We start from the raw sequence: 71,632 nt of genomic DNA on the forward strand, positions 1-71,632 counted from the left end.
ACCAGAGGCATGTATTCAATCCACTTGGAGAACTTGTCGATTAACACGAAAACAAACTTGAAATTGCCCGGGGCTGGTTTAAATGGCCCGATCATGTCAAGCCCCCAGCAAGCAAAGGGCCAAGACGACGGGATGGTTTGAATTTCGTGGGCAGGTACGTGGGTCCTCTTAGCGAAAAACTGACATCCTTCGCAATGTCGAACCAGTTTTTCTGCGTCGCCGACCGCGGTTGGCCAATAAAAACCTGCTCGGAAAGCCTTTCCGACCAGCGTTCTGGATGCGGCGTGATTGCCGCAGGATCCAGCATGTATGTCCTCTAAGAGCTTGATACCATCATCTTGGGGTATGCACTTGAGCAGTACTTCAGAGCTTGCGTTTTTCCGCATGAGTTTGCCGTCGACCAGGATGTAGTTCTTTGATCGTCGAATGAGGCGCTCGTTCTCTGTTTTGTCCTGAAGGCCTGTCCCGTCCGATATGTATTTGATGAACGGGGTACGCCAGTCATGCCCACCGGTTGTCGGAGTGGCGTCGTCTATGAGCATTGCCTCGGTGGGTTGCTTGTCGACCATGGAGGAGCCTACGCTCGGCTCGTGGATGTCCTGGACGAAAATACCCCGCGGGATCTGGGCCCGAGATGAGCCTAACTTCGACAACGCATCTGCTGCTTGGTTCTTATCCCGGACCACGTGGATGTACTCTATGCCGTAGAAGTTCGTTTCCCATTTGCGAATTTCTTTGCAGTAGAGATCCATCTTCTCGTGGGTTGCGTCCCACTCCTTGTTGAGCTGGTTGATGACCAAAGCGGAGTCGCCATAAACATAGAGGCGCTTGACTCCCAGCTCAACGGCTAGTCTTATGCCATGCAAGCATGCTTCGTATTCGGCGACGTTGTTTGACGCCGGAAAAAGGATCCGAAGGACGTAACGCAGTTTGTCCTTGTTGGGTGATACGAACAGTATCCCAGCGCCGGCACCGTTGATGTTCAAAGACCCGTCAAAGAACATTGACCAGTGGTCTGAGACATCGGGAACGGAAGGCTCGTTGAGATCCGTCCATTCAGCAATGAAATCGACCAGGGCCAGAGACTTGACAGTGGTGCGACTCTGGAACTCCAGGGAAAATGGACATAATTCCATTGCCCATTTCACGATTCTGCCATTGGCGTCTTTATTGCGCAGGATGTCCCCGAGAGGGAAACTGGTTGTCACCAGGACTCGATGGCCGTCGAAGTAGTGCTTCAGCTTTCTTGACGTTATTAGAATGGCGTATATGAACTTCTGTATTTGTGGATACCTGGCCTTGGACTCGTTTAAGACTTCACTTATGAAGTAAACTGGTCTCTGGACCTTGTAGGCGTGACCTGGTTCACCTCGCTCGACCACTATTGCCGTGGAAACAACCCTGTCGGTTGCAGCAATGTAAAGGAGTAGGTCTTCATTGGGCTGAGGCGCTGTAAGGACAGGTGGTGAAGTGAGGAAGGTCTTAAGCTGGTTGAATGCGGTGTCGGCTTCTTCTGTCCAAGAAAATTTTTCCGACGCTTTTAATAGTTTGAAGAAAGGGAGGCCTTTTTCTCCTAGCCTTGAGATGAAGCGACTGAGGGCGGCCATACATCCGGTTAGATTTTGGATATCCTTTACGTTCTTCGGTGGTCGCATGTCGAGTACCGCCTTTACTTTTGAAGGGTTTGGTCGTATGCCGTCGCGGCTGACAACGTTGCCGAGCAGTAGACCGGAAGGAACGCCGAAAATGCATTTCTTGGGGTTGAGCTTCCACTTGTACCTATTGAGTGCCTTGAAAGTTCGGTCTAAGTTGTCGATTAGGGTGCTCGCGTCCCTTGTTTTTACGACCACGTCGTCCACATAGGCCTCGACGAGGTCATCACGAATCTCGTCGTGGAGGCATTGCTGGATGGCCCTTTGATAAGTGGCTCCGGCGTTTTTGAGTCCGAAAGACATGGTCGTGTAGCAGTATGCGCCGAAAGGTGTAATAAAAGACGTTTTGATCTGATCTTCTTCCTTTAGCGAAATCTGGTGATAACCAGAGTAGCAGTCTAGAAAGGAGAGGAGTTCGCATCCGGCCGTTGAGTCGACCACCTCGTCGATGCGAGGGAGACCAAAAGGATCTTTAGGACAGTGTTTATTGAGATCAGTGTAATCAACGCACATTCTCCATTCATTATTCTTTTTGCGTACAAGAACCGGATTGGCGAGCCAATCGGGGTGATACACTTCTTTTATGAATCCGGCTGCTAGAAGCCGTGTGATTTCTGTCCCAATAGCCTCCTTTTTGTCACGAGCGAACCGTCGCAGCTTTTGCTTGATTGGTCTTGCGGTCTTCGAGACATTTAAGCAGTGCTCAATCAGGTTTCGTGGGACGCCGGGCATGTCTGTGGGTTTCCATGCGAAAACGCTTACGTTGTCCCTTAGAAACCTGACGAGCGCGTCTTCCTATTTTGGATCCAGGTTGGCCCCGATGAGGGCCGTCTTCTCGGGGCTGCCATCGACCAGTTGTACTTCTTTGTGCTCCTTGGATTTTGAGTTCTTTCTGGCTGTCTCCTGCTCAGGTAATGGGAGCTTGTCGGGAAGCAGCTGCGCGGCTTGAGTTGCTGTTTCTGCCATGCGGATTGAGAGGTCGATTGCTTCAGTGACCTTGAAGCTCTCCTCTTCGCAGGTATACGCAGTGTAAACATTGCCTCTGACGGTTAGGACGCCCTTCTCCGTAGGCATCTTAAGGACCAGGTATGAGTAGTGCGGGACTGCCATGAACTTTGTCAGCGATGGTCGGCCCAGTATAGCGTGATAGGTCCCGTCGAAATCGGCGACCACGAAGTTGATGAACTCCGTCCGGAAGTGGTCGGGTGTGCCGAATTGGACAGGCAATGTTATCTGTCCGAGAGGCACTGAACTTTGACCCGGCAAAACCCCCCAGAATTGGGCGTCGTAAGGTTTTAGTTGTGCAGGAGATATCTTGAGGGCGGGCAGGCTGTTGCGAAAGAGGATGTCAATGGAGCTTCCCCCGTCCACGAGCACGCGCTCGAATCTGATGCTGTTGATGCAAGGGTCCAGAATCAGGGGGAAACGACCCGGCTCTGGGATAGCGGCCCACTGGTCCTTCCTGCTGAACGAGATCTCCCTGTGGGACCACGTGGGGAATTTTGGGTCTGCGATCAGCCCGTCCGTGCTGTCTATGTTGAGGCAAGCTCTCTTTAACAGCTTTCTTTCTCGCTTAGATTCAATGGAGACCTTGCCCCCGAAAATGGAGTGGACCACGTCAGTGGGGCTGACGTACTGGTGTCGGGGGTCCCTATCTTGGTCCTCGTCCTCATCTTCGTGGTCGTGCCCGTCTCGCTTGTTGTTTTTCTTGGCGGAGTCATCTTGGGCGGCCCGCCGTGTATAGATGCTTTTGAGGACGCGGCACTCTTCCATGGTATGATTAGACTTTGGGTGCAGTTGGCATGGTCCCTTCAACGTTTTGTTGTAGTCTTCTTGGTAGTCCCGTCGTCCGTTGGGACGCTTGACCGTGTTTACTTCGTGGTCGTAGTCGTGAGGGCGCTTTCCTCTGAAATCGTCGCGGTTGTCGCGCCGCCGATCCCAACCCTCTCGGTGATCGCGGTTGTCGGAGCGGCGATGGTTTCTGCTGTCGTAGTGACCACGACCGTCATCTCGCCGGGGAGGCTGGTCGGGACATCTCGCATCGTCTCGGATTAGTTTTTCTGCGTCATCGGCATCGGCGTAATTTTTGGCCGTGGCGAGGAGCTCTGCTACCGTTGTTGGACGTTTACGCAACAGCTTGTTCCTCAGCGCTTCGTGGAAACGCAGGCCCTTGATGAAGGCTGAGATGGCCTCGTCGTGGGAAATCTTCGGGATTTTGAGGCGCATATCCGAGAATCGTCGGATGTAATCGCGCAGAGGTTCGTTCTTCCTGTCCCTTATCCTTTCAAGGTCATACTTGTTTCCAGGCTGCTCGCATGTGGCGATGAAGTTGTCGATGAAAGCCTGGCGTAGCTCTTCCCAAGAGTCGAAGGAGTCCTCGGGCAAGCCGAGAAGCCACTGATGACCAGCCTGGTCGAGGACTACGGGGAAGTAGTTAGCCATGACGTGCTCATCCCCTGCCGCTGATCGGACGGCGATTTCATAGAGGGTGATCCAGTTCTCTGGATTTTCCTTGCCGTCGTATTTTTTAAGTTTTTCGAGCTTGAAATTGCGGGGCCACACGACCTGGCGGAGGTGTGAGGAGAACTGTCTTAGGCCCGGAGGACCGTGCGTTGCATCGTACTCGATGCGGCGCAGGTTTTCGTGGACTGCTCTCTCTACGGCGCGCCTGTTGATGCGGTCCCGGGCATCTTTGGGAGGGATGTTGTGGCGGAGATCCCTGTGCTGGTTTACTTCTTGGCCGCGTACGCGGTTCTGCTTGCGGCGACCGTCGGCGTCCCGTCCACCATCGTCGCGCCGTGAGTCCCCTCGACGGTTGTCGGGGGAGCGGCTGCGGTGACGCCTGCTGGGAGACGGTGAGGCCCGGCTACGATTAGTCTGGTCGGAGGCGGCTTCCGTATAAGAGACGTCCTGGACTCTCTTGAGCAGAGTGGCTGTCTGTCCCATTGCAGCGATCAGGTGTGCTCGGATGCTGGTCCGGACTCCCTGGCATTCGGGGGTATCAGGAAGCCGATCTAGGTTAGCCATGGCGACAGCCACGTTGGCGCTTGGCGTTTTGTAGACTGGCTGGTCCCCGACCATGTCAAAGGCATCGTTGAGATTATTTGGTGGCATTTGTTGTTGCTCGTCTGCGCGTCGTCGGGCGCGATCGGCGTTGCACTGTTCGCGGAGTTGCCTCTGGTCATCTGTTTCTCCATCAACGACCGGTTCGTCGGCGCTGACATTGAACACAATATCCCCTCGCCGGAGGGGGGGAAATATCGGGAATCGGTTGAAACCCGGAGGGTGTGAAGGAAAATCCAGGTCGTAGTCCTCATCTTCGGTGTTTATAACCTCAGTGGGGACGGAATCGGTGCTTGAGTTGGTGCTGGAAACCTGGCCGTCCCGTAGTTCTCGGATTGTCACCATGTTGACGTAGTGACGATCGTTCCTTGTCGGCGACCAACCCGCCTTGCTGAAAACGGATTGGGTGTGCTGTGAGTAAACAGAGGCCGAGTTATTCAGGCCGCAAGGATAATCTTCCTTCTTGAGCTCGACGGATCGTCCTGAGGGTGTTGAGGTTATCGTCAGAGACGTTCCCAGCCGTCCGTGTGTGGCGACACGAGTTGGCCGGCGGGATTTGAAAAAATCCGCTGGAGCAGCTTGGTCGGGCCGACGCAGAACTCCGTCTACTAGTTGGGAAACTTCGAGTAGCTTGGAGTCAGCGCGATCAAGCGCTTGGAGAAGGTCCGAGCTGTCGATCTTCTTTCCCTTGTAGAGCGGGAGCGGTGGTCGGGCGCTCGGTGCCGCCAGGTGTGTGGTCGGAGACGGCGTGATCTCAGATTGGATCTGGGTCTCTTTCGAAATCGTGGTCGTGAGGCCGCCGCTGCACGTCGTCCACGTGATCTGGCCAACGGTGAACGTGAGGCCTTCAGGCACGGTCGCGGAAGCTGGGATCGTGACCATCTTGTTCGCCGGAAAAGTTGCACGCACACCCCCTACCTGGCGCGCCACTGTCGACGAAAGCTGGTCGGCAGTCTACCTTGGGGTATACCCACGGTAGTAGTTTATCGGTAGACGGTGCGCAAACTACGAACTCGATGGTGACGCAAGACACGGGCAAGCTTTTTATCCAGGTTCGGCCGCCGAGTTGGCGTAATACCTACGTCCTGCGTCTGGTTGTATTGATTTGTGTTGAGAGAATATGATGTCCTAGGGGGGTCCCTTGCCTCTCCTTATATAGTCTGAAGGGCAGGGTTACAGATCTGGAAACTAATCCTAGTCGGTTACAATTGTCATAGATAGTTCGATATCAATTCCTATTCTAACCGACTAGAATTCTGCTTGATCTCCACATCTTGCTTCCTTGCGCGAAACTCCAGGCTATCGGATCAAGCCTTGAACTCGTCTCGTAATGGGCCAAGCCTCCTGGCCCAAGTCTAGCCGTAAGGGTATAGGGGTCTATCCCCCCACACCGGTCAAGGCAAGCCCCGGACATTAAACCCTACCCTTGTATTTTCATAAAGTTATTTATATCACTTGAGTTAATATGATGCATTAGGTGAATAGGAGTTGAGTGAATCCTATTTGTTGCATTATCTACCTTGATGATTTCCATATTAACCTTGATACTTGTTTTATGAAAATACTTAGTATGCTTAGCCTTGCTTATTAGATAGGTTTTCAAATGAGAAAGTTTGAAGGGTTGTTGTGGAATACTTTTATGGTTAATGATGTTTAAACGTGAGACCGGTCGGTGGACTTGCTTTAAGAATGGAGTCTTAAAGTAGTGTCTCCAACTGTGTCGATTAAGGACCGTACCGTTGTTGGCCTGTTGTGATTGAGACCTTTGAGTACAGCCCACATGCGGTGGTAAGCCTTACCTATAGCTATTCCGATACTTGAGAACGGCTAACCGCGTACTGGGAGTGGAGAGATGGCGAGAGTAGCGTGTACCCACCTTACGGATCTGAGATGACCGGGAAACATCTAGATTGGCTGTAGGATGGTGGTGTACTGTACTCTCGGGTGACGCTGGACCCGTTCTTGTATGGGAGGATCTATAGAAAAGGTTGACATATGCAAGATTAAGTTCTACATATGTTGTGTGGTACTGAATCCCCAGCTGGGTTTAATCGATTCGAATCGCCGTGTTTCCTCGGATATGGAGCCTCAATCCTCACCCCATCATCGTAGTAATAAGTGAATCTTTGGCATAAGAAAGATATGGTTTGCTTATGAAAGTTTGATAATAGTTTTGGTTAGGCATCAATGATGATCTTGAGTTAAAACTTGAAAGTAGGTTTTACTCTTATTAAGCTTTTATGCAAAAGAAATGCTTGATCTTGCTAAAGCTTTACTTTGAATCCCTATAGCCTGCATACCTAAGTCTTCACCTCTTTTCTAGTCGGTTAAGTCTTGTTGAGTACTTTTGTACTCAGGGTTTATTAACCCATGTTGCAGGTGAACCTTTTGATAATCCTTTTGATGGTCGTTGTTACTTCACTCTTGTGGAGGAAAGTGATGATGATGAATCTGATGTGTGACCTTGGGCAAGTAAAGCAAGTTGTGTGACTTATGGTTTATGTAATATAAAGTTCCGAACCTTTTATGTACTAAATACTTATGGTTTGTAACCGTTGAACTTAAGTTTCAATCTATGTTATGTAATCTTTCCGCTTCTACTCTGATTTATCTTATCTATGAAAATGTTGTAATACTGTAATGCTTGATGTGGGAATTCCTGGAAAGAATGTAACGTGGATGATTCGGGGTCCTCCGAGGGCACCCAACAGACTTCTTGAGTCATTTGGAACTCATGCACGTCGATCAGAAGTCTTTGAGACAATGATGGGTGCATGTGGGCCACTTAATTCAGGAGGTTCTGCCACAGGAATATCCAAACCTATGCACACGACAGAAGACAACTTTAGCATTTGCCTCACGTTATGTATACATATTATGTTCTTCTTTTAGATTGCAAATGGTATCAGTACTCTTATGTGGCTGCTTACCGACCATGATGGATCACTCGAATCAGCTGGAGTTACTAAACTCGATCACTCGAATCAGCTGGAGTTACTGAATTGTGCCTGCTGGCAACTATATAAGAACTTTAAATTCACTAGGGACATGACTCGATCACTCGAATCAGCTGGAGTTACTACATTCACTGGATAGTGTTCATGAACATAACCGAAGTTGTGACAAGAACTAAAGGAAACTGTGTGTAAGAACAGAATGTGTGTAACATTTACTTGATTCAACATTTGCATATGTGATTAGAACTTACCAGTTGTTGACTTATTAGGTAAGGAACCATCAGATCTGTTAGGATTTGTTCCCCTAATCATGTATGTACATAATAGTATTCACTAAAGCTCTGTTTTATCTGATTTTCTGCATGTTTCAATCATTAGTACTATTGATTTGTTATTTTGTTAGATCTTTTTAGTTTACATCGTGCAAGCAAAATGCTAAGAATTTTCCTTGTTCATACTCCTGCAATGCATTGCAGTTGGGTTCTTCCATTCTGCAAACTGCTCAATGCCCAGAACAACTCCAAATAAAATAGGATGGTGACGTTAGAGACAAGGCTACAATTAGTCCTGTGTACTTCACATGCAGCGTTCTTCCATTCTCCAAGGTTACTCCATCAAAGTAAGCTATTATCTCACAAATTCAAATTTGTTATCAGATCCCAAGTTGCTCATATTTGGATATTCCCAAGTTTCTGTTACTCACTTTTCAGCATTCTTTGCTGTAATGCAATGGAGTTCAGAAAATCTCCAAGGGTGTTATTTGTTTACTCTTGGGGGAAATCAGAGTTATTTGTCTATTATATAGTATTATTATCGAGTTTAAATTTCTTTGCATTTTTAAGTCCACCATACAGTAAATAATGTCGAAAAGTGTGTACTTCCTAGATACATGGAAATATTCAGACATCTTTACATGCCAGAAGACAAATTTTTAGCACCTGCAGAACCTCAGGAACTTATAATGACCGGGCCATTAAAATCTGTATTCTCCTTTTAGTTAACGATGAAAAGGCCCCACATGGTCCTAGCTGAAATCATATGGTCCTAGCTGAAAGATGGACCATGTATACTTCGTAGTGGCGACTCATCTGCCATGGTGAATCTGAGGTGAACAGGCCTGGAACAGTGTCGCAAGTTCAGATGGAGTCACCGAATTGTTCCTGCGTTACTGCATCGCTACCAGGAGTGTCCCATCCATGACTCATTAACATAGTGTTTGCCGGCGCTGTCAGCATATGTACATCCCTTGTACAGAAGGCAAATGGTCGCGTTCTGGATTCATCCCCTTGCGAGGAACACACACGGCCAAGGCTGTGGAAAAATGTTGCTGAACAGGGACTCGAGTCCAACGTTTTTTTAGATCGATATATTATTAGTAGAAGTTACTCTCGTTGTTCCTTTATCCCATATCCCAAATTAACTGTTGTTATTGGTTTCTGTGGCACAAGCTTAACTCGATTTATAGAAAATATGTGCAATATTTGTATCTCTAAATAAGTTTAACAAAAAACTAGATTCAAAGATATTTGCAATGATACTAATTATGTATTATAAATTTTAATACTTTTAATATATATTTAGTCAAAGTTATTTCTTGAAAAAACGCATACAACGGTTATTTTGAGATAGTATAAAGTATGTACTCTATCTGCTTTAAATTATAAATTATTCTCAATCAAACATATCTTACTTTGATCGAAATTATAGAAAAAAAGTTGTACAATGTCTACAACGTCAGGCAAGATTCATTAGATACAACATTAAATATATTTTGATATTATATTTATGGTTAAAGCTTATGAAAAACACACAACCATCTACAATGCCGAAAAAGATGAACTGAAGACACCATGAAATATATTTTGATAGCACATTTATTTGATAGTAAAAATGCTACTACTATATTTTCTACAAGTTCGATCAAAATTAAATAAGTTAGACTTAAAACTAAAACAACTTACAATTAAACAGTAGAGATTATGATACTGCATAGTTCAATTCGTCAAACTTTCATGTCGATAAGAGCCTCAGTGTCCTAGGCGGCTAGGTCCGTGCAGTCCATGATCCAGTGGATGCACTTTTCGAGTGAGGCAGAGTAGAGCAGAGTTGTGTTTAAAATACAGGAGTCTCATAAAAAGGAGTCCAATTTTACAGAAAACACATAAAAATGGAGGGAAAATTCTTTCGTTTCCAAACAGGGGCACTTTTAGATGTGTGGGCTTTATTTCCAAGCTGTGGGGCAAATGTTCAGGCTCACCGACGGAGATGAAAACATTAAAAAACCACGATGGTGAAGGAAAAAAAGTGTACAAATTGAAGAAACAAAAGAGAGTGCATAGGGAGAAATACACAAATAGCCCATGCTGCCATGCAGAGGGTGTATATGAAAAGAAAACGAGTACAGAAAATTGCTGTAGGAAAAAAAATACACAAGATGGCCCCATGCAGAGACAAAATAGGGAAACAGAAAAAAAAACACAAAATGACCCATGCAGAGATTGTGTAGGAAAAAGGGAAAAACACAAAGCGGGGGAAAAGTTAAGAAAAGAAAAACACAAAGCGGGGGAATAGTTAAAAAAAGAAAGCACAAAATGAAAAAAGAATTTAAAAAAAAATATAAAGCAGAAAATGGAAAAAAATGGCCCATGCAGGTCTCGAACCTGCGACCTTCGCGTTATTAGCACGACGCTCTAACCAACTGAGCTAATAGGCCAATGCGCTAAAAAATTTTGCATTGTGCCTAATAACAAGTAGATTAACCAGTTCAGTCATGCATAAACTAGCTTTATTGTTTTGCAAAAACAAACCTGTTCTTTGATGTGAGAATCGGCCTCTTGATGGATTGCTAGATCCGTTTTACTATTTCCAACCCTAAGAAAAAGAAGTGTAGAGGTTGTACATAGATTTTGTGTGGTTTCCTAGGTCGTGTTTAGTTCCTGATGTGAACTAACTAGGCTCAAAAGATTCGTCTTGTCAATTTCGACCAAACTGTGAAATTAGTTTTTATTTTCACATATATTTGACGGAGAATCTTAAAAAATTTTGGGTTTTTGAGTGGAAGTAAACTAGGCCCTAATCGTCAAGAACAACACAAGAGATACAAGTATGTGAGAGCAGTCATCTCTTCAGTAGTCATTACAGGTAGTACACATATAGCCTTCAAGGGCAAATATGGTAAGCCTCCAAAGCATACATGGTATGGACATATATGGTAAGCCTCCAAAGCATACTATATGGTATGGACATATATCTGTGGCTGGCTTCAAGACATGCCCATCAGTCCTTTAACAGAGGAATTCTTAACATTCCATTCATCGCTTTTATTGACACCCTCACCGCGCGGCGCGCGGTCTTTGGCAACCCGTCCGGGCGGTACTGATGAGTGAGGCCGCGCGCGCGGAGCCGCCGGACAGCCGGGACCGGGACCGGGGCCGGGGCAGACGGACGCTGGCCGCACCACCCTACGCACGGACACACACGGAACGCAGCTGTACGCCTGAACGTGGCGTGGTCCATGCACGCCGCTCGCTTCAGAGCGCAGAGAGAGAGAGATGGCCCCGCCCCGCGTCGCCAGTTGCGTGACAGCCGAGCTCAGCCACCCCGTCCCGTCCGTCTGCCATGCGCCGGGGAGTAGCTAGGGAAGCGGGCGCGATCGCGTCGACCGGCCGGCACGTGAACGCGGCGGTGGTCCGCTCAGGCTGCTACGACCTCCTGCTCGTCAGCTGATGCCTCGGAAGCCAAGCTATTTCCTTCACCCCGGTGCCGCCTCGGGTAGTAGAGCTACGGATGTGCCGGCCTCGGGTGGCAACATGCGTTGCATGTGCGTGTGATCGATCCTCTGCTGTGCCACTGTGTGATTGCGATCGCGACTGACCATCCAGCGAGCATCCCAATTCTCTCCTCATTAACAGCAGTTTGTTTCTTTTTTTAATATGGTTCGGGACTTGTGGCCGGCCGGTACCACGAATGATGATAGAGCCGAGAGAGGAAAAAAAAAAAAAAAACATGTGAGCATCAACTAGTCGTACGGCGTGTTTCAAATACTGATGACCTGACCTGACTCTGATCTTGCCTGCGCACACTTCGGCAGGGCACGCAACACTTGCACTTTTCGGGGACGGCCCTGACGTGCAGCCGCACCTAGAAGAATCTGTGACCGCCGAGCCCGCCCGACCCGAGACCGAGAGATGCCATGCCATGCCATGCCGTCCGTGCGCGTGTGCGCCGCATGTGCCGCTTACGAGTACTCGGCGAATCCTACTGTAACGAGAGCTTATTTAAAGGCATAATCCCGACTCTTTGCAAAGTTACAACCACTACTGTACGTCCCGGAGCTTTTGCCTGTGCAGGTGCCTCGGCCTCGCATTGAGAAACTGGATGGCCTGTTTGTTTATTGTGTGGTAACAGAGCAACGGTCGTCAGCGCGCGACCGTCGATCTGGCGTCTAGCGCAAGCACGATCGGTGCAAATCGAAGTGTCAACAGAAATCGATAGCACTGATTCGCCCGGGACAGTGATTTGGTCAGATGCCAAGCGGTTTGAAACTGAAATCAATTCTTTTCATGGAAGTGCCAGCGCTAGTTCTGATCTGGACTCTGGTTATTGCCTTGTTTAGGCCTTGTTTAGTTCACCTAAAAACTAAAAAATTTTCAAGATTTCTCGTCACATCAAATCTTATGGTACATGCATGAAGCATTAAATACACAGTTTGCCTGTAAATTATTTTTATTTATATTTAATGCTTTATGCATGCACCGTAAGATTCGATGTGACGAAGAATCTAAAATTTTTTCAACCATTTGGAATCCCTAAAGTTGGTATATGGTTGCTGGTTTAAAAAACCGCATGTTTTTCTCATTATCAACATACGGCTATATGTAGGCATTCTATTAACAGTGGTGATGATGAAATATATACATATGTGTTTTTTCCCGGATACATGAGGTTCCCGTATTGCTTGTTGCTGTTGTCACCAGCTCAGAAATGCCACCGCGTCTTCTTGCGCGCGATGTGTCAGCAGGCCACACAGGCAGGAAGCGGGGTGAGGATGCCGACGATCATGCAGTCACGGTCTACTCTACGTACACTACTACTAGAACAAATCCAGGGGAGGGAGAGGGAGGACGATGGAGGGAACAAGTGTTTCTAGAGCTTCTACGATTGCAATGGCGTTTTCCAGGGGCGCTTTCGATCAGTGCCGTCGTTTATTCAACTATGACGACACGCTTAACAGAATTTCATGTCATTTCAGTCTACCATTTACGACCGATGCAAACCATTTGGACCGCGCGCACGCACCGCGATTTTACAGTAATAACCAACCGCGCTACCCTCACCGAATTTACAGTAAAAACTACGACGGGAATTGGGATACCTAGCCCTAGCTGCTGCAGCTGATATTGCTCTCCTCACTGCCGCTGCCGCTGCCGCTGCCGCTGCTCCTGCTGCCGTCCGCGTTGCAGCTGTCACTCTGATTGTTCTCTTCCGCGGCGCGCCACGCGGACGCCGAGAAGAGCGGCCGCCCGTGCCAGCCCAGTGTCAGGCACCCTTCGGCCTCCTCCACGCAGTGCCCTTCCCCGGAGAAGAGCCCCACCAGCATCCGCGCCTGCCGCAGCGCGTTGGCGCCCAGCGGCACGGCGGCCAGCCCCGCCCGACCCAGCCTGTCCCGCCACCGCCACAGCGGCTCGTGCCGTTCCCTGCGGTCCGCGCCCTCGCCGCACACGATGTCGCAGATCTCGCGCTCCAGGTACGCCTCCGCCGCCGCGTCGCCCGCGCCGCCGCTCGCCGCGTCCAGGGAGTCGAACACCGCCGAGTAGTAGAAGAGCGCCTCCGTGAACCGGTCCAGGAAACCCGGCTTGTTGTGGTCGGCCTCCTGCTCCACGACCGTCAACACCTTGGGGCGCACGGAGGCGACGCAGTCGAGGACGGCGTCGATGGGCGCGCGCGGCCGGGCGTCGTCGGCCGAGAAGGAAGCGTCGTCGGCGAGGAGGCGGTGGAGCTGGAGCACGGAGTTGACGGCGACGGCCTCGCCCTGCGCCACCTGCAGCATCCATGGGCGCACCTCGTCGAGGCGGTTGGCGGCCACGCCGCGGAAGGAGAAGTGGACGCGCACGGAGCGGGCGAGGTCGGCGAGGCGGACCCCGACGTCGCGGAGGTCGTCGCGGCCGGGTGGGGAAGGCGGGCCAATGCCGGTGAGGCGGAGCGACGGCGGGCCACCGGGGCGGAGCGCCAGGGCCTGGATCAGCGCGGGCCACTGGAGGCCCTGCATCAGGCTGAAGTCGATGATGTGGACGTGCCTGCAGCCCTGGACGGCCTCGAGGATGGCCTGGTTGGCCGTGAAGTGCGCGAACTTGAGGTACGGCCCGGCCTCGTAGAAGCGGTGGTAGAGGAAGGCGTGGTCGGCGGCGACTTCGGCGGCGGGCGGGGCCGGAGGCGGAGGCGAAGGCGTGGGAGGAGGGAACAGGCGGCGGGACAGCGCGGCGGTGAAGTGGACGGCGACGCGGCCGATGCCGGAGGCGGGGGAGACGGCGGCGAGCGCGGCGTGCGCGTCGGCCAGGTGCGCCGACGCGCCCGCGTGGTCGCCCGCCTCCACGGCGCCCGCGCAGCTCATGAGGAGGTGCACCAGGCGGATGCCCGCGGCCTCCTCCTCCTCCCGCCGCATCGCCGCCAGCGCCGCGGCGAAATCGGGCAGCGCCTCCATGTGCGGCATCGCGTGCATGTCCGCCGCGGAGTCCGCGTAGTACGCAGCAGCAGCGACCCCGGCGGCGTCGGGCACCGCGGTGGGCAGCGGAGGCAAGGTGACGTCGTCGAGCCCAGGATCCGCCTCGGGCCACTGGAAGGGGAACGACGCGCCGCCCATGGCCATGGGTCGGTCGGTGAGAGGGGTGTGTGTGTGTGGCGCGGTGGCGTGCTCTGCTCTGTGAACGAAGCGGTCAGCAGCGGCTTCGCGCTTGGCGGGCGGTGAGTGATGGAGTAGTGAGGTGGGGGTGGGGTGGGGGGATGACGATGACGACCGGGTGGGTGCGGTGCGGGCGGGGGCGAGGGGAGGGGTTAAGGGGAGGGAGGTCCGTCGGGAGGTGAGGTGACGTCGGAAATGTGGGGGGAGGTCGGTTACACGTGGAGAGGCGGGCAGGAGCACGGGGCGGACGGGGACACGTAGGCCTCGGGAAGGATTCAGAGGCGGGCGAGCGGTCCGAGGCGCCGTGGGGGCGGCCTGCCTGCTCCTTCTGTCAATTCCTGTTTCCTCATCTTGTCTGTGCGGATCTCGCTCGCGCGTCTGGGACTGGGGACGACGGACGGAGCCACGGAGGAGTGTGCAATCCCGTAACTGCACACGGATTTTATACTCGTAGAATACACAAACACAGCTGCTGACGAGAGATAGTACGTAGAGATACCAGGGGCGGGGCATCTAAGTTTCCTCGCCTTCACCTTCTCAAACTGAAGCCCCCTTTAGAGCATCCGCAAGAGATTCTCTCCTAATATAGTGTTTACCAACTCCTAAATTAATATATATAAAAAATAAATTATCTCTAAAATTTTTCTATATTTGATATATTTTTTTTCTACGACTCGGTTTTATATTTTGTATCAGGACTTCTAAATTTATTTCTGTACATGTTTAAGCTCTTCGACCATATCTTTCTCTCTTATGTTTTTCTCACTTGAAATATTGTCTTTCTTCATGCTTATTAGATGGACTGAGAAACTCCAGAAATGTTTGCAAGGTAGGAAAAGATGAGGAAGGAAGATATCAAACTATTAAAGAGTGTTTTTTCTTATTTTACTAAAAAGTTAAGGATGGGAGAGTCTGATGATAAAGTGTTAGAGATGCTCTTACAATCCAAAACTAACATTTTTTTAGCTGCCCCATCGAATATTTAACATATGTATGAAATACTAAATATAGATTAAAAATTAATTAATTATTTAGTTTACATATATTTTATGAAATAAATTTTTAAAATTTAATTAATTTATAATTAAATACTAATAGTAATAGTTATAAATGTGTTATAATACTTCAAAATTTTTCTTTTCCCGATCTAAACAAGTCCTGAGCGAAAAACTAACATTGTTTGAAAATTTTTGGTTCCGCCACTGGATCAGATCTGAATAGCCCGTTATTCAATTACACCGTGATGGAATACACCCAGACTCGAGACAAACACCTTCTGTTCCAATACGTGAACCAAACGTTATCTCACCACAAACGTGCCTGTAACTCCGAGACAATGAAAGACATAACCATTGTGAAACGTGTATTATTCGTTGATAGTTGGTTAGATGAAAGCAAATATTGTTATGATGAGGATGTTGAACGTTTACGCTATTGGTGTGCCGAACTGCCAATCACACAAGAAATTCGACTAGACACATGGGACATCAAAGACTTTTCACATCTAGTATTAGACCATACTTTTGTTTAATACATGGATGTTGGTCCGTTGTAAACACACTTCCCTGCAACCTACTCAATCGACCGCTGTCGTGGTGAGTGGTGACAAACATTTTATTCTCAAACTACTATTTAGATTTTATCATGGAAAAAGTGACACCAATATGAGACATTTTGACTCTATACAATTGATTGGCTAAAATGTTAGTAGGCAATTATATACAAATCAACTGCTTCTGCCGTTCACCATCCTGCAATATAGTTTATAGACATTCAAAAATTGCACCCAAATAGAATGGACTTTTTTAGGTGGGTGTGTGGGGGATATAGGACAAATCAATACTTAACATTTATCAAACAATCTCCTTTATTCACGCATTCAACACGTGGAAATTAAATTGATTAGAAAATGAAGTGAGGTTACATGCATGTTTTATAACTTTTCTCTTAATCCTTCTTATAAAATATGTTGCGAGTACTTGTATATTGTTCAATCGGTCTCTTCTTTAGCAGCTCTAGTTCCATCCTTCCTTATCTTGAAAGTTAGCGTCGACCGTACCCCGTGTTTCTCCATCCACGCACTTGCCATTTTGCCATGACCCATGGTTGCCAAGTTCCACACTACCCATTGATGTGCTCTTCTTTGACGTTGGCGATTATCTGTACAAAAAGCACTAAGGCCGGGAATGGTCAATTTGCTTCAGAGAAATCACAACGTGTCAATGGCACATTTGTGACGACTAGATTATCACAAGTGAACCTTTTTTGGACGATGATCAAGGAAAAGGTAATTATGTATTAAAGTTTATGATGTATTTGAAAGTTATATATTGTGCTCAAGCAAAAAACAAAATCTACATATATCTTAATATTCACGTAACGTTCATTTTCTCCATAAGTTCTTTTTGTGTTTTGCTAAGAGTTGCAGTCTCGATCTGAGGATGTCCACAAAAAGAAATGCAATTCTCACATTTTGAGAAGTCAAATAGTCTCAAGTTTGGCTAAAAGTATACTCCCACCGTATATGATTTAGAAGTCGTTTAGGACAGTGACACAATCTAAAAAAACAACTTTGACATCTTATTTTTATAAAAATGTTTAGAAAAATGATATTTGTATACTTTTATGAAAGTATTTTTCAAGACAAATCTATTCATATAATTTCACATTTGTAAACTCAACAATTTAAAAATTATTGATGATTTATGTTCCCAATGTTTGACCCAAACTTTGTCCAAAACGACTTTTAAATCCTACACGGAGGGAGTATGAAAATGCACTAACATTCATGAGATAAAATAAATATCATTAGATTACTTATAAAATATGTTTTTATAATAAATTTATTTTGAGATATAAATATAAATAATATTTATTATAAACTTGATTAAAGTTGGGCTACTTAGACTGACATGTTTCATATAATTGCTTTTTTAGACAGAGGGAGTAGTATTAAGCAATAAATGCTGTGCCACAATTAACCACAGCCATTGTGGCAATGCAACTCAAGCAAAGATTTTCTAAATCCACCCAAAGGGGTGTTTGGTTGGAGGTGTTAATGTTTAACAGGTACTGTCACTTTTTCATTTTATTTGATAATTAGTGTCGAATTATAAACTAATTAGGTTTAAAATATTTGTCTCATAAATTATTCTCTAACTGTGTTTTTAGTTTCAGAAATAATATATATTTAATACTTTATGCATACATCCAAACTCGATGTGATGGGTGTTAAACCTTAACAGGTCCAACCAAACAGGGCCTAATTTTAAGGTGTACCTTAGGAGAATAAATAAGAGTAAAACTCACTAGTTGTCCCTAAATTTGGATGGTTGTGTCATCTGGGTTCATAACTTGCGAATGTTGATTTATAGGTTCCTAAATACAAGAATTCACAAGTAAACTTATATCTAACGAGTGGAACAATAGAGACCGGTAATAATAATACTTAATACAAATACACATTGGGTCTTTCACTAGAAAAACACATACGGGTCTTTTCCGTAATTCCCTCCACGGAGCAGAAATTTGGTCATGCGGGTCCAGGGTCACAGGACGGACGTTCAGGTCGTTAGCCTCGGATGCAGCCGCCTGTGGTCCAAAAGAGAAGCGCAGAACAGAAATGAGGGCTGTGCCTGTACTGGACCCGTGGATCAGGTGGTCCGGACGCGTCGTTGCACGGAGGGTACCCCCTGTTGTAACTAGAATTTGCTGATAGACGCATGCACCCGTACTTACCCCCAGCATCGTCCCCTAATATGGCTTACCTTGCAGCACTGCCGAAAGCACAAGCTCACCTAATTAAGCTCATGTAGCCTTTGGTCTTGTTCAGTTCGCAAAAACATGTGAAAAACGGCACTGTAGCACTTTCGTTTTTATTTGACAAACATTGTCCAATTATAGAGTAATTAGGCCTAAAAGATTCATCTCGCGGTTTACAGATGAACTGTGCAAATAGTTTTTGTTTTCATGTATATTTAATGCTTCATGCATGTGCCGCAAGATTCGATTTGACGGGGAATCTTGAAAAATTTTGCGAACTAAACAAGGCCTTTGTCATTTTGGCACACACATAGACATGCCGTACCCAGGAGCAGGAGCACATGGCACCAACCGAATAATTTCAGCAACCGTCTCCACGTCTGAAAATCCCAGTCACGGAAACACAGAGCTTTTCTATCCTCCAAAAATGTGAAAACGTTCCCTTTTCTCTCCGTTTCCTTTCTCCTCTGGGGAAAAAAAAATCAGAAAATGATGCTGCTGCACGGAAGCAAGAGCCGGTGGTGGCTGGCAAGGCTGGAAGATGCTCCCGTCAGCGTCGAGCGGCGATGGTCCCCGAGACTCTTTTTCTGCGTGCTGCTGCTGCACGGCACGGCCCGGCCGGAACGGAACGGTCCTTGCTGCTGTTGCTTCAGCCAGTCGGTTGCGGCTTTCTATCTTCGTCCTTGTTTACTTCAAAAAAATTTTACGCCTTTTGACAGTGTTTCTCTCCAGCTTTAGCTCTAACTTCTCTAGAAGAATACTGCGAAACGATTTTTTAAGAAACTATTTTGAGTAAAAAGTAGAAAAGTCAGAGTTGTTTTGGTGAAGCCATAATTTATGGCTTCATCAAAACGGCTTCGGTTTCTCTAGAGGAGCCTTGCCAAACATATCTTAAATTTTTTAAAATTCTCCATCCTATCGAATCTTGCAACACATGCATAAAGCATTGAATATAGATAAAAACAAAACTAATTGCATAATTTATCTGTAATATACAAGACGAATCGTTTAAACTTAGTTAGTCTATAATTGAATGATATTTATTAAATACAAACAAAAATATTATAATGTCCATTGTGTAAAGAAATTTGTAACTAAACAAGGCCTTGGACAGCGCCGGCCGGCCCTGAAGATTTTCCATTATTCGAGGGTCGACCGTGTAGCGAGGGCCTTGATTTGCGGTGCAAGTTTCAGATCAGGGCAGGGCAGTTAGATGTGCTAAAAGTCTATCGACTTGCCGTAAAACCGTGCGGGCGCTTCTAACTTTGCCCGTGAAGGGTCGCTATCGGTCTTGACAAAACGGAGGAGAGCTGCTGACTCTGATGAATTCGAAAGGTACAAATCAGAAAATCACCTCCCATACGAAGGGAAAGCCGGAAAGCTACCTCTTTCAGACGTAAGCATGAAATAGAAAGCATTGCCGGGAGAAGTCAAAGACGTGATCAAAATTTTCGAAACAACGGTTGCATTTTGGGTATGTGGGAGTATATATGGGATTGGAAGTATTCCTCTTGTGGGTTCCAGAAGTTTTGTAGCGAATTTTGTGCGTAGCAAGTGGCCCTTAAGGTGGTTCAATATTAGTACTAATTAACATCGCATTTCTCTCTCTCTCTCTCTTTGCTGCCTTGTATATTTATCATGCATACTACTGCGTAGTGTAGCACATGAGCTACGGTGGAACAGGAAACTGAGTGATGGATGAAACGGATCAAGCAAGGATGATAGGTAATCAGATACTACTCTTCAGACAGCGGCAACACGGATGGATGCGAGTTCAACATCGTAAACCAGACGCTCCTGTTTGGGCTCCGTGCTGTCCGTGTCCCACTGCTGCTGCTAGTCGTACCACGGCATTACCAGAAAAAAACACCTCTACGGCCTACTGCCAGCGGCAGGCACCAGTCGCGAGCGGCGCGCCGGTGAGATAACCAGTGACGAGTTGTTTAGTTACACAAAAATTTTTAATCCAGCTACTGCACTATTTTTATTTTATTTAGTGATTAGTTTTTGATTATGGACTAATTAGACTTAAAAAATTTGTCTCACGATTTATAATCAAATTGTGTAATTAGTATTTATTTTTGTCTATATTTAATGCTCCATATATGTTCTAAAGATTCGATGTGATGGATAAAAAAATTATGGGTGGAAAACTAAACAAGGCCTGAGTCCTCACCGACAGTTATTTAACAATTATAGCACTTTCGTTTATATTTAGCAATTATTGTCCAACTATAGACTAGTTAGGCTCAAAAAATAAAAAATTTATCTTGCAAATTATAGATAAATTTTGTACTTAATTATTTTTATCTATATTTAATGTAGCATGCATGTGATGTGACGAGGAATCGTAAAAATTTTTGGTAACGTTCTCTTGGTGAAAAGTGTTTTTAGTACTGTAACATTTTTTTGTATTTAGCAATTATTATTAAATCATGAACTAACTAGGTTCAATAAATTCATCTCGTAAATTACATCCAAACTATTTAATTAATTATTTTTATATTTATATTTAATACTCCATGCATACACCATAAGATTTACTACGACGGAGAATTAAAAAAGGTTTTAAATTTTAGATTAGATGCAACTAAAGGAGGCCCCAAGTGAAACATGACCGGAAGAAGCCCAAGCCCGCAGCTATGTTAGAGCAGGTACAATAATGGGTTTATAGCCAAGCTAATGCTGATGTGGAGGAGAGAAGAGAGGAGAGAGATGATAGCTTGGCTCTTAGTTAAGCACCAAGCTGGGCACGGATGCATAGGTAGTAGTGGGCCCAAAAAGCAAATATTGTGAGAAGAAAGAAGAAAGAGAATGTGTTTTAGAGACAAGTAGGAGACAACTTATTGTATAACTTGGCTCTAATTATTTGGCTTATAGCCAAGCACTTGGCTCTAATATTGACCTTGCTCTTAGCAGTAAACATCAACCTGTCGTTATTGCGCTAAAAGCGCGTGTCCTATCAGAGTGTGAGATTAATTAGGTGGTGAGTAGCGTCACGGCGCACGACGCCATTGGCCATTGGTGTGCTAGTCATCTATCCGTTCATGCTTTATAGTTGAGGTGGAGGAGAGAGAAGAAGAGAGAGAGTAAAAGCAGACTATAAATTTACAGTCTGATCAGACACAAAAAATCAAAAAAAAATGTGAGATAGATAAGTGGACCATGTATTAATAGTGATAAGTTAATCATTATATGGGTGGACTATAAAAAGACTATAAAGAAATTTTATGGCAGTTGGCTGTATTATAATACTTGCTCTTAACGATTCTAGCTTAGGCTAGGCTTTTGCCGAGAGATGTGACCTTCAGTCGTCACAAACAACGGTACCTATCTGAGTGGGTTATTCGGGCCTTCTTTGCCGCGAACAAAAAGTGACGAAACTAGTTGGATTTCATTGCTGAGTTAAAGAGACTCATTCAACCGAGGCCTTGTTTACTTCCACCTAAAATCTCAAAATTTTTCAAGATTCTCCGTCACATCGAATCTTTAGGCGCATGTATAGAGTATTAAATATAGACGAGAATAAAAACTAATTGCACAGTTTGGTCGAAATTTACGAGACGAATCTTTTGAGGCTAGTTAGACCATAATTGGACAATAATTACCACAAACAAATAAAAAGTGTTACAGTGTGTCACGGAATCTTTTCTTCCACGAACTAAACACAGCCCAAACGAGCCTAGCAATCCAAAACTTGTGTTCCCGGCATATGAATCCAACATCTTACTTCATCCCTCATCTTCGCAACTAGCTCTGTCACCGAAGACTTTTTTTTTTTCTAAAAAAATCTCGTGTGTTCCATCATTTCTATAATCCCCTAGAAAAGATTTCATCGTGTCTTTTTCTCATCATATAAAGTTTGCATCGAGTGGTTGGAAAAGAAAATCTTCCTGTTGAGCCTCTCTGGGTCTTTTTTGACATTGCAAGGAACAACATGTGGTTATACGGCAGTATAGTTTAGGAATAAGTCTTTCCGGCGGCTCCTTGCGTGCTGTGGTAACATTCTCTCTTAGTGTTGTTATCGATCTTGTGATGGTGCACACTATTTGATTTGAGAGCTCTTCCCGTTTTGGAGTTGTAACTTTAGCAGTGTCATAGTTGGGGGTAACGTTGGAAGTTGTGATTTCTGAAGATGTTGAGACGATATATTTAGTCAAGGATTAAGGGGTACATATATGTCTTTGTCTCCGCGTGTTGTGGTGTCATTTGGAGGTTCCTCTTATTTATTTGTCTTCATGGAACAAGCGTGAATCTAGTGCCATGTCTTTCGTGACAACTTCTAATCCGGTAGGGCAAGGATGTGAGCAACAGTGGATGCTACTCTCTTTTTTGATTGGCTCAGAAGAGATGAAATGTTGGAGAACAAGAAGTTGGAGGTCTTACTGTATATATGTAATGCATGACAGCATGTTTAGTAAATATATGACGTATACTCCCTTCCTTTAAAAAAAGATTGTCAATCAATTTCAAATTCAACCAAATATATACATAAAAATACTAATATTGCTGATGCAAAATAAGTAATCATGGAACATATGTCGTAATAAACATATCTAATGATATAAATGTTGATACTATCTTATATAAACTTAACAGTAGATAGTTTTGGGATTGATTGACTCCTTAAAGAAGAAAATTTTACAATTTATTTTTGAAGCAGAAGAGTGTATCTATTAGGTCAGTCTCAGTTGAAGTTTTGTGTCCCTATTTGCAACACTCCCCGATGTTAGAAACAGTAGAAACAAATTCCATCCTCCCATAAAACTTTTACGATCTCTTTCTTCACTTATATCATGTCATGTTAGCTTTTTTAGTGCTCATAAAGCTCCCACAATACTTTCATTTGAATCGATCTTACCCTTTTCTTTCATCAATAAAAACCCATATTATGATATGAAATGGCGATGGATGGATGCGATATGAGTATGTGACAATGATATAAGAGTATATTAATGAAACCGTGGGTGCAATGCGAGTACTACCTGTACCCAGTTAATAATGCAATTCTAAGTTCATTTTTTATTTCCGTGTCTAAAGTTTGACCGTATATATAAATAAATATTAATATTTTTGACATCAGATAGTACACATAATAATATAATTTCCTAAATGAACGTGACATGTCGAGGTCGGACAGTCGGATTAGATTACTAGGACAAGTAGCGAGCACTAGGAGTGTCGTGCGTATCTGTGCTGGCCTGACAGGGCCGTGTAGCCCAAAAATTTTGCAAAATTTTTCAGATTTTCTGTCAAATCGAGTCTTTAAATGTATGTATGAAGTATTAAATATAGATAAAAATAAAAACTAATTGCACAGTTTGGTCGAAATTGACGAGACGAATCTTTTAAGTCTAGTTAGTCTATAATTAGACAATATTTGTCAAATACAAACGAAAGTGCTACTATTCCTATTTTGTAAAAATTTTTAGAAGTAAACAAGGCTATGCGTACTTGCTGCCGTTTCCTACCTTTTTTTTTCCTCTCAGCTTTCAGGTAGAGACGTCGATGCGATGCGTGCGGCGTTGTTTTACCAAACAACCAAAAATTTTTCGAGATTCCACATTATATCGAATCTTACTGCACATATATAAAACATTAAATATAAAACAAAAAAAAACTAATTGCACAATTTATCTGCCGCAAGACGAATCTTTTAAATCTAGTTAGTCTATAATTAAAAATATTTATAAAATAAAAACGAAAATTTTGCAGTACACTAAACCAAAAGTTTTTGCGAACTAAACCAGGCCGCAGATTCTCCGGCGGAGATCAGATCATCATTGGTTATGGGCCTGTTGACTGCCCTGAAGACCCGTGCAGTGCAGAATAATCGTCGTCGCTGCCTGCAGTGCCGCCGGGGACGACGCGCATAAAAAATAGCATTAGGGCACTGGCTGCCTGCCTGATCAACCCGGCAACCCATGGCGTGACGTGCTTGTTGCGTAGCCGCCGGTGCCGCGCGACACGCTGCGGGCTGCGGCCTCCCAGAGTCCCAGTTCCCAATCCCTCTCTGTCGGGTTAATTCGGCCGTAGTAGTAGTACATGGAGTAAAAGTTTTACTTCACGGCCAACAAATCCAGAGCACGCATAGGATGGATGTTTCACATGCCGTTGTGTTGAGGGTTTACTTCCACCCAAAATCTAAAAACTTTTCAAGATTTCTCGTCATATCGAATCTTTAGACACATACATGAAGTATTAAATATAAACGAAAATAAAAACTAATTGTACAGTTTGATTAAAATTTACGAGACGAATTTTTTGAGCCTAGTTAGTCTATGATTAGAGCCTTGTTTAGTTCTAAAAAGTGAAAACTTTTCGGAAGCACTTTCGTTTGTTTGTGACAAATATTATCTAATCATGGACTAACTAGGATCAAAAGATTCGTCTTGTGATTTACAGCTAAACTGTGTAATTAGTTTTTGTTTTCGTCTATATTTAATATTTCATGCATGTGACATAAGATTCGATGTGACGGAGAATCTTGAAAACTTTTTGGTTTTCAAGGTGAACTAAACAAGGCCTAGATAATAATTACCACAAACAAACGAAAGTGCTACAGTGTTGCGAAAAAATTTCGCCAACGAACTAGGTCTTGTTTAGTTCGCAAAATTTTTTGTTTTTGGTACTGTACCATTTCGTTTTTATTTGACAAACATTGTCCAATCACGGAGTAACTAGGCTCAAAAGATTCATCTCACAAATTACAGCTAAACTGTGCAGTTAGTTTTTATTTTCGTCTATATTTAATGCTCCATGCATACGAACAAAGATTCGATGTGACGGAAAATCTTAAAAAAAAATTCGAACTAAAGAAGGCCTAAGGCCCTGTTTAGTTTCCCACCCAAATTTTTTTCATCCATCCCATCAAATCTTTAGACACATGCATGGAACATTAAATGTAGATAAAAAAATAAACTAATTACACAGTTTAGTTAAGAATCGCGAGACGAATCTTTTAAGCCTAGTTACTCTATGATTAGTCTTAAGTGCTACAGTAACCCACATATGCTAATGACAGATTAATTATGCTTAATAAATTTGTCTTGCAGTTTCGTGACGAGCTATGTAATTTGTTTTTTAACTAGTTTCTAAAAACCACTCTCAACATCCTTCCGACACATCCGATATGACACCCAAAAAATTTTCGTTACCAATCTACACAGGCCCTAAACAAGGTTGCCAATTGCCAGTCTGCATCGTCAAGTTGGCAGGTCAAGTTCCGGACGTCTGATCGGATCGATCCATCCACCGATCCGTCTGGTGTGCATGGCTGGCTGCGTACCGTCTCGTCTGAGCAAGGAAGCAGCGTCGGCGCCGGGCTCGGGCACTGACATCTCGTGAATGCACAGGGTTTCTCGCAGGGAGACCCGGACCCTCGTACTACGCGGTAGTACGCGTCACAGGGCGGTCAGAAAAGCATGCACTCCCTATGCAAATGCAATGCACCATGCAGACGCAGGGTTCAGAGCTGACAGACCCCGATCGAGGATAGTGGCCGGCTGGCCGGCATCGGTCCTAGGCTCTCCACCTTGACAACTTGTCCTTGTGCACTGCAAACCACGGCCACGAGTACCCAAACTGACTCCCATGGTTATCTACTCCTTTTTAACTAGAAAAGGGACGCGGCGTTGCCGCGTAGGCCAGTATGAGACTGTTTAGTGTAATAGGTTTAACTAATTGATTGATAATTTATTTGAATACAATTTAGGTATAAGTATTGGTTCGCTTGCTGTATTTCCCAAAGAGGCCAATGTTAGGGGAAGTGGTCATTCCAATAGATTTCAAATAATTATATATCATATGCAACAGTTTGTAGTATTGAACTCTGAATGACCAAATTATTCTTGAATAGGAGCATGTAACAAAGATTCAACAGAGCAAGTATTACTTCAATTATTTAAATTTACAAACTGAGCTATGTGCACCTGGTTTCGTTTATTAATTATGTATTTTTTGCACTATATTGTTACTTGGGGTAGTATAACACGTGGTGAGCTGCCAGTCTATATTACTTATTCGTAGTGTTTAGTTTGTTTGTGTACTATTTAGATGTAGTGATTTTTAACTATTTTTTCTTTTTGTATATTATTATTTGTTTTCCTATTTTTCTTTGAAATTTAAGGATGTAATATATTATCCTAGGTGTTCAAATAGAACTATTATGTTTTTTACTAAGAGAGAGGAGCATTAGTGTAACACGCGGTGAGCCTGCTAGTCTATATTTAGATGCAGTGATTTTTAATTATCTTCTCTTTTTGTTTATTATCAGTGATTTTTAACTATCTTTTCTTTTTGTTTATTTTTTTGGTCTTGTATTTTTATTTGAAATTTGAGGATATAATATATTATCCTAAGTGTTGGAAGAGAACTATTACATTTTTTTTATTAAGAGAGAAAAGCATTTTTAAGTAATTTTGATATAGTAATATGGATATCGTACGATAGATTTATATTTAAACAAGTTAAATTTCATGAAAATATGTGATACTATGTATTTAGAGTGTAGTGCTAGTTGTGTAGAGCACAATAAACTTGGTTTGGTATTTTTTTGATTTTTATTTGATTTGTTATGATTTTTATAATTTTGCAGCCGGTTTAGATAAATAATAAATCCGCTGGAAAATGGAAAAGGCCATTGGGCCCAATTCGGCCCAACGCTGAGCGGCGATGCGGGCCGAGGCCCATAACGTGGCCTGAGCAGCGGCTGGACCGCGGGTTCATTTCTGAACAATTGGAGGGTTTTTTTGCAAGAATATATGAGAGAGGGAAGTGGACTGCGGGTTGATTCGTATAAAGTGGGAGGGCTTTTTTGCAAAACGACCAAGGAGAGCACGATCTCGCCCGTTCATGAGCCCGATCCGACGGCCGAGAAAGGTAGGCGACGTGGCCACGCTCGCCGGCCTTCTTTTGGTGCGTGAATCGTTTAGAGATTGTCGCTTGCGCTTTTTAAAAAATAACCGGCGACAATTATATATTAAAAGGGAGCGTATGCTATGTAAACCGGCTAGCTATGCAAACTATACAAACTCTAATCAAGTCCATAGAATTCTAATTTGATGGCTTTAGATGAAACTGAGTCAATTTAGCACTTAAATCCTCCCACTAATCTCATCCTAATCATTTTTTGTAAAACAATCCCAGTAGTCGCCGTCTCCGTTACGTCCATTGCGAGTCTCCCGTCGCTCCCGTTTCGTGACACGTCGCGCCGCCTCCTACTCGCGTCGCCCCTCCCGATCGGCGCGATCCTTGCGATCTCCCTAGGGTCGCGCGGGGGGGTGGGGGTGGGGGTGGGGGGGCAGGGATCCTTGCGGAGGGTCGTTGAAACGTGGAACAGCGATCCTTGCGAGGGCCGGTGAAACATGGAGCAACGATCCTTGCGAGGGTCGGTGAAACATGGAGCGGCAGAGATCGATCGGACACCTGCCAAGACGTCGTTGGAGTCTACCATGTGGAGTCTAGCAAGCTCATGTGTGCAATTGTTGGACGTGCATGACCCTGTAGTTCGGTTGGGCATAAATGCATTGTTCTGTTCATTGCCTGGGACATGCGGACAAATTGCGGCATGTCCCTGTTGCGAACAAACTGTGGCCTGGGGTCTGCGGACGAACTGGGTGCGGACAAATCATCATAGTGGCAGCGGTGATCATCACAGTCAGCGGGCGATCATCTGCTGGACGGATGGGCGATCGTGTGCTGGGCGGCAGTCATTTGGACTCTGGATGGGGCGAGCGGTGGCAGTCCATCTGTCGGGGCCTGGCGGCGATCGGGAGGAGTAGGAGACGGCGCGACGTATCACGAAACGGGAGCAACGGGAAACTCGCGACGGACGTAACAGAGACGGCGGCTGCTGGGTTGTGTTGCGAAAAAATGATTAGAATAGGATTGGTGGGAGGATTTAAGTGCTAAATTGACCTACCTTCATCTAAAGCCATCAGATTAGAATTGTGTGGACTTGATTAGAGTTTGTGTAGTTTGCATAGCTAGCCGGTTTGCATAGCATACGCTCCCATATTAAAAAGTATTAATACTTATAATACATAATTAGTATCATTAGAAAAATCTTTGAATCTAGTTTTTTAACAAATTTATTTGGAGATACAAATGTTGCACGTATTTTCTACAAATCGAGTCAAACTTGTGACACGCACACCAACAGCGACAATTAAAAAGGGACAGAGAGAGTATGTACTATAGTACTACGGCCTGGTTTTAGTTCACAAAAATTTCAAAATTAACTATCACATTTAATTTTTTGACATATGTATATAACATTAAATATAAATAAAAAATAATTAAATATAATGTTTATTTATAATTTGCAAGATAAATATTTTAAGTCTAATTAATCTATGGTTAGAAAATAATTATCCAATAGAACGAAAGTGCTACCGTTAGCAAAACCAAAAAAGTTTGCAGGTAGCTAGGCTTTGTTTAGTTCCAAAATATTTTGCAAAATCGACACCGTAGCTTTTTCGTTTGTATTTAACAAATATTGTCCAATCATGGACTAACTAGACTCAAAAGATTCGTCTCGTAAATTTCGACCAAACTGTGTAATTAGTTTTTATTTTTGTCTATATTTAATACTTCATGCATGTGTCTAAAGATTCGATGTGACGGAGAATCTGAATTTTTGGAACTAAACAAGGCCCTAGCCAAGTTTGTTTTTGTTGGGAGGACAATTGAAATGATCGCATGGCCTTGTTTAGTTCGCAAAAATTTTCAAGATTTCCCGTCACATCGAATCTTTGTTCGCATGCATAGAGCATTAAATATAGACGAAAATAAAAACTAATTGCACAATTTATCTGTAATTTATGAGATGAATCTTTTGAGCCTAGTTACTCCGTAATTGGATAATGTTTGTCAAATAAAAACGAAATGCTACAGTAGCCAAAAACAAAATTTTTTGCAAACTAAACAAGGCCATGAATCCTCTCGCGACACTACGTGAAAGCCCAAGGGTCCGTGCAATCAGGGAGGGCTCCAGCGGTGCAAGCGCCAGGATATTCAGTTGTGGCGAATGCCAGGAGGCAGATGCACCTGGGTGACCTACCCACTGCCGGTGCCGGTGCAGGCAGAGGCAGGGCCCTAAAAAGCGAGGAAACCCCGTGATCGATTCACTCCCTCCACGGCACGGCACGGCAGTCGGCAGGCATACTGTTGGTACACAGTACTAGGGTCTTGTTTAGTTCCTACACGATAATTTTTTGTGCACGGTAGCACTTTTGTTTTTATTATTTAGCAAACATTGTTCAATAATGAAGTAACTATTCTTAAAAATTTGTCTCGTGATTTACAGATAAACTGTACAATTACTTTTTATTTTTATCTATATTTAATATTCTATGCATGTGCTGTAAAATTCGATATCACGAGAAATCTTGAATTTTTTTTTGGTTTTTAGTGGAACTAATAAATACTTCCACCCAAAAACCTAAAAATTTTCAAAATTCTCCGTCACATCGAATCTTTAGACGCATAAACAAACGAAATTACTACAGTGTAACAAAATTTTCACTTCGAGAACCAAGGCCATGTGTCCACCGAAATCGCGAAACAGCAGCGTCTGCACACTGCACTGCGCCACGGATCAGGAGAACGGACTCGCAGATTCACAGCGCCCTGAAATGAAACCTAAAACATGGGCGGACCCCGGCTGACTGATGGGCTGGCCTGGCATGTCAGCGTGTCGAGCGTGTGGCAGCGAAGCGGCCCACGGATGCCCCCGCAAATCTCTTGCGTCGTGGGAGATGGGCCTAGCCGCCTTGGGGTGGGCAAAGGGCAGCAACCGTATGGGCCATGCCAGATCACTGGACCGGCTCCAGCGCTACCAGCCTACTACTAAGGTAGCTGACTGAAACCAAAGAACGTGGGCTAGAGAGACGATCCCACCCCAAATCCCAGTATGTCCGCTGCTAATTTCAGAGAGTGGTCCAATCTAGTCTAGCCTATTGATACCTCTCCAGCCCAAATCATATGGGCCAATTTCTCTGTGGGGTCTTAACTCGACGCAAATCTCAAACTAGGAGTAGAACTGGCTCACAAACATTGTATGGATTTTATTTGAGTTCATTTATAAGCTTTATTATTATATCAGTATTGCAAATTTCATCTATGTGCTACGGGTAGTTAAAAACATCTATGATCTCTTTGTTCCAAATTACTATAAATCATTCTGCCTATGTATATATCTTAAAAAATATTATAATAATAAAGGGAGTACGATTCAAGATAAAACATAAATATAAATGGAGATAGTTAATGCAGGACAGGTCATGCCTTTAGAAAATACGATTCATTGACGAGTGTGATGCTAGCGTATTGCAATTTTCACCTATGTGCTACGGGTAGTTAAAAACATGTACACTCCCTTTTGCTGCCTATATGTATATTTTCTCCGCATGACTCTCTCTCTCTCTCCCTCTTCTTTCTCTCCTCCAACGTTGTCCTCGCCCTCTCCCACTCACAACTTCCACACCCCATGCCCAACGGCTCCCGCCGCCCACATCCCTCCCACATCCCCGCCCTCCTCTTCATTCTCATCCTCTTCCACGCCACTATCACCACTCGTGGCGACCAGCCTCCCCCCTTCCCTCTTCTCGCCAGAGCTCCTCCATGGCCATAGACACCCTTGACTTGGCCTAGCCACCTTCACCACTGCTGGAACCTAACGCCTTCCTCCCACCATCCATACCACTTGGTTAGTCAGTCTCTCCCTGAACCCCTTCTAAGCTCGCCGGAGATGGAGAAGAAAAGGAGTGTGGGAGCAAGACATGTGGAAACCTTAACGTCGATGAGGTCTCCATGTCTGTCCTCTCCACGGTCTTCTTCCTCTCCGTCGAGGTGTAGGTGCGGGGATGTGGGTGTGGTTACGTGAGAGAGGAAGATGGAGAGAGTCACGCCGTCCGCGCTCCGCACGACGGTCGCATATTACCTTTTCCTAACACAAATGGCAGAAGGGGCCCTGTTGCAGGCAACGCAAGCAAGTGGCCCTTCCGCGTAGTTTTGCAATCCAATTAAAAAACATATTATATGATCTAGGCCTTGTTTAGTTTACCCCCAAAACCAAAAAGATTTCAAGATTCCCTGTCACATCGAATCTTTCGGCAATGCATGAAACATTAAATATAGATAAAAATTAAAACTAATTACACAGTTTAACGGTAAATCGTGAGACGAATCTTTTAATCATAGTTAGTCCATGATTGGACAATATTTGCCACAAACAAACAAAAATACTATAATAACGAAATCCAAAATATTTTCGTATGTAAACAAGACCCTAGTATATGGGAACCACACCTTTCCTCACTGTGATAAGTTGACTTGGTAGCAGAGAGATGCTATCCTCCTCTCGTCAACAAAACACACGTGGGGCCCCCACCAGGTCCTAACCCCAGACGGGACAACAGAAGCCGTCAATCAATCCTACGTGGAATCGATGGGTGGCCAAGAGGACCCGGCCGGCCGACCAAGACATCTCATGACAAAAAGCTGTGGCTGTAGCCATCGATCCTCCTAACGCAACTTTAGTGGAGGAAATTAGGTCCCCCTTTTGGCACAACGCACCTTGACAGCACCTTTAACAGGCAAAGTGTTAATCCCGGGCTGGGATCAAGCAGGAGCGGCCAATCGGGCAGCAGGTTTCCACATCCGCTTGAGCTCAACGCTCTGCCTTCTTCACTTGAGCGATGGATTTGCTGCAAGTCCGATCCACACCCTAATCCACTAATAAGTTTATGTTCTGAAATTTGCGAGGTTGAAATCAGCAACCTTTGCATCATTGAACTTCAACATGAAAAATATCTGAAACCTGATAGCGCAACTTTTGCGAGCTTGTCTTGTCCTCCAATAAATTTGGCGCGCAGCAGTAATAAGAGGGTGATTAAATAGTGACCCCGGGCCTTTCTTTGACTGACATCATCATGCACGTCTCAAATCTAATTGGCGCGCATCAACCGCGAATCAATCAGTTTCCATCGCCGCGCATGCTTGCTTTTGTCATCAGGGTTTCTTCTCTTTCTCTACGATACAATTTTTTTTTTTTAAAAAAAGAGATGATGTTCTGTATAATACGTTCCTGTCATTATCTTCAGAGTAGAGTACACAACTATAAACGACTGCACAGAAAGGAAACGAAAGAAACACTTTGTCCCTTGCAGTGTTTCGCTTTCGTTCTGGGTTCTTTCGGCAAAGAAGGAAACCATTTCGATCCGCAGTTCGGGTGAAGTGACTGCCGCCGTTTGGTGCCCGCATGGGTTAATTTGGCCCGTCTTCTTGGAGCTGGGAGGCCATGGTTTCTGACTGCCTCCTCAGGCGGTTTGGGTCCATAACCTGGGTATCCACTGTGTCACTGTCCATTGTGTATGTTGCGACCTCAGATGCCTGTGGAGAAAGTTACGCTATATATATAATCCAGAATCACGGAGAGTTGTAGTTATACTATGATCCCGTCCAGCGTTGGAGCTACTTTGTTGCCTGAAAGTTACACTATGATTCAGAATCACGGCGAGCTATTTTAATTTTGTTGCTGATGATCGAGAAAGACAACTGCTCCGTGCACAAACTGAACAAGTATACAAGATACTGACAAATAAGCTATATATTGTCCTAACTGCTACTCCCTCCATCCCAAATTGTAAGTCATTCCAAAAATTTTGGAGAGTCAAACTATTTTAGGTTTAACTAAATTTACATGATAAAATAATAATTATTATGATACTAACTAAATATCATTAGATTCTTTCTTAATTATATTTTTATAGTATACTCACTTTATGTTACAAATCTTAATATTTCTCTTTATAATTTTGGTCAAACTTACAATTTGGAATGGAGGGAGTACTTAATTGTAACCTATTTTACCTGCTAAACAAGGGTTTAATTAACCAGGCTGATCATGCCATGGCAATTTACTGACAGCCACATATATAAAGAAGAGCTATCATTCACAACCTAGTGTAATACTTACAAAGTTTCGCATGCCCGGGGGTGTTTGGGACTGCTCTGCTCCATGTTTTTCAGCTCAACTCCATATTTTTTAGTCAAATGATTTCAGCTCCACACACTTAGTCCGAGAAAAAAAGTAAAGTTGTGAAAGTACCTAAAGAAGTACTCCACAAACTCCAGTTTTTTATGGAGCTGCTCTACAGTGAAGTTTGTGGAGCAGTCCCAACCACTTGCTAAAGCTCCTCTTTTTAGACAGAGCTTCAGCTTGCTCAGGGAGCGAGCTAGAGGCGCATAAGGGAAGCACGAGAGCATCTTCTTCACCTAATCTTTGACCACCATCTTTGGCTCGCTTATTATCTTCGTCAAAAGTTGCAAATATTTTTGGGCCCCGGAACCGTACAATCAGGACAGCAAAAGCTATGCCGACCTTACCTGATATAAATGCCATCTGCTCAAAAAAAAACATGTGAAGAAGTTCTTCCAACCTTAATATTATGTATATGCTGACATGCATGAAGCTATACTTTTATTCTATTTTACCTAACATATCCATTGTACTGTATGTTCTCTTTCAAAGATTCTTGGTTTATGTTAGTTTCAGGAGGCAGTTAAGTGTTGCCGTCATCAGCTAAAAGGATGCATATTATTGTGATATAAGAAGAAATGATGCCCTGTGACGTCCAAATGACTTTGTTTGTATATGGTCACAATGAGGCTGAAGCGCAAGAGCTGATGCCTAGAAGAAGTTAAGTTAATGCTGCAGCTCAATTATTGAGTTGTATAGTTCCAAATAATCATTGAGCAAGCATCCAAGCACGAGCTCGATCATGGTCAACCAGTCTACGGGAAGAGGAGTCTTGGAAATTTTTATTAATACTTCCTCCTTCCAAACTATAAGACATTCTAAGAATTTTGGAGAATCAAAATATCTCAAGTTTAACCAAAATTATAAAAAAAGTTACAAAAATTTATGATATCAAATAGATATACTATTAAAAAAATATAATTAATAAAGAATATAATGATATTTAGTTGGTATAATAAATATTATTATCTTATTATATAATTTTAGTCGAACTTAAAATGCTTTGATTATCTAAGATCCTTGAAATGTTTTATAATTTAGGATAGAGGGAGTACTATATATTAAAAAGAAGAAGGCTTGGAAAATAAAATAAGCAATAATAAAAGAATAAAAAAGAACAGTTGCTTGGATATAAGAGGATTCCAGAGCTTTGCTTCCTTGCAGAAGAGAGATTCTTGGCTTCTCATAAGCCTTAACCGATGCATAATTGAAAATGCAATGAAAGATGGAATGTGACTTTTCCTTCCTCTCTTCCCCTATTATTGGTGTTTCTAGTAAAGGGAGAAAAATAGGAATTTTGTTTTTGAAGAAACACAAAAATAGGAAAATTGGGAGAGGCCCTCGCTGACGTGATGTATGGTTCCGTATTGAAATGAAATAAACTAAAGTGTCACAAACTATGAATGTGTGTCACGGGCTCACGGCACAACCGTCGGGATTTTTTTTTTCTTTTTTTGAGCGGTGGCCGCGCGGAGTTTTGTGTTTGTGAATTGTGATGGCTATTGTTCAAGTGGTGGCCACTCTGTTCCTCCCGGTTAGAACATCCTGGAGTCCGGTTGTTCCTTTGCTAGCTAAGTAGCTATATATATATATATAAAATAATCACATTTATAAAACACTGCTAACATTTATATCATCAAAAACTTTTTTTATAAAAACATATTCTATAATTAATCTAGCTATACTTATTATACATATAGATATTGGTAGTTTTTATATAAATTAAATTAAATGCGAGTTTGTTTGACTTCTTAAGACAACACAGACTTTCATTCTTTCGGAGGAGAGCTAGAAATGGCCTTCCATAGCAAATGCTACTTTATGCTTACACGAAAGGAAAGCGCCGATGCGTTTCATGCCGTTCATGTGGTTTGAGTATTTGGATCGGCCCCACATGGAGTCCCTCTATAACAGAACCAGAATTTCGATTACGTTTTATTTATTTTTTATACTAATAATACTTCCTGCGAGAGAGAATCAAGTAATAAGGCCATCACAAAACAATCCTTACTTGAGCATCAAGACTAAAGTAATTATCTTGCGACGGAAGGTACGGTGGTAACCTGCGAGCGGATTGCGCATGCGTCGTAATTGCTAATACTAACTGGTCGGAAATGATTGACTTGAACAACAAGTTAAATAAAAATCAATACTCCTAACCGAGAATTCTCTTTATATTTATTTTTTTTGGCCCCTTTTAAATAAATATAAAAACTACACGGTGTTGTATTGGTGGTAGGGCTTGGATCATAGGATTTTCCTGTGTAACATTTGAATTAGGAACATGCACAAGCAAGTAAATTAAATCATAGGCACGCATCACCTACAAAATCATGCACATTGGTGATATCATGCGCCGTCCACCAAATAAAAAAACTAGAGTTAGTTTTTTCTTTGACCTAGAAGAAAGTGTGCCCTACAACCCAACCACAAAATGGGAAGCAAAAAGAAAAAAAAGAAACCCCCCTATCCCTTAAATAAATCCCAGAAAATGCAGATTTAGAGCTAGCGCAGATTCTCCAAGAAAAAACCCGTCTCTCTAGTCTGTATAAAAGGGGCAGCGCCACAAAACTTGTCTCCCAAACAAGCGAAGCCGGATATCATCCTCCGATCCCCGAGCAGAATTAAACCTCACCTAACCCCTTCCCATCCCATGGCCGACCACCCCGTCGCCGGCGAGCACCACCACCCATCGCCCGCAAGCTCGGCCGCCACGGCGCTGGGCCCTCTACTCCTCCTCCCGTCGGAGCTCCTCCACGAGATCCTGCTCCGCCTCGCCGTCCCGGAGCTCCTCCGCGTGCGCTCCGTGGCGCGCCCGCTCTCCAGCCTCATCTCCTCCCCGGACTTCCGCCGCCTCTACCACCTCTCCTCGTCGCCCTCGGGTCCCGGCCCGGCCGCCGCGTGGCTGCTCCTCTTCAAGAAGCTCCCGCCCCGCGACGCCGCCATCAGGGGCTTCCACGGGCCCTCGGGCCGGTGGTTCCGCATCCCCGTCTCGTCCATCCTCGCCCCCGCCGTGCCGCCCGGCGAGGACCTCTACTTCCTGGCGGCCTCCGCCAGCTCCTTCCTGTTCGCCGCCAACGGCCGCCGCGAGCTCGTCGTCGTCGACCTCACCGCGCGCGCCGCGCGCCGCCTCCCGCCGTCCCCGCTCGGCCCCCGCGGCACCTCCTCCTGGCGTCGCTTCGGCCTCAAGCTCGTCGCCGATCCCCCCGGATCGAACCGGTTTAGGTACCTGTCCTTTTCTTACGGAAGAAAATAGAAAAAACTTGCAAGCACCACTAACCTCCTCGCTCTCGGTTCCCAGTTTTTACGGCTTTACCACGCGGGGCTTCTCAATTATTCCTCGTCACGTTCACGTAGTAATTAAGAGTGCCAAAGCAACAGTTAACATAACCCGCAGTAAAATTCGATACGAATCCATCAATGTCGCTGTTCGAGTGTTCGTGTACTCGATCGATCATTCTGACGTCAGTGTGAAAAATGGTTTGCTTTTCCCTGCAAGGTTTCTGTTTGCGGAGCTGGTGAACAACACGCCATTCCTCTTCGAGTACCGGTCCGAGACGGACACGTGGCAGCAGTCGGAGGCGGTCCTGGCCGAGGGCGAGGGGGCAGAGCCAGCGGCGAGGGCGGCCGCCCCAGACGGAGACGGCGGCGGCACGTACCTCTGCGCGGCGCACGCCGGGCCAGACTGCGTGATGGTGTACGCCGGGCCGCGCGCGGACGACCGCCCGGTCTTCTTCCGGCCCCGGTTCCCGAACGCCGCCGCGGGACACGGCGGGGAGCGGCAGCACGTGTACGGCGACGGGAGCGCGGCCGTGGTGCGGTCGGCGGCGATCGACGACCCGACGAGCCGGACCCGGGTGAAGGTGGTGACGGGCGTGGACCTGTACGGGTTCGGGGCCGGCGCCGTGGGCGGCGACTGGGAGCTGGTGGCCAGCGTGCCGGGCGACCTGGTGGAAGGGTTCCGGAAGCCGTACGCCGCCATGACGGGCCTGCTGGCGGAGCGGGAGGGCGTGGTCCGGCTGGTGCTCATCTCCAACTGCCGGGGCGCGTGGGACCTGGTGTGGCTGTCGTACGACCGCGCGCGCCGCGAGTGGCGGTGGGTGCCCGTGCCGGACTGGGGCAGCAGCAAGGGGCTCAACATGGCCGGCATCGCCGTCTCCTCCACCTTCTCCCGCCTCTGGCCGCTGGCCGCGCCTGCGCCGGCGTCCAGCAGCAGCAGCAGCCACCAGTGAAGCGAAAGCGATGATCCGGGAGCCCGTGTCGTCGCATGTTGATGCGCGCGCGCGCGTGCTGTACGTGTACGTACAGGGGGGTGTGTGTGTGTGCGCGCGTGCGTGCGAGAGTGGGCGAGTGCTGCTGGGGGTCCAACGCGCGCGCGGCCGTGTCCCCCAGTCCCCCACGCCACGAGATGTGAGCGGGCGGTTCGTCGTTTCCATGTGGAGTGGGGGCCATGGCGTGGCGTGGCGTGGCGTGGCATGATCCCGCATCATAGCTTCGCCGATGGGGACAATGCCCGTGAGAGCGAAATGTTTCAGATAAGGAATGGCTAGTGGTGTGTCATGTGTGCGTGCTTCTTTCTATTTTGTATAATACAGCTACTACTTCAAGTTTATGGAGTGTTTAACATGACTCTTTTAGAGGAGCTCGAGCCGGCTCATTCAAAACAGTTCTGACTCCTCTACTTTTTACTAGGAGACTCCTCTGCTTTTTACTAGGAAACGGTTGAGAAAGGCTTAGCTGAATGTACTGTACTTGCATCATCAACTTAAATCGCGGCAATGTGCGACAACACGTGGCAAAGCACCTTCCTCTCTCTCTCTCTCTCTCTCAGATCAGCGAACAGGCTCAATTCTACCCTGTGGAGGGAAGCTCACTTTACCCTCTTGCAGCTGCATCAATGCAGCCTTGCCATGTCTTTCTGCAGAATTGAGCACAGGGACACCCCATTCTGTCGCATTTAAGCGAGCGCTCTTGCATTATATATGCTGTTTTTGTTTTCTTTTTCATCATCAATGTTCGCTGCAATAATATTCTGCGGTCTTATTCTAAACAAGGAAGAATTAATCAAACTAATTCGGTGGTTCATAATCATAAGCCATCATACAAGCCACAAGCGGTCAACTTCAGGTCCCAGGGTTTCTTCTGGACTGTTCCGATGGCTATTGCCCTCGACGTCGCTACCGAAGTACACAGATTAGTGAGAAAGACTGGATGGAGAAAACGGGTCGCATGCTTATGCCATCTCCACTCCACCAGGCACACGAGTAAAGCACAGGGACAGCAGTTGGGCACACAGGAAGAGCGCTCGCTTAAAAGCGACAGAACGGGGGGGCGTTGTGCATCCATCCGAATGTAGGTGCTCCATCCCCGTCGATTTGCATCTTTAGCATCTCATGACACAAAAGCAAATAATAGTTCTGAGGCTTCAAACCCCAAGAGTCCAAGAGTTTTATCCACTGAGGCTTAATTTAGAAACTCCAATCCCTCCGGGATCCCGGACTTTTCCCTGCATGAGTAATTCATGGGGATATCATTTTAACTATCATTCTACTTTTTATTGGGGTGGGGGTTCATCCATGAGTTTTGTTCCAAAGAAGTGCTTATGGGTAGGTCAAATACTGTAAATAACAGAATGCAACAGTGGCATTCTGAAGAAACAATCAATTCTGTTTTGGAAGAACCAATCAATCACTTCACCAGGTATTGGTAAACTCCCTTGGATCGACTGATGAATGAATATCTGATAGGCCATTGGCGTTCTTGGTTGCTCGTGTAGTACAGGCAGCCTAGTGTGCTGTTTTCCCCACCGTTGCTGTACCATCGCCGGCAATATTCCTGAGCTGACCTGGTGCTGACAAAGCCAAGCTAGGTGGCCTCACATGGCGTTGCAACTTTTGCCCTCTCAGCTCTCGGACGGTCGTTACTGCATTTCCGAGTACCTCTCATGGCAGCAGTGGAAGAGTGAGAAAGTAAATCGGATAATCAGTTTGATGTGATCCATGCTCCAGCATTAGCAAACAACAAAATCAGGCCCTGGATCATGATGCTCACTGGAATGAGCGGTGGGGAAACGCGGTTCAACCCTCACGGCGCAAGATTCTCAGCTCCTAGTTCAATTTCAGATCAATTCAGATTATTTTCAGCTCAAATTTGGGTGGCATTCCGATTATTTTCATCAAGAATCCAAATTCAAGCGAGTTCAATTTCACATTCTTTTCACCTCCAAATAGTTTTGGTGGCACTCTCGATAATTTTCATCAAGAATCTGAATTCAAGCGGTTCCAAACGACACCCCTTGTTGGATGCGTTATGTTTCAACTTTTGAAGGCGCACTTATCGTCTCCTGCTGAACATTCAGCTAATACTACTGAAGACAACCACGCATCAAGCTCATTTCTTTACTGTGACATGATTCAGTTCAGAAAAAAAAAACAATTTATGCATTTGACGTCGGCACAAAGGGTCGGGGCCATTTCCAGAACGGCATTCACTGTCGGCTGTCAAAATTTGCTCATGTTACAAAGAAAAGTTACTAGCAGCTTGACGCTGCACACTGTTACAAACTTGAAAGCCATGAATTATTTTTACCGATTATTTCTGCTCACTGTAATCACTCTCCTAACTACAACTTCTGATGATGAAGCTATTGAATGGGGGATGAGTTCGACGGTGAGCTCTCTGTTCCAGTTGCTTGGCTCGTCACAGATCCATTTGTCTGCTCCACCGGTACATCACCAGTGCCTTCTGCAGGCGCCTTAAGTAGCGAGGGTTCTACTTTCTCTTGGGCAGCCTTCTCCTTCTTCAGGTCTTCCTTAGCCAAGGCCGAGAACTGCTTGTCCAATGAGTTTGCTGCGCCTAGCCACGCGAGAACAATGACCAGCAGTATGCCGCCAAGGTATGGAGTTGAATTTGCCAGGGATCCAAACGTCAGGATCATGAATTGTTGGATAAGTGCACCACCGGATTTGCCCAGTGGGTTGCAAACAACATCAATGGCCGCTTTTCCTTTTACCTGCAAACAGAGGGAACTGGAGTTGGTATGTGCAGTATAATCATGGTGCAGACAGTGGGACATCAAGAATCATTGAGCCACCCACACATGATTCTAAGTTCGAGGACATTTGGGAAAAACAGTACGATGTTCACAAGACCTGACTTAATTGAAAAGCATTAGTTATCATATCTGCCATGTAGTCACACATGACATGCAGGTATATAACGAATGCCATTTTTATAGCTACACTACAGGACCAAGATACATACGATATTTAACAGGCTTTAGAAAAGACCATATGCATCATCAGAAATTAAGTCACATGAGAATAGTAAGAAGATATAATCCAGAAAGATTAACAAACCTTCATATCTTCATCCAAAGGAATATAAGCCATTTCCTTGCATGGGTCAAATAAACTGTACTTTGCACTCTTGCTAAATATGTTTTGCATGGCGCCCACATAAACGGCTGCCAGTAGAGGGGTCATACCCATCGTGGCAAGCATAGGAGTCAGTGGCTGTCCAAACAAGATCAGAGAGAAGAATCCGGCACCAGTCAGCAACAGAACAGTGGGGGTGATCATTGCAGCCACACCCCAGCCAAATTTTCGTAGTATATATCGTCCTAACAGCATCATTGTGAAAGTTGCAATTCCAGTTGCGGTCGAGAAATCACCCATGAAAGATGAGTATTCATTTGGACTAGGGAACTGCAGTGAATAAGAAAAGTGTTACTGAATACTGAAAATAGATAACAGTAGGAACAAAGCAATATGAAAAGAACAGATAGTTGAGAAAGATTACCTGTGCCTTGAGTTTTGATTTCCATGTGACTTCGACAAGATTGATACTAATGCCGTAAGCAACCACTAAGGTGGCTAGATCCCTCACATACCTCGAGGAGAGCAGAACCTTCAGACTCTCTTTCATACCAAGTTTAGGCTTTTCCTGTTGAATAAATCGTTACCAGATTGAGTTGAGTAGCAATAAAAAGGGGAAAAAAGGGAGCATGATAAACCACAGGTACCAACCTTTTTCTTCTTACGATCAGACTTTGGAAGTGAAGGATCATTCAAAACAAACTTGTTCACTCCCCAATAGATGGAAGTTATGACCAGTCCAAGAAGTACCACTATGCTCATCATTCCTTTCAAAGATACTTCCCAGCCATCAATTCCAGGACCCAATGTCTTGCGCAAATTTGAGAAATACTTCACAGTACGCCCAGAAAAGATAAGGGCAATATTAGCCCCAAGGCCAAATAACGGGTAGAATTCCTTTGCTTCATCAACTGTGGTAATCTGAAAAAGAACATGAATCAGATCAAGCTGGAGCCTGAAGATTCAACATTTGATGAGAATTTCAACAAATGCGAATATAAAAAAAAATCCAAATTTCAGACACCGGAGTGCCATATAGAAACATAGAGCTGCTGCAAGGTACATGTTTCAGTTGGTCGGTCCTCCAATGGAAGCCCAAAAACCTAATCAACAACTCCACTGGAACTCTGCAACCAAGAGCAGCAGAAACCCCTCCCCCCTCCCCTATACAGCTCACCTTTAACCAGCTCTTGAAAATGGATCCATCAGTCAACAAGAGGGGATAATATCAATGCTCCTCGCGTGCAACATCTGGCTGACATGTCCATACTCCTCAAAGGTGCAACTTATTCAATCACTCAGATGATGGCTACTGCATTTAAGATGTCGCTCCATGGACTAAAAAGCTTTGAATCACTTATTAGAAAAACACTAATCCCTCCAGTCTAAGTACCTGTCGCCATTGACTTTCTATGGTCTTCGAGTTTTAACTCTGACCATTATTTTTTCTTATTAGAGTATAGATATAACATCTAATAAGCATGATATTATGAATATAGCTTTCAAGAAAAAACTACACATATGATTTTTATGTTTCCAAACTATTCTGAAAACTATTGGCAACCAAAATTCTAACAGTTTGACCATATTTTGGTCAAAGCCTCAAGTATTTGTAACTGGAGGGAGTAGTATCTAGCTGGAAATTCTTACTTGTGAACAGTTGAACACTCTTCATAATACTCCCAGTTAGAAACCTTCCCATCAAGCTAATGAGGGGAATTCACAGGAAAGAAACTCCCACAAGAGTTTGGATTGGAGGTAGAAAGGTTACATACTAGCACACATATGTGATAATAATACGATTGCAATAACCACAAAAACAAATTAAGAAACCAACAATCATGAGCTTAATGGTCCTTAAGAACACGTGGTTGATAATCTGGTTGTTGACAACTTCAGATGCTGAACTGAAGATACAGTTGAAACACATGCTGGTATACTTGGTGATTTTACAAAGGGAAAAAAAAGTCAACGAGAATGTTTTATGATTGATTGTTGTTTAAACAGAGTCTATTGATCCAAATAGTTGCTTCAGGAGTGGTGCCTTTGTGCAACCTTTTCATTTTTCAAAGTATATTGTGTATTGACTTATTAGCTAACTGATAACCATTGGCTGTTGTCTTTCTTTACTATCCAGACAAGCTTATTCCATGTTCTGATTTTCCCTTTCTTTTCTTGTTTTAAGCCTTTTTCACTCTGCATTGATTCTCTTGATGTCTATGTCACAGTGAGGCTTCCCCTATCATATCCCTCGTAAAACAAGAAATGGTAGTCGAATAAATAACAGACGAATATACCCAACCAGGGCCCTTCCTTTCTGGCCATAAAAGTAGCCCCAAGACAGAGACACGTTAGATTTGCAAAAGTAAAGGAGTTATAAAGTGTGAACCATATCCAGCCAAGTTGTTCAATGTAATAGACATCCACAACTAATTTAAGACTGACAATAGCTCAAACCTCATTTGGATCATGGAAAGTGAACAATAATGGAGCCCAGCATATTCATAAAAGAAAGCAACGAGCACCTAGATTTTTTAAGCCTGAAAGTTATGCAATACAATGAGCCAAGCTACAATGCAGGGCCTACTTAAAACCAAAATGTTTTATTACCAACCCATTATCCCACGAACAAACCACTCCCTGCCTAAACTAACCTGATAGAGACAAGTTTTAGCCTTCCATCTTTTGTCAGTGTTCAATAACCAAACCAACCAGTCAAATCATTATTAGCTATGAGATGGTTCAAAACAAGTTGTTTCACTATATAATTAAAGAAGCTATTAACATTACATGGTAATATTGATCCAAGAATCCAAATTTCAGACTGACCTGATTCGCAAACCCCCAGAAGAGCACAGAGATGACGACGCTGCCCCAGAGCTCAGCCATAACATAGAACAAGCAGAAGCTCCAAATCCTCAGTATCGCGACGGGGCCAAGGAAGCTCGGGCCGAGCGCGGCGAGAAGCTTGTCCGCGAGCGCGGTGGGATGGATGACGTCCCTGAGCGGGTAGAGCACGAAGGCGAAGGCGCCGAAGAAGGCGATGAAGGGGAAGATGACGGTGTAGAAGAGCGCCTCCCGTGAGAGAACGTTGGAGAGCTTGGTGTAGAGGAGCATGAATCCGATGGCCATGGGCAGGTTGACCCAGGTCTTGAGGAACGGGATGATCTCGGCGCTGCTCCCCTTGGCGGTGACCACCAGCACGTCCTTGGTGTCCCGCAGGATGGTGTAGTTGAAGAGGATGCAGAAGAACATGAGCCCCAGCGGCACGATCTTCTTGAGCGTCTTCACGTCGATGCCGAGGAACTTTGTACTGGACTCCTCCGGCTGCGGCGCCGGCGCCGGCACCGCCGCCGCCGCCTGGGCGCGGAAGGACACGTCACCGCCAGCGCTGGCCGCTCTCCGCTTCAGGAACCCATTCCCCAGAACCGCATCGTGCCGCGGGAGGAAGGGGCCTCTCGACGCGAGGAGCGGGGACTGGAGCGCCGCGGGCTTGGCGGCGGGGGTGAGGGAGACTGCCCGCGGGCGCGGGAGTGGGAGAGGGAGGCGCAGGCCGGCGCGGGGAGGGAGGGCGGCGGGCCGGGCGTGCAGGAGGGCGCGCGACTCCATGGGTGCCGTGCCGTGGCTTTTGCCGGTGGCGGCGGCGCTCCGGTCACTCGGCGTGCCCGCCTCCGCCGGGTGGCTGGTCCAAGAGGACCCCGAGACGCGAATTGGGGGGGAAAGCAGGTGAGGGGGGGAAGTAGGTCGCGGCGCGGCGGTGGAGGAGCGTTATTATTAAACGATCGCGCGTTCTTCGTATGGCGATCCGATCGGCCGTTGGTTTGCGGGTCGGAAACGATCTCGGCGGTTGATGCGGGAGCGGGGTTGGTGTTGCTAGTGGGCGGAACGAGACACGCCGCCCGACGCAGTTTCTTTCGAGTCAGCACCCGGCAGCGGCGGCCTGGCTCGGCCACCCGCCGCGGCCGCCCGTGTGCTTGTCCCCCTGACCCGCCTGTAAAAGAGAGGCTTGTTTACGACTTCCCATGCTATCTCGTCGTAAACAGAGAGGCTTGTTTTCTCGTCGTAAGCATTTGTATTATATTGATAGTGGTTTAGTTTATCAATACTTCATCCCAGTAGAGTGATACTGATGGCCATCAATATTGTTTTCTTACATTATTGGAAGAGTTATTGTAGCAAATCGCTAATAATCTCCTCCAATACATGATATCTAGTTAGCAGTTTTCTTCTTCTTTCTCATTCTTTCTCCTCTCTCTCTCTCTCTCCTTTCTCCAGGCAACCGAGCATGGCCTCCGGTCATCGCACCCTATCGGCATGGCCTCCAGGCAACCGTGCATGGCTAAGTCACCATGCAACTTGCCGGCGACCGTGACCATTGCCACCACACGGCCTCCGGCGACTTCTCCCATGGCCTCAAGTGATTGTTACCTCGGTCGCGACTCGGCCAGCCATGGTTGCGCTGGCATCTTCGCCCACTGTCGGCCCCCGACATTAAGGCGAAACCGGCCATCGTGGAGGATAGGAAGGGCTCGTCCCACAAATCCCCACCCCCGCTGCATGGAGAAGACCCTGTGGACACGTTCGAGATCCCTCCGTGTCCGCGCTCTACCATGACGACGAGGATCGCCGCGATGATAATGAACTTCCATATTGGGAGAGATATATAACCCCCTCTATTTGAGGCGAGATGGAGAAGATTTTAGTGGCCATAAAAAAAGAATTATATTGAAAGATTATTGGAGCACAAAAAGAGATCATCACCCCCAATTTTATGGGATGATGAGTGATCTTGGAGAAGTATCGAAGATGCTCTGTAACACCCGAAATACTGATTTTCAATTTATAGGATTTAATTTAATTTAATTAAGTGTTTTTGTGGGCATTTGAATCTAGCAAACAAATAATTTTGTGAAAATTAAAACTCATCATAAGTTCAGAAACATGTTATGCATTCATGCTGGAGCATATTTAATTCTGTGCTTTTGGCTTTTTGGTTTGAATGTATTTGATTCAAATTCACTTGTGAAAATGCTTTGGAAAATAAAAAAAAGGAAAACCCAGCCAACCCCCTGGGCCTAATCCCTTTCCCCCGGCCCGCTTCCCTTTCCCCCCACCGCACCGCAGCGGCCCAAACGGCCCAGGCAGGTGCGCTCCCTCTCCTCTCTCACCGCCAACCGGGCCCCGCGCGTCAGTCTCCCCTATCCCACCTTCCTTCTTCTTCCCAGCCGTGTCGCGAGCAGGGGAAGCTTCCTTCCCGAGCCAAAACCGTAATCCCGCGATCCCTTGCCTTTTTCGAGGAATCAAACCTCTATAAAGTTCCTAAGCACCCCGAGGGACCCCTTTCGCACCCACGGAGTTCTATCCGAGCCCTAGCCGTCGCGTTCTTCGGAGTTTGGATCTCGCCGTGAACTCCTACCGCCGCCGCGCGCAACTGCTCCTTCCCGGGCCGAGCCGACCCCCGTGGTGAGCTCGCCATTCCTTTCTCTTCACTCCAGTGCCTTCGGTGTGGTTTTTGGTGAACCGCAGCGTCGCTTTGGTGAACTCTGGCGAGGAGCTTGACGCCGGCAATGGAAATCCGCCGCGGCCGCTCCTGTTCCGGCGAGGAGGCCGGCCAGCCCCGCCCAGATCGAATACCAGCCGTCCGTTTGCGAATCGACGATCGTGATTAAAAGATACCCCTTCGGGGTGAAAACTCTTAAAGAGACCCTCGGCTTCCTCTTATTTAAACCCGCGGTCCTGGCGCCCTGGAGGAGTTTACGCTTTCCAGTTTCAAAAGCGTATTTCTGTCAGCTGAGTTTCAAAGGCGCTTTCCAGAAATTACAGAATTGCCACTAGATTTGTTTTGCTTATAAAATGCTCATTTTAACTCCGTTTTTGTCCATTCAAATTCCGTTGGATTCGTATTTACGATATCTACATGTTAGAAATATTAGTTTACTGTTTTGAAACTTTTTAATTTCCTGGTTCTATTTAATTAATTATTTCTCTATAGAAATCTTAGAAAATTCATAACTTCTACGTTTTAAATCCGATTTTCGTGAACTTTACGTTTGTGTGATCGTAGCGCTGCGTAGAATATTTTGATAAACTTTTACATTTGTTTTACTACTGTTTGGTGTATTGCTCTAATTATATCTTGTTTGCTTCGTGTATGATTGTCTACATTGGAATGCGTGTTGTTGATTGATGATTGGGATTAGACGGTGAGCCGTACGTTGGTGACCAAGACCAAGCTTTTGAGGACCAGCAAGCTCAGGAGAGCTTTGAGCAAGGCAAGTATAACTTGGGACTATCCTTGTTACCTATACACAATTAATACAATATATATCATATGCATGCTTTCACCTTGATGACCTTAGCAAAATCATAGATGATTGTTATCCTGGATTCCTTGTTACCTATTTTGGGATATGCATTTGGTAGTTCTTGCTAGTGCTTGATTATTAATCCATGATCTTGTAACATGAATATTTGAATATACAATAAACAATAAAATAAGCTTTCTAGCAACTTGAATATAAAGGGTGGAAAGAACTCTGGCTTTTGCTGGATTGATCTTGACCCTCCATAAGGACTTATCCCTTGGCAAAAGCTGGGACAACTCGTACAACCATGAGGGCTATATGGCTCTGGCTTTAGTCAAGTATGAGTAAGCTTTTCTAGCTTGTTAGAGGTTACCCGAAAGGGCGGAGGGGCTGAACCGTTTTGGGTATAGTGCGAGCCCCTGTCCCTATGTGTATAGGCTGCGCGTCATTGTGCCATTCGGAAGGGGGGTATCTATATCTGCGCGCAAAGGAAACCTTGCGGCCCTAACATGTTAGACGAACCTTTGAAAGACTTCATAGTGAACCCTGCCGACCTTCCTTGGTAGTGGGTTAAGAGGCTGATCACCTCGGGCGAAAGGGTAAATCACGACTTATGGGTAAAGATGTACAACCTCTGCAGAGTGTTAAATCTGGTATACTAGCCGTGCCCACGGATACGGGCGGCCCGGAAAACTGACGGAATAGATGGACACTAATGAATATGACTAATGATAATAAATGATGGTTTATTATGTTGTTTACATGTGTTATTCTTAATTCTTGTATACATTGATCATGTGGTTATGGGATTAATTATGCTACCTTGATATTTGCTAGCCAATGATTAAATATGCTATCTACATATAAAGGCTAAATGCAGTCAAACCAGTGTCAGCTATTTGAGCCTCATGAACCCCTGGTTATACTTGTTGAGTACGATATGTGCTCACTCTTGCAATTTTCCAACACCTCAGGGTATGATAATGAAGATGACTGGAATGAGGATTATCGGTATGAGTACTAGGTTTGGAGTCAACCAGTCAACAGTGTCCCTGTGTGGAGCTTCCGTCGAGAGCGTTGTTTACTTTATGTTATCATTTATGTATAAGACTATGTGGTTTTATTATTTTCCGCTATGTAATAAACACTGCAATGGTACATTTGAGATTTGTCTACTTATTTGTGCGACTATTCCTGGGGCACATATGAGTCTTTTATGCATCCTATTTTGTTCTTAAAATATGGGTGTGACAAATTGGTATCAAAGCTTTGTTGACTGTAGGACGCAAACCTAGTTAGCAAAGGGTCAAAAATTTAGGTCCTTATTTTACTTACTTCATGCTTCCCACTATGGTCTTGTTATTTGCTAAAAGTTTATGCTTCTCTATCTTGCTCTATTGTGAAATTATTGCATCCATCTGATCTATGTCTAAAAACTTTTTGTAGATGCCGCCTCGTACTCGCAGTGCTGCACGCATGGCTGCTGAGGAGTACCGTGCCATGTTCAACCTAGGAGGACAACGTGTGGATGGAGTTCCTGAGCTGGAAGATGAGGAATCAAGGGTGGAAGCTCAGGAGGAAGGGCCTGAGGACGAGGAGATGCAAGATCTACCTCCACCACAGTCTGCTAATGCAAGGATGGGATGGACTACTGAGCTGTGGATTCCAGAAGCAGATCCCAAGGCCTTCTTCCATGAGAATTTGGTGTTAACATTGAAACACCATTACCCGGATTTGCAAGCCACACTGGAGTATAACTGCACTGAGCACAAACACCCGCTGAGGAGATCACTTTGGGTTGCAGAGCTGATAGTCAAGACACTGGATGCCACCAAGGGGATTCGAAAGGTGGAATCAAAACACATCGCTCGAATCAGCCGGGACACGATGAGAGAGAGCATGGCAGATGCAGCTTACCAGGCCTTGATCTTTTACCGTGGTAGACGCTTTGAGGATGTTCAGTATAATGCAACATACCACTATCCTCGCTTTGTACCAGAGAAGATGACTTGGGCCATAGAAGTTGCAGATGCTTCACAACCAAAGCTTCAAGCACAAGTGGAGTTGACTTATGAGCTGACACTCAAGGTGATAGAGTTGGAGAATGAACTACACCGTGAGAGGAAGCTGCTGGAGAAAGAGCAAAGGGAAGCGGATGACCTTCGAGCGGAGTTAGGCCGCCCCAAACTTCATAAGAGGCTGCATGTTGAACCCATCTTGAAGGATGCTGCACCCGAGGAATAGAAAAGAACCCATATGTAATAGGAACGTTAGTAGTTTACGAGTTATTTCGAGTCTTTTGCTATTGTGGTGTGAACTTGGTGTGCTTGCTGATTTGTTATTATGAATATGTGTGATTTGGATTTTTGTAATGAGTGCTGGGACTTTGTGGGCATGTCCACAAGTTCCCTAGTTAAGAACCTTAAGTAAGAACATGAATAAATAGTGGGTTGGGGTCATATCCTGTTTCTGTCTTTTGCTGTTTTCTGGAGCAGTCTGCAATGATTCTGGAATAAATCAAATTCTGCTCGTGCAATGTTCATCAAATTTTTCTGGGAAAAATTAGACTTTCATATATTTCCAATGCCGCAAGAATGACCATATTATCTATTATGAGCTGTGAGTTATGACTGTTTAAAGTTGAGGTTTCTGCGCAGTCTGGAATTCTGGAACAGTTTTGGTTGTACCCAGTTTTTGGTTAACCTCACGTTGGAATCTGGTAATATGATCTAAATGAAAGTTGTAGACAATTTCTTTATCTTTCCAACGGTGTACAGCATGTATCCTTTTGAATTCTGGAACTCGAGATATTACTGATTTTCTGATCTGCTGATGTTGGATGTTACCCAGAAAATTTCAGATTCGGTTAACTCTTGTAATTGTCATGTTGGACATTACTAAGATGTGTTTATATACCTTGGAATGCAGATGGCAGCAAGGGGAAGAGGCAGAGGCAGAGGCCGTGGCAATGGCAATGACAATGGCAATGGTGGCAATGCCCCAATCACCGTGGAGGAACTCATGCAAACCCAAAATCAGATGATGCACGTTTTCATGCAGCACCTGCAGCAACAACCTCCACCAACACCACCACCTGTTCATGTGAGGGACAAGCGTGGAGAGTTTATGAAGGGAAGACCTCCGGTATTTACACACTCAGCTGATCCCATGGAGGCAAATGATTGGTTACGTGCTGTGGAGAGGCAGCTAAACATAGCACAGTGCAATGACTTGGAGAAGGTGTTGTATGCTTCTGGACAGCTTCAAGGTGCAGCTCAGACATGGTGGGAGTCGTATCAAGCTGCTCGTCCCAACAATGCTCCTCCTGTCACATGGCTGGAATTCTGTAGGGACTTCAGAGCTCGACACATAAATGAGGGAATGATGGAGCTCAAACAGGAAGAATTCAGATCACTCCGGATGGGCTCCATGACAGTGGCAGAATATCATGACACGTTTGAACAGTTGGCTCGTTATGCCCCGAATGAAGTCAGGGAAGATGCTGATAAGCAGCGCTTGTTCATGAAAGGCTTGTACTATGAACTCAGGTTGCAGCTGGCTGGAAACACCTATCCTACCTTCCAGGCACTTGTGAATCGTGCCATTGTGCTTGATAATATGCGTAAGAGTCAGGATAAGAAGAGAAGGATGTTGGCACAAGGATCTGGGATCAACAACCGTCAGCGTTTCAGTGCTCATCAAGGCCATCAGCAGAGGTTCCAGGGATCAGTTAGTCAGTGGAACCGCAACCAGCAACCACAGCGTTTCCAGAATCAGTCACAGAGTGGGAACCAACGTCCTCCATTCCAACAACGTAACTACAATCAACAGCAGCATGGTCAGCAGACACCTCGCTCAGGGAACTCAAATGCCAACTCCACAAAAAGAAGTGCTTCTAACACTTCTACCAGGTGTTTCCGTTGTGGGAAAGAGGGACACATGTCATATGATTGCCCGGAGAAGCTCAACAAGCCGAACAACAACCAGAAGTCTGCTGCTTATGCGGCAACAGTAAATAATGTGGCTACAGAGACAGTTCAGGAGGGACCAGAGATCATGATGGGTACGTTCAGCATCAACTCTATCCCTGCTACAGTTTTATTTGATTCTGGAGCTTCGCATACATTCATATCACAAGCATTTGTTAGAGTTCATAGCCTTCCACTAGTTGCAATGAAAACTCCTATGCTAGTTAATTCACCGGGTGGGACTATACCAGTTTCTTTATGTTGCCCCTCAGCAAGTCTTTCTTTAAGGGGGGTAGATTTTCCTATCAGTCCCATGGTTATGAGAACTTCAGGCATAGATGTGATCTTGGGTTTGGATTGGATGAAGCAACATGAAACAAATATTAATTGCAAAGAGAGAGTAGTGGCTCTGACAACACCAAAGGGAGAACGAATCGGTGTTAATGTAACAGTGCAAGCACCACTCACAGCCAAGGTGAACCAACTGAATGTAGATGTTGATCCTCAGAATTTGGTAGTGGATGAGTTTCCGGATGTCTTTCCAGATGAATTGCCAGGTATGCCACCTGACCGAGACATTGAATTTATTATTGAATTACTACCTGGTACTGCACCTATAGCTAAAAGACCATATAGAATGGGGGTTAATGAACTAGAAGAACTTAAGAAACAAATTAAGGAATTGCAAGATAAAGGGTTCATTCGTCCTAGTTCATCACCATGGGGTGCACCAGTTATCTTTGTTGATAAGAAGGATGGTAGTCAGCGGATGTGTGTTGATTATCGGTCACTTAATGAGGTTACTATCAAGAACAAATACCCATTGCCTAGGATTGATGACTTGTTTGATCAACTAAGGGGTGCTTGTGTGTTCTCTAAGATTGATTTGCGTTCTGGTTATCATCAATTGAAGATTCGGAATTCAGATATACCAAAGACAGCTTTCACAACAAGGTATGGGTTATATGAGTATACGGTTATGTCTTTTGGTTTGACCAATGCACCAGCTTACTTTATGTACATGATGAATAAAGTATTTATGGAGTATCTTGATAAGTTTGTGGTGGTCTTTATTGATGACATTCTGGTATTCTCTAAAACCAAGGAAGAACATGCTGAACATCTGAGATTGGTCTTACAAAAACTTAGAGAACATAAGTTGTATGCTAAGCGTAGTAAATGCGAGTTTTGGTTGGAGGAAGTTTCTTTTCTTGGTCATGTTGTCTCTAATGGTGGTATTGCAGTGGATCCTAGTAAGGTGAAAGATGTGTTGAATTGGAAACCACCTACAGATGTAAGCGAAATTCGCAGTTTTCTTGGTCTAGCTGGTTACTATCGTAGATTCATTGAAGGGTTCTCAAAACTTGCAAAGCCTATGACTGCTTTGTTGGAGAAGAATGCTAAGTTTGTATGGTCTGATAAGTGTCAAGCTAGTTTTGAGGAGTTTAAGAAGAGATTGACTACTGCACCTGTGTTGGTATTGCCAGATCTGAGTAAGAGTTTCTCTATCTATTGTGATGCTTCTCGTCTGGGTTTGGGTTGTGTTCTTATGCAAGAAGGTAGAGTTGTTGCTTATGCATCCAGACAGTTGAGGAAACATGAACTGAATTATCCTACTCATGATTTGGAGTTAGCAGCTGTGGTTCATGCACTCAAGATTTGGAGACACTATTTGATTGGGCATAAAAGTGACATATATACTGATCATAAGAGTTTGAAGTATATCTTCACCCAGACCGACTTGAACTTGAGGCAACGAAGATGGTTGGAACTGATAAAGGATTATGATTTGGAAGTGCATTATCATCCTGGGAAGGCGAACGTCGTAGCCGATGCACTTAGCAGAAAGAAACATGCTAATGAGCTTCGGGCGACACCTGAATCTGAAGAGTTGTGTGCTGAATTTGCATATTTGAACTTGGGAATCGTAGTAAATGCTATGGAGATTGAGGTCACTCCTACTCTAGAGGAAGAGATATTGAAAGGACAGTTGGAAGATGAGAAACTGAAGGAGATAGCACAGAATGTGGTACTAGGCAAAGCACCAGGATTCAGAATAGATGACAATGGTGTACTATGGTTTGGAAAAAGGATATGCGTTCCAGAAGTGAAGGCTATTCGTGATATGATTCTGAGAGAGGCTCATGAGTCAGCATATTCCATTCATCCTGGTAGTACTAAGATGTATCTAGATCTGAAACAGAAGTACTGGTGGTATGGCTTAAAGAGAGATGTGGCCGAATATGTTGCTTTGTGTGATACTTGTCAGCGAGTGAAGGCTGAACACCAGAGGCCAGCTGGACTGTTGCAACCAATGAAGATTCCTGAGTGGAAGTGGGAAGAAGTAGGCATGGATTTCATAGTGGGTTTACCTCGTACACAGAGAGGATATGATTCAATATGGGTAATAGTGGATCGATTGACTAAAGTTGCTCACTTCTTGCCAGTCAAAACCACTGATTCAGGAGCTCGACTAGCAGAGTTGTATATGGAGCGGATAGTTTGTTTGCATGGAGTGCCTAAGAAGATTGTATCTGATAGAGGCACTCAGTTTACCTCTATTTTTTGGAAAGCAGTGCATGACTCATTGGGAACCAAGTTGAATTTCAGTACCGCGTATCATCCACAGACAGATGGACAGACTGAGAGGATCAATCAGATATTGGAAGATATGTTGAGAGCTTGTGCCTTGCAGTATGGGACTAGTTGGGATAAGAGTTTGCCATATGCAGAATTCTCCTACAACAACAGCTATCAACAAAGTCTTAAGATGGCACCGTTCGAGGCACTATATGGTCGGAAGTGCAGGACACCTTTGTTTTGGAATCAGACAGGAGAAACTCAGGTGTTTGGTACGGATGTGCTTAGACATGCAGAACAACAAGTGCGAACCATCCGGGATAATCTGAGAGTTGCTCAGTCTCGTCAGAAAAGTTATGCAGATACACGTAGGAGAGAACTAGCTTTCGAGGAAGGTGATTATGTCTATCTAAAAGTGTCACCTATGCGGAGTGTGAAGAGGTTTAATATGAAGGGAAAGCTAGCTCCAAGGTATGTTGGTCCGTTTAAAGTTTTGCAAAGGTGTGGAGAAGTAGCGTATCAGTTAGAGTTGCCTGAAAGTTTATCTGGCGTGCACGATGTGTTCCATGTGTCACAACTCAAGAAGTGTTTGCGTGTACCTGAGGAGCGATTACCATTGGAAGAACTTTCTGTTAAAGGTGATCTCACTTATGAGGAGTATCCGGTCAAAATATTGGAGACAGCTGAGAGAGTCACCAGAAGTCGGGTCATCAGAATGTGCAAAGTACAGTGGAATCGACATTCGGAAGCAGAGGCAACTTGGGAAAGAGAGGATGATCTGAGAAAATCGTATTCATATTTGTTTGAGTAAGTTCTGCTCAACCTCGAGGACGAGATTCTTTTAAGGGGGGTAGAGTTTGTAACACCCGAAATACTGATTTTCAATTTATAGGATTTAATTTAATTTAATTAAGTGTTTTTGTGGGCATTTGAATCTAGCAAACAAATAATTTTGTGAAAATTAAAACTCATCATAAGTTCAGAAACATGTTATGCATTCATGCTGGAGCATATTTAATTCTGTGCTTTTGGCTTTTTGGTTTGAATGTATTTGATTCAAATTCACTTGTGAAAATGCTTTGGAAAAAAAAAGGAAAACCCAGCCAACCCCCTGGGCCTAATCCCTTTCCCCCGGCCCGCTTCCCTTTCCCCCCACCGCACCGCAGCGGCCCAAACGGCCCAGGCAGGTGCGCTCCCTCTCCTCTCTCACCGCCAACCGGGCCCCGCGCGTCAGTCTCCCCTATCCCACCTTCCTTCTTCTTCCCAGCCGTGTCGCGAGCAGGGGAAGCTTCCTTCCCGAGCCAAAACCGTAATCCCGCGATCCCTTGCCTTTTTCGAGGAATCAAACCTCTATAAAGTTCCTAAGCACCCCGAGGGACCCCTTTCGCACCCACGGAGTTCTATCCGAGCCCTAGCCGTCGCGTTCTTCGGAGTTTGGATCTCGCCGTGAACTCCTACCGCCGCCGCGCGCAACTGCTCCTTCCCGGGCCGAGCCGACCCCCGTGGTGAGCTCGCCATTCCTTTCTCTTCACTCCAGTGCCTTCGGTGTGGTTTTTGGTGAACCGCAGCGTCGCTTTGGTGAACTCTGGCGAGGAGCTTGACGCCGGCAATGGAAATCCGCCGCGGCCGCTCCTGTTCCGGCGAGGAGGCCGGCCAGCCCCGCCCAGATCGAATACCAGCCGTCCGTTTGCGAATCGACGATCGTGATTAAAAGATACCCCTTCGGGGTGAAAACTCTTAAAGAGACCCTCGGCTTCCTCTTATTTAAACCCGCGGTCCTGGCGCCCTGGAGGAGTTTACGCTTTCCAGTTTCAAAAGCGTATTTCTGTCAGCTGAGTTTCAAAGGCGCTTTCCAGAAATTACAGAATTGCCACTAGATTTGTTTTGCTTATAAAATGCTCATTTTAACTCCGTTTTTGTCCATTCAAATTCCGTTGGATTCGTATTTACGATATCTACATGTTAGAAATATTAGTTTACTGTTTTGAAACTTTTTAATTTCCTGGTTCTATTTAATTAATTATTTCTCTATAGAAATCTTAGAAAATTCATAACTTCTACGTTTTAAATCCGATTTTCGTGAACTTTACGTTTGTGTGATCGTAGCGCTGCGTAGAATATTTTGATAAACTTTTACATTTGTTTTACTACTGTTTGGTGTATTGCTCTAATTATATCTTGTTTGCTTCGTGTATGATTGTCTACATTGGAATGCGTGTTGTTGATTGATGATTGGGATTAGACGGTGAGCCGTACGTTGGTGACCAAGACCAAGCTTTTGAGGACCAGCAAGCTCAGGAGAGCTTTGAGCAAGGCAAGTATAACTTGGGACTATCCTTGTTACCTATACACAATTAATACAATATATATCATATGCATGCTTTCACCTTGATGACCTTAGCAAAATCATAGATGATTGTTATCCTGGATTCCTTGTTACCTATTTTGGGATATGCATTTGGTAGTTCTTGCTAGTGCTTGATTATTAATCCATGATCTTGTAACATGAATATTTGAATATACAATAAACAATAAAATAAGCTTTCTAGCAACTTGAATATAAAGGGTGGAAAGAACTCTGGCTTTTGCTGGATTGATCTTGACCCTCCATAAGGACTTATCCCTTGGCAAAAGCTGGGACAACTCGTACAACCATGAGGGCTATATGGCTCTGGCTTTAGTCAAGTATGAGTAAGCTTTTCTAGCTTGTTAGAGGTTACCCGAAAGGGCGGAGGGGCTGAACCGTTTTGGGTATAGTGCGAGCCCCTGTCCTATGTGTATAGGCTGCGCGTCATTGTGCCATTCGGAAGGGGGGTATCTATATCTGCGCGCAAAGGAAACCTTGCGGCCCTAACATGTTAGACGAACCTTTGAAAGACTTCATAGTGAACCCTGCCGACCTTCCTTGGTAGTGGGTTAAGAGGCTGATCACCTCGGGCGAAAGGGTAAATCACGACTTATGGGTAAAGATGTACAACCTCTGCAGAGTGTTAAATCTGGTATACTAGCCGTGCCCACGGATACGGGCGGCCCGGAAAACTGACGGAATAGATGGACACTAATGAATATGACTAATGATAATAAATGATGGTTTATTATGTTTTTTACATGTGTTATTCTTAATTCTTGTATACATTGATCATGTGGTTATGGGATTAATTATGTTACCTTGATATTTGCTAGCCAATGATTAAATATGCTATCTACATATAAAGGCTAAATGCAGTCAAACCAGTGTCAGCTATTTGAGCCTCATGAACCCCTGGTTATACTTGTTGAGTACGATATGTGCTCACTCTTGCAATTTTCCAACACCTCAGGGTATGATAATGAAGATGACTGGAATGAGGATTATCGGTATGAGTACTAGGTTTGGAGTCAACCAGTCAACAGTGTCCCTGTGTGGAGCTTCCGTCGAGAGCGTTGTTTACTTTATGCTATCATTTATGTATAAGACTATGTGGTTTTATTATTTTCCGCTATGTAATAAACACTGCAATGGTACATTTGAGATTTGTCTACTTATTTGTGCGACTATTCCTGGGGCACATATGAGTCTTTTATGCATCCTATTTTGTTCTTAAAATATGGGTGTGACATGCTCTTAGAAATAATTTTTTCTTAGTATGGCCCTTTTTTGAATTTGAATCCATATAACTAAAATTAGCTGCTATTCATTAGCTCTGTGAAAGACATACAAATTAGCTATAACAACTATCTTATAGTTAGGTCAAATTTTTAAACTAGCTAATATTAGCTATTAACTATACTGCTTAGCTAATGGATCTAAGATCTAGTATTGAAGAGCAAAAGAGTGAGTTTTTTTTCTTTCGCACTCCCCTCTTTCATCCCATGGTCTATTTTCTCTTTCATCCTTCTTGCTTAAAATTTGGAGCTGCAAAACCACTCATGTCATGACTTGTCTGCGGTCTACTCAAGCTTGTTCGTGTTGTGACGTACGTGTGGCTCTCTATTCACCTTTCTTAGAATTAGATCAGGTGGGCACTGAGCCTGTCCATTTGAGTTTATCTACTGAATCTGTTAATTATTCAACAGTGTTTTTTTCTCACAAGTCACAACAAATCAGTGAACAATACTTTCAGCTAAACGAACAGGCTAGCCTAGTTGAGTCAATATGTATTATTTCTTTATTACACTAGCATTTATTATAGACCATACAATTTATTTGATTTGGGATTAGACCAAGTCTACTTAGATAGTTTATCTTTGTTAAATTCGCAACAAGCTATAACAACACATTATCATTATCAAGAGCACCACATAGCAAATTATACATCTGGTTGTTAGTTAACATAAATATAGATCCAGTTCTAATTTAACCTAATTCTCTAGTGTATTTCGTCGTTTTTCATTGATCAATAGTATTTGGTCACATATAAGAACTTGCCAATATACCATCGCAACCCTCCCCCCGGTTTTACAATGCAAACAGTTTTGACATTCATTAATAATTTATAGCTAATGTTGAGGAGCATATTGTTTCTTCTAACTTGTTTTTTCTCCTACCTTTTTTTACTTTCCAAATTGTACTCACATACATCATATCTCGTATGTGATTCAGGCCTTGTTTAGTTCATCCAAAAAACCAAAAAAATTTCAAGATTTTCCGTCACATCGAATCTTGCGGCACATGCATGGAGCATTAAATATAGACGAAAATAAAAACTAATTACACAGTTTACCTATAAATCAGGAGATGAATCTTTTAAGCCTAGTTACTCCATGGTTGGACAATATTTGTCAAATAAAAACGAAAGTGCTATAGTTCCGAAAACTGAAAAGTTTTCATAACTAAACAAGGCCTCAGATTCATAACGTGTATGCATACAAGTTGGAACAACTCGTGCTCATGCGATGATACAACATCTAATTTCAATATGTATTGGGTTTCGTGCAATACGTGTAAATACATTTGGTAGTAACAATAACAAAATAATATAGGTTGGATGGTCGGTAATTTTGAAGAAAGCATAGCTCAATGAGGACCGAGGGAGGGTGGGTGGAGAGTGGAGACAGCAAGAGAAGCATGCTTCAGACTTCCAGCCTTCTAGTGTAGGGGTCAAATAACCAAAGGGTTACCACTGGTGGTTATTTTATCCGCGAGTACTAGTCCCGCGAGTACTTTAGGACTAGGATACACAGTGAGCAAGTTTGGCAATTGTAATAATGTAAAAAAAAAGATCTTATTTGGCAATTGTGCCTGCAATAGTAGTCTGAAACAAGGTGCTCTTGTGCACTCGGTCAAACCCAATGATGATATACGATGTTTTCAAAAACAAAGGTTGATTTATTTGAAGCAAAGCATTTAGCTAGACATGATTGACCGCAGCTCCTTGAGCTTTCGAAGCAAGGACAATTCTCCAGGTGAGTGATGTCTGCACCCTATGTGACCAGTGCCCGGAAACCACCAGCCATCAATCTGCTGCTTGGCTGTGTTATCAGCAGGGAGATCTGGTTCCGTGTCTTGCATCTGCTCGGCCTATCAGCCATGCTACCTGATTTGGAAGATGAGCTCGGTCGGTGGTGGTTGCGCTGCAGAAGCATGCTTGGGATCGGAAAGGCCGACGGCCGGGCTTCGACACCTCGGTTCTGCTCGTCTGCTGGACGGTTTGGAAAGAATGCAATTGCTGCACTTTCAGAGGAGAGGCGCCCTCGGCGTCGGCGGTGGCCATTACACACGGGCACGGCCGCTGTTGCTGGAAGACAATGAGCGGCTCGACGCTGGGTACTCAAGCCTGGCGATCGGATCTAGCACTCTAGCTTCGCTTCGGTCATAAAGGTGTGTTTGGTTGCCAGCCTCTTGGAGCCTGGCTAGTAAATTAGAGCCAGATTGCACTTGGCCTGGGTGTACCAAGCCAGGTGGGCTTTGTTTGGTTCATAGTGTATAGCTAGCCTGGTTTAGGTGTGATTTTTTTTGGTTGGGTGTATAAACTTCTGGTTGTACTAGTGTAGCCAAGATCCAATCTGTTTGGTTTGTTAGGACTATGCTAGTTGAAGTCACTCATTTCTTTGTTTTGGTGGACTTATCACTAGTGTCCCTTCAACTTGTCTCCCTTGCTGATAAAAACGCAGACCACCCCCTCAGTCGCTCACCCCAGCCACTCACCCCATCCCAGCCTCTTTCGTCTCCCTCTTGCTGCCTCTTCGCTTCTCTCACCTCACAGGTCAACGTCCGTCGGGTCACGTCGGGTCACTGCTGATGACCTGATGCCTCCCGCGCTAGCGCTCCCGTCCTCACACACTCACAACCCCCCGGTGCATTGCACCTGGAAGCCTTCCCAACCCTCGCAAGCCAAGCCTGCTCGGAGTCCATCCCATCCAAATCGAGATCGATCCCAATGGCACCGTCCATCTCCATCGGCTCCGCGGCGCCGTCCTGGGCGGCGGGCGTGAACAAGAAGAAGAGCGTCGGTGCTGTAGTGGATGAGGCGGAGCTCCTGCGGCGGAGGAATGCGGAGCTGGAGTGTGAGGTGGAGGCGCTGCGGCTGGAGCTGGGCGCGGTGCGGCGGCGCGCCGAGATGGCGGAGGAGGCCGAGGAGCGGCTGTGCGTGCAGCTCGGCGACGCCGAGGTGGAGGCGCTAGAGCTCGCCCGCGCCTACTAGGCCCAGGTTCAGGCGCTCATGCTCCCAGACGCCGCCGTCGATCGAAACCCTGCCGTTGAGCGCGAGAGAGCACGAGGGCAAGAGGGCGAGAGAGTGTGCGAGAGCAGCCGCGGAGTGGAGAGACGAGTGAACAGTATCCCAGCCGGGTGGTGAGGGCTCCTTTTTATTCGGTGGCTAGCCTTGACCAAGCGACCCACATCCAAGCTCGCGGCCTGAGCTGGACGCCTGGACCTAGCCTGGCCTCACAAAAATCACCGATTCGGTGATTCCAATTGAGCCTGGCTAACAGGGTACGGCTGGCTTCTTGTAGCCAGGCCTTAGGCCTTGACCAATCAGCCAAATACCTAGTTTTGAGCTCAGATAAACCTATGGCCAGCTTTAGATGGCAACCAAATACACTCAAATTAAACATGGGGGCCGTATAGTCCGTTCCGGTGTTTGGGTTCTGCTGGTGGCGTTTGTGCGCGGCAATCCTAGCCAGTTTCTCGCTAGCTGTGTTTGGTGCAAGCTTCACTTTTATTGTGTAACACGCTCGTGTCCGTTTAATGAAAAACGGGCTATGTCCGATCGCGAAAAAAAAGAAGCAAGCAGGACAATGACCTGATAGCGCCTGCTGCTCCTTTCCTAGCACCTTCTTCATACCGACATCTCTTTTTTTCACCGAACATGGTTTAAACGTGGTCTATGTCTCTATGGTCAAGAAGTATACCACTATCGAACATATCCTTTTCAAACTCGTGGTATACTACTATAATATTAGTTTGGTCTCCTAATAGTCAAATTGTTAGCAACACTACTGGATTTGACTCACAGATAACTTGATTCAGAGCAATTCAGAGTACTGGGGTCGCAGCAGAGAAGAAGGGCAACTGGGTGCAAAGGGAGGAGTTTTTTTTTTTTTTTTGAAACTTATAAAGGGAGGAGTTGGGAAGGAAGAAGAACAGTAGTCTAGGAGAAATATTCAGTTGTTTGGTAAATGATACCCCGGTGCCCTCTTGTAGTGACACCTAGCTATCGAGCAGACCACAATGCTCGACTAGGCCCAAGCCCACGGTCCATATGAAGGCAAAACTATGGGTAGTCCCTGACACAAATTAACTTCAATATTTTTACCAATATCCTCTATAGTAATTAAAATATGGCCTTGTTTAGATTCAATTTTTTAAGATTAGGACACTATAACACTTTCATTTGTATTTAGGTCTTGTTTAGTTCCAATTTTTTTTACAAAATAGACACTATAGTACTTTTGTTTGTATTTGACAAATATTGTCCAATCATGTACTAACTAGGCTCAAAAGATTCGTCTCGTAAATTACAGGCAAACTGTATAATTAGTTATTTTTTATTTATATTTAATGTTCCATGCATGTGCCACAAGATTCGATGTGACGAAGAATCTTTAAAATTTTGTATTTTTTTTGGGAACTAAACAAGGCCTTAGCAATTATTGCCTAACCATGGACTAACTAGACTCAAAAGATTCGTCTCGTAAATTACAGGTAAACTATGCAATTAGTTATCTTATTTTATCTATATTTTATGTTCTATGCATGTGCCTCAAAATTCGATGTGATAGAAAATCTTGAAAAGTTTTTAGTTTTTAGATGGAACTAAATAAGGCCTATACTTGATTCTGTATTTTGGGTGACTAGCTCTCTAAACTTGGACCACTCTGCTTTGAAATTCAATGCTCTATAAAGTTACAGAAGGGTTTTCCCAGATCAATCAAATCTGCACGGTTAAATTTTATGTTTTTGAACCAGATAAAAAGAATTTTTGGTAGTCAATGTTTCACAAATATTCCATCTATCTAGGAATGATAACCGTATTTTAAAACACATTATAAATAGAGACCAGACGTCAAAGTATATGTTTTTTTTACATATTACATACATATTACAGTTACAGTACTAATAAAATTATGCATCTAGATTCTAATCCTTTCCGGTCATCAACTAATTAAGCATGTGAATCTAGAAAAGGGAAAGTCGCTTAAACAAGGTGCAAAAAAGTATTTAACGAGGGATATAAAGAAGGGTTCAGAGAATGCAATCTCTCTCTCAATAGTCCTTTTTAAAAACTTATCACGTCGGCTAATCAAAACTTATGTAGAATTTAAACTATCGATCTAGTCAAGACTTTACCCCTATCTAAATTCACAAGCATCTTACGAGGATCCTAAACAAGCAACTAAGATGTCGGGCTAGCCAGAGCTTACCTAACCAATTCTAGAAGCAAGGTCATACAAATCTATGCCGCTAGTACTTTAAGCACGGAGAAGCTCCTACACAACTAGTAAGTAAAAGCACAAAGCTTCAAAACTCACTAGCAATGCTCAATAACAAAGCAATCAATGCCAAGTTAGAGAGCATAAATTACTTAGCTACACAAACTAAGCAAAGTGACTAACAAGGTTACTAGAACCAAATTAGCCACGCAAGTAAGCTATTTCTATGCTACACAAGTAAGAAGGTAACAAGCAAGCACACAAGCTAAACTAGTTACAAGAGCAACTACACAAGCACTATATATAAAAAGTAAATACAAGCTTGTGTTGTGAAATACAAACCAACAGGAAGAACAACCTTGACACGATGATTTTTCTCCCGAGATTCACTTGGTTGCCACCAAGCTAGTCCCCATTGCATCGACCAATACTTTGTGGTTCGACGGCTAATTGGTGTTCTCACAAACCGAACCCTCACATAGAGCACAACAAAAACCTACCGCAAGTATAGTAGCTTGATGACATGCTTTACTAGTGTTTTTCTTCATGGCTCCCGCGAGGTAGCATGGTACCCCCTACAAATCCTTCTTCGGAGCACCCCACAATCTTCTTACGTGCTTCACGACAGAGAACTGGCCACCAAGCTATCTAGGAGGTGGCAACCTCCAAAAGTAACAACACCATCGGCTTATAACTTGAACACTTAGTGCCACTCGATGTAACCTCATGATACAATCGCACTAAAATTTCTCTCTCATTCGATCGGATGAACATTATCAAGTAAGAGTGAGTTAGAGGGCACCCAAGCACCACCACACAAGCTACCAAGGCCCTAGTGTGCTCAGCAACCAACTCAAGGCCAACCACCACTTCTATTTATAGCCCCAAGGGCTAAACTAGTCGTTACCCCTTCACTAGGCAAAACACGCGTGCACCAGACGTACAGGTGCAACGCACCGTACGCTCCAGCTAGCGTCCACTGCTCACAAGACTACTGCCTGTCACTGGTCGTTTGAACTTAGCCATTGCCACCAATGACCAACTCGCACGCACGCTTGACATAGCCACACCGGACACTCAAGTGCCATGCACGGTGCACCTGAGCTGAGCCCTCAGTGTCCAATGTAACTTAGAGAGCTCCCAGATGGTGAAAACCATCACTAGACGTGTCAGATGGGGTGCCACTGGAAGCGGCCAGCGTATGGTGCATACACCACTGCCAGCGTATGGTGCATACACTACTGCTCACTCGCGACCCTGTTGACGTCACCGTGCACCTAACACTAAACAGTGCATGGCTAGTGTCCATTGCAGGACCCTTGGACATGCCTGTGCATTGTGCCTCTTTGCGCTACTCAGCCAACATGCACCTGACGCTGACCTAGCGTCCGGTGCTGCTGTTGCCAGCGTCCGGTGAGTGCCTGCGACTTTGTTTCCTTTGGAAATGTACTATTACTTCATCCCATTGATGAACTCTTTATTCCTTAGAGTAATAGAACTAGCTAATGAATGGTCATTACAGAGTGGTGAGTGTTTATTTTAACCATTGTCCACTTGAGCTACACATGACTAAGTCAGCCAGTTGATAAACGAGGTGTCTTTTATGAACAAACTTTCTTTGGTTGGTTTTATATCTATCAAGGTTAACTAAATCAAATATCAGTGGGTTCTGTTTGATCTATCTATTCCAATGTGGCATGTGAATAGTATGTGCAGCGGATGGTCTGGTCAACCATACTGTTGGTTCATATTATTCACACTAACCACAATGAAATAATGGATCAAAACCTTTTCATTTATACTTTCCTCGCGAGTAAATGCTGTTATGCTGTGCAAGCTAAGAATAGCATTGCTAATACTGTATCTTGTGCATCACCTTTGACAGCATCTTCTATATAATCTGAACCATATGCTGAACCCATCAAGGTTATTTTTGCACGGAAGGGGAGAGGAACCCTGATTAATTTGGTTGGTCCACACACCAGCCCAGGGATTAGAGTGAAGTTTTTGGTTGGTTCTTCTTAATTAATTTCTCATTGTGAAGCACATTAGTTTCTCTCCAACTTCCCCTTTGAGGCGCGTGGGCCGTGTACACAAATCAAAGATGAAGCCAATAAACGCACACGTGTGGTGATAAAATACTCCAAATTTCGATGGCCTTAGCAATCGCTGCCATCGTAAGTTCGAGTGGCAATATCTAGCATGCTTTTTTGCAAGATGCATGGCTGTTGTCAGTATTTTGCAAACTGACAAATGCTGACAAAGTCACCCTAGCTAGACCCTATATATAACCCTAATATATGATGCATTGTGAAACAAATATAGCTAGGAGCTTCGAGCAATAAGACCCTCGGCCACCTGGTGATCGTATAGGGGCACTCCATGTATATATGCAGTTATGCACACATGCATGCAATGACCAGCCTACAATTATCTTTGAGACTTGGAATACCACAAGAACAAGTGAGCAATGCGTGAGATGTATGTAAGAGAAGTACAAGGAAGATTAAGGACGGAAAAAAAACTAGATTCAGTTTATTTTCTTCATCGGATCCGAAGTACATATATATATATAGATCTAATTAACCCAGTGTTTATTGCTTAGCCGGCATGATCTCCAGCTTAATCCCCGGACGAAAACCACACTGGCTCATAATTAAGCTACCCGAAATACATATATACCTACGTACCTACTAGGAGTAGAAATTAAACAAAAAATTTTATTAGCTTGAAGCAGCACACGTACTCTACTCTGGAGTAATAGTAGTACGCATGCTCTTCGTCGGTTCGCCTACCGCGCGCCTCGTACGCGCAGCACATCTCATTATCTCAGAACACTGAACACAGATCAGTTTCACCCGAACGATCGATTGATTCTCGATCAGGCAGCAGGAGCGCAGTCGTAGTCGTCGTCATCGTCGTCGCTGTCGGTCTCTGCCATCCTTCCCCGCGCGCTGCAGCGCCCATCCCATGGCGCGGCGTAAACGGCGCCCGACGAGGAGGCAATGCTGCCGCCTTGGACGAGCTCGAGGTAGCTAGCCGCCTCCGACACTGGTGCCATCGCAGTGTGTGCGATCGAGCAAATTGCAAGCTACCAAAGTGAGAGGGAAGCAAGCTAAGCTCTTGCTTGGTCTAAGGCAAGATAGCTGCTTGCTCTAGAGGAGTCTAGCTAGGTAGAACGAAGAAGCTGCTACTGTGGCTGATGGGAGCTGTGGATGCGGTATGCTAGTGCTAGGCTGCTAGCTACCTGTGGTGTCGCTGGTGTTTGTTCCGATTTGCACGGAGAGGCAGTGGCCGCGTGTGGTGGGCTTTATAGCGCACCGCCGGCGCGGGCAGTGTGTGGCGGCACGCGGCGAGGCGCAGCGGGGAGCGTGCACCGGCTATGCCGTTGCGTGCATGGCGCCCCGCGGCACGGGCTCCGGGCGAGCACAGTCAGCGTTCGGCAGCCGCGCGGCTCCCACTTCCCCGGCCACGCCCCGCTGACGAGTGGGCGGCTGGGGGCGCCGGGACCCCATCCCAGTGGCCGCAGCGGGCCTCGCGCTCCGGTGCCTGCGAGCGTGCGGGCGCCGCGACGTGTAAAATGCTGGAATCGCCTCCTCGCTACGGGTGGGGTCTTGGCAACGAGGCCGGACCACAGCGCCCTTTGCGACGCTGATGCAGCAGCAAAGCAGGGAAGGTGGTGGCGGCCCAGAGGCAGAGGGGCCGGTCTCTTTCCGGCGGCATCTAGACGAGGAAGATGAGATATCTCGGGATTTTCTTGAGATTTATTCGACAGCAAAGTGGGATTCGCGAGGCTGAAATTATCTGGGCCGGTAAAGGGCACATGCGCCAGAGCACTGGAGTGGCATGGTTTAGCTTATATAGGCAATCGGGAGAACTCTGCTACTGCTATATATATACACACCCTTTTCTTAAAAGAGAAAAGTTACCCTTTGCTCGAGTGATTTGTTTGCCTCCGGCCGTCACATTGAATCTTCATCTCCTGGGAGCGAAAAGATCAACATCAATAAAAGCAACTTCAGCAAATAAGCGGCGTAGCAAAATATGAATGCCTAGACTAAAAACAGAGTTTCAACGGACAGTCTACTAGAGCTCTCAAATTTAGATAGAAACTCAAAACCACCCTCCGACCCTCATTCCTATGGCTCCAGGCAAAGCCCCCAAAAAAGGTTTTAGTCTAATTTTCTCTCGCGTGCGAAACTTCTCCCCACTACTCCTCCGGTAGGTCCTCGACGACAAGCTCCTCTATGGGCACGGCTGCCCTCGCCGGCATGCCCTCCATGGCCGTAACACCTCTCAACGACATGCTCCTCTGTGGCTGTGACTTTCCTTGAAGGCACGCCCCTCTGTGGGGATAAGAGAAGAGAATTAGAGGGGATAAGAGAACAGAATTAGAAGTCGGAGCAGAGAAACATCACAACACAACAGGGAGGGGAAGGAAGATAAGCACAGGACAAGATTGTATTTGAACCATATATGTTTGTTGTTGTACTTGTCTAAATACCCTCTCTCATCTCTAGCGGTGGCAATATAAGCCAGCACAGGGGACGTGCTATACGCTGGCCGTTGGGCGGCAAGAAAAGTGCCGCCAAAATTTTTTTATTTCTGAATTGCTTCGTTGACCGAATTACTGTTATAATACTACATTGCTTCGTTGACCGAATTACTGTTAGTGGGCCAAAAAGTATGCCCAGCACCATTTGTACCAAGTTTTAAAAAGACCGTCAGCTTAGCTGGTTCCCACAATGGGCCGGGTCTAACTGAGACAAGCCGTGTGCTCTTAGGCCTTTGGGAAAGAACAAGTCCACTTCAGATCCCTCAACTTTTATGAAAGTTTGATTTTCATTCTTAAACTCTAAAACCGAATAAAATACATCTCTTAATTTTTAAAACCATGCACATTACATCCTTGACATGGTTTTAAAAGCGGTTTTTCTTTTTCTTTTTATTTATTTCGGCTGATTTTTTTGAAAAAATCACAGTAAATCATATAAAAATTATAAAATAGAAACTTAATTTCGTTGGACTTCAGATAATTAGATCTACATATTGAGTGTATAATATAGTATGTTTTAGTATAATTTTTTTATGTACCTTTAGATCTATGCTTTTCTATAATTAATTAGACTAATTATAGACTAATTATAGCTACAGTTTCTATGGTCCAATTGTGATGAAAATTATATGGTGGGCTAATTATTCTATGCTTGAGTTGTAGTAAAAATTTCATACTCACTGGATCATGTATTACTTAGTTATAGATTTATTTAGGTTTATATTTGTTAAATGTTAATAAATCTATAACTAAGTTATACATGATCTAATGAATATGGAATTTTTACCACAGTTTAAAATATAATAATTAGTCCAACATAAAAAATTCATCATAATTGGATCATACAACCTATAGCTATAAATTACTCTAATTAATTATAGAAAAACATAGATCTAAAGCTACAACAAAACTTTGTACTACTGTGTAGATATACTCATCTGGAGTCTAACAAAATCAGATTTACTATTTTATAAATTTTATGTGATTTACTATAATTTTACAAATATTCAACCGAAATAAATAAAAATGAAAAAGACAAAACTGCCTTCAAAACCGCTCATAACCATGTCAGAGACGTAATATACACGACTTCAGAAGTTAAAAGATGTATTCTACCCGATTTTAAAGTTTAGGAATGAAAAACAAACTTTCACGAAAATTAAGGGACTAAAAGTGAACTCACTTCTTCCTTTAGGAAACATGGGCTAGTAGTGTCTTAACGGCTGCAGCACAGGTTCGTCTAAGCCCATTCCTCTGCGACGGGCCTCTCAAAACTTCGCATAACAGCAGGCCGGGCCGGGGGATTTGAAAACTGAAAGCGAAAGGCAACCCCGTCTTGTTCCATCGCTACTCGATGCAGTTGTGCTGCCGGTCGTCGCCACCTCGGTACAGATCCATCCTGTTCCTGTGGCAGTCTGGCCTTCGGCGGTGCTGCTGCAATCACCAATCCACCGTACTACGTCATCCTGAACAGCGGTTTAACAAAACCGGCCGCCGGCCCATGACCAGCCCAGCCAAAACCATCATCACGGTTACACTGTGGTTTGGGCTGGAACCCATATACCCGACTAGGTTTCGAGAGACTCCTGCCCCGGTTACGGTCAGAAACCACCAACCCATCGAAACCCAGAAGCGATGCCTGTGAGCGGCGGCGGCGGCGGCGGGCGCGAGCCGGGCGCAGGCGGACGCGGCACTAGCGAGCGCGAGCTTGAGCCGGGCGCAGGCGGACGCGGCACCAGTGAGCGTGGCGGCGGCGGCGGATGCGGCACTGGCGAGCTCGAGCGCAATGTCGGCGGGCGCGGTGCGAGAGGGCACGGCACCAGGGAGCGCAGCACGGGAGGGCACGACACCGGCAGTCGCGAGGTCGAGCATGGCGCCGGCGGTCGCGAGGTGGAGCGCGGCGTCGACAATGAGGGCGACATCTTCGCTCAGGCTCTTGAGTTGGAGGAAAGATTTTGTGCGACCGAGAAAGCATGGGATCTGCGAGATGCCTGGGCATCTTTATCTGCTAGGCCGGAATTAGAGCATGACTCGCCGGACCTTGATGAAAACACCCGAGGCTCCGATTCTCCCTCTGCTCCTAATCCATCTGCACTGGACAAGGTCTCCTTGATATGCTGATCTTGATTATTTCTTGCCCATATTTGATATGTTGTGTGGATTATCTTGTTTTGTAGATTATCTGGTACCTTGTTATATTTCTAAGATAATATTCTTTTATACAACTTAAATTTTCAGAGATTAGAATTGAGTGAAAATCACTAGCATGTTGCGATGCACAGCAACACACTCTGCACCTGCAGCTGCACCGAAGATGTTGTTGTTTGCTTCAGTGAACATGTTTTCATGTCCCTATCTGACGACATTCTATATGCCTGCACTGCACAGTTACTTCTTTTTATGCCGATTCTTCAATTACATTCAGTTAGCCAACAGTACAATTACATTCAGTTATGCCGATTCTTCATTTTCCATTCAGTTAGCTGCTGCACTGTACAGTTACCTCCTACAAGTAGTTAATTGGTTTCTAGTTACTTTTTTCTATTTTTGTGTTGCTTTATTAAAAGCTTACAGTAATCTCTGTGTTGAGCCTTGTCTGTGAAATTTGAGATATAAATCATAATGCTTTGCCCAAGACTTGATAGTGTTCGTTAGTACCTCATTGTTTACAGTAGATGTGCAGATGCATGCTGTGAAATTTGAGATATAAATCATTCGTCAGTGCATCATTGTTTACAGTAGATGTGCAGATGCATGCTGCAGAAAGCAATCCTTTTCAGTGTAAAAGCTGGTCCATGCATTTGCATACTATAGGTCAGAGACTCCTCTCTGTCAGAGCACTGTATAGCAGAAAGCAATGTATTTGTATATTTGTGTAAAACCGGACAAATCCGTCGACCAAACCAAGCCAAGCCAACCCGGCTAGGACGCTAGAGCCGTTGTGTAACCACGGAAACCAGACCAGCCCAGTCCATTTGCTAAAAAAATGGGTTGGGTTACAAACCCGCTCAAAGCTGGAAAACCCAAACCACGAACAGGATGAGTACTACGCTCCTCGACGCTTTCGTGCTCTAGCGCTCCACTCGATCCTCCTGTACCATCGCTGAGTGTGCAATACCTTAGCCTGCCGTGCATCGGGAGGCGGGCCGCCAGGTGAAGGTGAAGCATCGGCGCACGCACGGGCGCTGCGATGGCACTGCGGAGCGACCACGCACAAAATCCACCAGACCGTACCCCTGTCGGTCACCCAGCCGTGTGGTTCCAGTTCCACCATGCCCTGCCGCTGCCGGCCATGTCTCGCTGAGTCGATCCGCACGCGTGATTCGTGATCGAAAAGGCTGCCTCCATCACCCATCAGTCCATCCGCCGTGGAATCGAGGGTGATACGGCTCGCACCCCGCGAGCTTTGGCGTCTTCGTCTTGGCCGCTCTCGCATGCGTCCGTCCCAGGCGCTCGTCGCCTTTGACAGTGCGGTTTTTGTGTTCCCTACAGAGGAGAACACGGGTATAAGGCAGGTTTGCAAACCTCTATTTTTTCCCTTTTCCTCGGTAATTCCCAGATGCCAGCGACCTACTATAGCCATAATTATCTGGGAACAAAACTGGTATCTGACTTCAATCGTAGCATGCCAACCCTGACTCAAGGACTCGAAATGGACTTCGGGTGACTATTTCAAAGTATCGGGCTTAGGCCCATCATACACGGATTCAAGCTATCCTATCCTATGAATGCTGAAAGCCTGAAACCAGAGCCTGCCTCCGTTAAATTCAGCCCATGGCCGCGGTCGTTCAACAGAGAGGTTTGCTAATACGACGAGGACACCTTGCTTTTTTTTTTTTTGTCAACTTTCTGTTCACATAGACATGACACAGAAAAATCATCTGCTCCTGCCTTCTTGCTCTTGATCAGCTAGAATAAGAATACTAGTCATCGCAATCCATATGCACAAAAAAGAAGAAGGCTCGAAAATGTTTTGTAAGTAAACAAAGGGGATCAATCAACAGCCTCTCATCGTGTTCTTCTTGCTCAGCATTGGGCCCTTGCCAGAAGAATTGTGACCTAGCAGCCGGGCAGGGATACGGCGCTAGCCTGTCCGATCTGCACTGTGACACGATTGGAATGCTACACTGTTTATGGACAAGAATTGCTGAAATCTGGGCCGGTGTCCAGTGTCCAGTGGCCACACCTCTCTCTCTCTCTCTCTCTCTCTCTCTCCCTGATGGACATAAAGACATCAATAACAGCGTAAGTTGTTGGAATGTTCATTTTGATTTTTTTAACGAAAAAAAAAAGCAACGACTCTTGTACTGATTTCTCTATTCTCTTATCATTTGCAATGAGTTGCAGTTGCACAGAGAAGATTCCTACTGCTCCTGCCGTCTTGTTCAATACTAGGGGCCAAGAGTGGATTCAGAGATGGAGATACCAGCAGCCGCAGCAGCAGGAATCCCAGGTTTTTGTATGTTCGATGAATGATTGAATCCGTCTCATCTCATTGCTGTTGGAGCTAGCTAGCTAGACTGACTGCCGTATTGGCTTCATCTACCAACAACAGAATTCAAATTAGCATGCCAGCTTAAACGTTCCTGGCGCGGACCCGCTGGAATTTCAAAAATAAGC

General features: G+C 45.0%; 5 protein-coding genes and 1 non-coding gene across 6 annotated transcripts in view; 2 read left to right on the top strand and 4 right to left on the bottom strand.

Annotated features, from left to right (window-relative positions):
- TRNAI-AAU lies at positions 10,312 to 10,385 on the bottom strand. Its single transcript has one exon. It is a non-coding gene; the product is annotated as a tRNA-Ile (tRNA).
- LOC8058233 (DELLA protein DWARF8) lies at positions 12,833 to 14,688 on the bottom strand. Its single transcript, XM_002458187.2, has one exon. The coding sequence runs from the start codon at positions 14,535 to 14,537 to the stop codon at positions 13,053 to 13,055; it is 1,485 nt and encodes a 494-aa protein (XP_002458232.2). The 5' UTR covers positions 14,538 to 14,688; the 3' UTR covers positions 12,833 to 13,052.
- Positions 35,778 to 38,063, top strand: LOC8054953. Its single transcript, XM_002456001.2, has 2 exons — positions 35,778 to 36,600; positions 36,875 to 38,063. Exons 1-2 carry the CDS (start codon positions 36,029 to 36,031, stop codon positions 37,605 to 37,607), a joined length of 1,305 nt encoding a protein of 434 aa, XP_002456046.1. The 5' UTR covers positions 35,778 to 36,028; the 3' UTR covers positions 37,608 to 38,063.
- LOC8058234 (ADP,ATP carrier protein 2, chloroplastic) lies at positions 39,793 to 44,495 on the bottom strand. The gene is made up of 5 exons (XM_002458188.2): positions 43,581 to 44,495; positions 41,403 to 41,672; positions 41,176 to 41,319; positions 40,734 to 41,081; positions 39,793 to 40,387 (listed from the first exon to the last, which is right to left on the bottom strand). The coding sequence occupies exons 1-5, from the start codon at positions 44,358 to 44,360 to the stop codon at positions 40,019 to 40,021; spliced, it is 1,911 nt and encodes a 636-aa protein (XP_002458233.1). The 5' UTR covers positions 44,361 to 44,495; the 3' UTR covers positions 39,793 to 40,018.
- Positions 58,624 to 60,381, top strand: LOC8054954 (protein RESPONSE TO LOW SULFUR 3). Its single transcript, XM_021457876.1, has one exon. The coding sequence runs from the start codon at positions 59,964 to 59,966 to the stop codon at positions 60,225 to 60,227; it is 264 nt and encodes an 87-aa protein (XP_021313551.1). The 5' UTR covers positions 58,624 to 59,963; the 3' UTR covers positions 60,228 to 60,381.
- LOC110433731 overlaps positions 66,668 to 71,632 on the bottom strand; it is a 9,324-nt gene continuing 4,359 nt past the window's right edge. Inside the window, exons 2-4 of the mRNA XM_021456278.1 lie at positions 69,310 to 69,421; positions 68,652 to 68,947; positions 66,668 to 66,803 (exon numbers count right to left, since the gene is read on the bottom strand). Coding sequence (XP_021311953.1) covers positions 66,668 to 66,803; positions 68,652 to 68,947; positions 69,310 to 69,421 — 544 coding nt within the window. The remainder of the gene's footprint in view (positions 66,804 to 68,651; positions 68,948 to 69,309; positions 69,422 to 71,632) is intronic.

This window comes from Sorghum bicolor, chromosome 3, assembly GCF_000003195.3.
Source record: "Sorghum bicolor cultivar BTx623 chromosome 3, Sorghum_bicolor_NCBIv3, whole genome shotgun sequence".
In the NCBI taxonomy this organism is placed as follows: Eukaryota; Viridiplantae; Streptophyta; class Magnoliopsida; order Poales; family Poaceae; genus Sorghum; species Sorghum bicolor.

Bases quoted from the DNA above. Each gene is read 5' to 3' on its own strand.
- LOC8058234 (XM_002458188.2), bottom strand. From the start codon at position 44,360: ATGGAGTCGCGCGCCCTCCTGCACGCCCGGCCCGCCGCCCTCCCTCCC. The intron at 41,320-41,402 runs GTTGGTACCTGT...TTTATTCAACAG, and splicing joins CTGATCGTAAGAAGAAAAAG to GAAAAGCCTAAACTTGGTAT. The intron at 41,082-41,175 runs GTAATCTTTCTC...TATTCACTGCAG, and splicing joins AATCAAAACTCAAGGCACAG to TTCCCTAGTCCAAATGAATA.
- LOC8054954 (XM_021457876.1), top strand. From the start codon at position 59,964: ATGGCACCGTCCATCTCCATCGGCTCCGCGGCGCCGTCCTGGGCGGCG.
- LOC8058233 (XM_002458187.2), bottom strand. From the start codon at position 14,537: ATGGCCATGGGCGGCGCGTCGTTCCCCTTCCAGTGGCCCGAGGCGGAT.
- LOC8054953 (XM_002456001.2), top strand. From the start codon at position 36,029: ATGGCCGACCACCCCGTCGCCGGCGAGCACCACCACCCATCGCCCGCA. The intron at 36,601-36,874 runs GTACCTGTCCTT...TTTCCCTGCAAG, and splicing joins CCCGGATCGAACCGGTTTAG to GTTTCTGTTTGCGGAGCTGG.